This window comes from Juglans regia, chromosome 3, assembly GCF_001411555.2.
Source record: "Juglans regia cultivar Chandler chromosome 3, Walnut 2.0, whole genome shotgun sequence".
Lineage (NCBI taxonomy): Eukaryota > Viridiplantae > Streptophyta > Magnoliopsida > Fagales > Juglandaceae > Juglans > Juglans regia.
Genome location: NC_049903.1, coordinates 20,629,500 through 20,701,588, shown reverse-complemented (window position 1 = coordinate 20,701,588; position 72,089 = coordinate 20,629,500). Strand labels below are relative to the sequence as shown.

Genomic DNA, 72,089 nt, shown 5'->3' with positions numbered 1-72,089 from the left:
ACAATGACAGATGGTAATTTCTCTCAAAATTTCAACATAAAATAATTTTCCACATATTTTACTTCGAAAGTGAAAATTCAACCTTTATATAATTGTTATACTGAGATTAAAAAACTTTCTATTAAGGTGGAATGCAGATGCAATTGTCTTTAACTCTTCACAGCTATATGGAACACCAAGCTACTGGGTGCAACACTTCTTCAGGGAGTCGAGTTCAGCAACTCTTCTTCATTCAACACTCCAAAAAAATACATCCACTTCCCTTATTGCATCTGCAATTATGTGGGAAAACTCAGATGATAGCAAGAGTTACCTAAGAATAAAGGTGTGCTTCCTCATGACTGACCTCGCTATTTTTATACTGCAATGCTTCCTACCCAATTTCCAGCACCTTCAAATTCAAACATCTTCATAGATTTTACTTTGTTCAGGTGCATTATCCGGTTACTTGTTTACACGAATATCTTGTCTTATTCCATACATGTGGTTGATAATGGCAGAGAAATGGTTTTTCTACCTCTTCAGTTATTTTGAATTTGATAGCTGCATCATACGCTTTTGGAATTGAATGGAATTTGGCTTTTCTATCTATGTGGCACTGCTATTAATTTGAGATAATTGTTTTTTTTTTTTTTTTTTTTTTTGCAGATTGTGAACTTTGGGAATGACACAGTTAATCTCAAGATAAGTGTGGACGGATTGGAGCCCAACTCCACAATACAGTTATCCGGGTCGACAAAGACCATACTCACCTCTGGTAATCTGATGGATGAGAATTCCTTCAACGAGCCAAATAAGGTCATTATTCAGGAATCGCTTTTTTAGTAGTACTAGAAAACTTGTCTTCTGAATTGTTGGGGGGCTTCTCTGCATATTCAGATATACTTCTACATGCTATTTTGTAGGTAACTTTTTAGATTGTCTTCATTTTCATTACCTTAAAGTAAAGATGATCTTCAGACATTCTCAAAAGATTAGGATAGGTTTTCAATTTATGGTTATGAAGTGAATATTCATTGACCAAGACAATATCCTAGTGCTGTTAGGCCGGTGGGTAGATTTCTCTACCATCTTTACCCATACCCAGCCAAAGTTGGGCAAAAATCAAATAGGATTTTAATTAGCCACTAATTAAATGGTAACTATTTAGCTGCATTTTCATATCTTCTTGCCAATGTAATATCTATATAGGAGATCATATCTCTTTGGCCTATACATGGTTTCATGATTCCCACAATCTACTACAAACAAAAAATTACAGCATGAAATAAAGAGGAAAGAATATTTTCTCTTGAATAGTAAGATTGTTAGAACTAACATATAGCTCTAAATATTTCCCCAGCATAAACTTTTTGTCCTCCATTGTATGTATCCAGGTCAAACCGAAACAGAGTCCGCTTGAAAATGCTGGCAAGGACATGGAAGTGATACTCCTTCCGTATTCTGTCACTTCATTTGATCTGTTGAAAGGATCTAGCAACATCAGAACTGCAAGAAACGATTCTTTCTCTAGATCACCTTTTTAAAATATTAACTGATGAATATCAAGTACTGCACTTTTGAGAAATAAAGGTAATAACCCAACAAAAGATGGCAGCATCCTTGCAATGTCAACTATTCTGCTGAAAATGTCATGTTTTATGTAATATCAAATTCGTTGCTTTTAGCTTCCATGCTTGTAACTTTGTAAGTATATGTATGAATGCTCTTTGTTCTTGGTGATGAAGTTATATCCTTCAGTTCATTTTAATACGCCCAGGCACAATGCATTTCCATTCCATCGTTATAACTCAATACAAAATGGTCTGTGTTGAAGGGTTGATCAATCTGTTTGGTCAAATCACTTAGCTCCAACTAGTTAGTTCCTCATTCTCAAAATGACATGTTGCTACATAATCAGTAATGGTCAAATCAAGATTGCATCGAATGGATCTAGACTCTATAAGCCTAACCAATCGTTAGGCAAATCCCTGGTATCATAACTCACAGGAGTGACTCTAGGCTTTGGGATGAATCTAAAGTTAGGCAAATCCCTTGGATAAGAGTCAACCAAGTACATCATGAAAATTCACCTCCCATAAACCAAAAAGAATAGTCCACCTTTTGGACTGTGCTGATATCCATGAGCAGTTTAAAATTTCTCTGTCTGGAAAGTGGTTTGAGGAATACTTCAAACAAAATCTAAATTGACCCTGTTCACTCACAATAATCTAAAATCTCTAGGACCTCTAGCTTGAATCCTACTTGTTCGTCAATGTCAAAACATTTTCTAAAATACTTACATTGAGCATAGAGATGCCTAAAGATCTTTACAAAACAAGAAGATAAAAAAGTGATGCCCCTTGTAACAAGATATCCTTGAATTCAATCCCGATGTGGTAGTCCACAACAACTTTGAAATGGCAACAGTCCATTGTCATGACTCAAATTGCTCCTCTGCATCCATGGATTGCATAATATGGACCAAATCATCTCTCAAAAGATAAGGTGAAAACATCATTCCTTGTAGGACCTAAAATCCAGCCACAAACCAACCCCAAGAACCCTAATCCCCCCATTGTTACTGCCAACGGCCACCACCAAAGGTGGACCAAGAAATTTCCTCCACTTTCTTCTTCACACACATATTGCCATAAAATCAGAAAATCATGCCCAGCTTTGTGCACCCAAATGTCTACTCGTTTCCCTCATTTTTATCATCAAGAACCAAGAAGCAGTTCATATATGTCAATCATTTGAAGATAAGAAGAGGTAAGAGCTTAAGTCAGAAGTCAAATTCTAGTAATTAGGGGATGTGAACCTTGATCGGTTCATGATATTTTAAATATGTCGTGGAATGAATCTAAGCACGACATTTTATGGGATAGAACTTCATATATGATAGCATTATATTTTAAGAAAAATTATATTTGCAAGCCGATATGGAGGATACACCCTTCATACAGTTGACTTTGCAAGCCGATATGGAGGATACACCCTTCATTTATGGGCGTATGGGCCAAGTGGGAGAATGTAAGAGTTCTATTTGAACTCTATGTCCCACTCACCCATATCTAATAGAGTTTTAAATAGTTGTTAGAGTTATAATGGGATTTAAACTCCTAAGAGATAAGATTAACTCTTATCTCTAATTATAGTCTAACTCAAAGACTTAGATTTCATGATGGCCATAAATCTATAAATAGGACTGAGGGGTTAAAGGGTTCTCACCTACAACATTAGAGTGCCTCTAGCCATCGGGAGACACTAGTGAGGCCAAGTTGCTAGGGTGATCCTTCTCTCATAGCCAGATTTATTTCTTCATCAAACAGATGGAGAAAGGTACGTCTTTCACTATTATTGTTTATTATTGTGGATCATACAAAATCAAAGATCTATTTATTAATGTTCATGTTAAAATATCTAACATGTGGTATCAGAGCTTCAGGTTATAGATTTTTATGATCTCAATGAAATTTACAGTAAACATGTGCTTTCATATATTATGATTTTATTATTCTGTGAAAGATTAAAAACATTGATTTTACAATCTGAGGAAAATTTTATAACGATTGATTCTGTGTAATATGAAATTACGATGCACTGACAACTATTAATATATTTCGGTTTTGCACCTAATTCTCCTATTACGATTACTTGCATCTGTTTTGATTGAGTGTATTTCAAATATTACGCATTGTTTACATTGATGCGTGTTGGTAATAAAAAAAAAAAATCCCGATAACTACTGGGTGAAATTGAGAAACCGTGTGGTTGAGGTTGTGGAACCACCGTATATGGTGGAACCACTGTGAGTGGTGGCCGGTGTCACGACACACGGCTGTACAAGGATGTGAACGGGATGGCACAGTGGGTTGTGAAATCCCGAATGGGTGGAGTCCCTACCCAAATAAAATCTCGACCGCCTTAAGGAAGGACGGCACTGCGAGGAGGCTGAGAACCTCCTCGCCGGCATCTCTGTAACGGCGGCAGAGGGCTCTCAAGCCCACTGCCTGCGGCGATTTTGTGGAGAAATACAGTAATAAAAAAAAAAAAAAGGAAACCGTGAATGAAGTGGACCTCGGCGGCAGAAGGAGGCTGGGAACGCCATGCCATCTGTTCCTCGCCGGTGTCTTCCACCATCGCACGGCACTGAAAGGAACATGGTGCTGCGGCGCTGGAGGGCTGGAAGGCTGGAAGAAGAAGAACCTGTAGGGTTTCTTCTTAATGTGATACGGGTCTGGGTCGTGGGCCTTGGCCCAGCCAGAGAGAAAGGCCCATCTCGGAAAAGAATAAAAAAAAAAAAAAAGAATCAAATTGGGCCTGAAGGCCCTGTACAGTAGGCCCGGTTTCTGGCCTATTGTGTTAACCGGCCTCATCACTGAACCGGGTTTCGGCCCGGGTTACTGTACGGTCCGGTCCAGACCCGGATCGGTTATATTATATTATATTATAATATTATTATTATTTATTAAAAAAAAAGAAAAAAAAAAGAAAAATTCTGGAATTTATTTTCTGTTATTTTATACATGTTATTATTGTTAAGGACATGTATTAAATTTATTAACATGTTATTATTATATACATGTATTAATTAGATTTTATGCATATTATTAAATACATGTATGAATTGTTTATTTTGGCTATTATTATGTCATGCATATTTTATCCAATATAGGGCAAATGATTTACTTCAAAAATTAAGAAAATATTGGTTGTCCAAAGGATACAAGATTTTCTTAATTTTTATGATAAATCATTAAACCCATAGTAAGGTGGATATGATGGAGTGAATAATTTGTGTGTCAAGATCTACTCCCAAAGGAGGGTCTTGATGACACTTCTAGTTCATCCATCAAAAGTAAAGATTGGAGGGAACACTTTGTATATCAGAGTTTACTCCCAAAAGAGAATTCTGATGATACAACTAGTTCATCCACAGAATTTAATACTGGTGAGAACACTTTGTGTATTAAGATCTACTCCCAAAGGAGGGTCTTGATGATACTATTAGTTTATCCATAATTGTTTAAATTCTGATTATTATTTATAAGTGTCTAACTCAAAGCATTATGTGATAAAATTTTCTTGCAGTAAGCGTATCTACATCACTACACTCACAAACTTCATTTGTTCCTGTTTTGACTGGCTCTAATTTTTCTGAATGGGTTGAGCGAGTTAGGTTCACCTTGGGAGTCCTTGACTTGGACTCATCACTTACGAGTCCAAAACCACCACCCATCACTGAGAATAGTGATAGAGATGAGAGAGAGTCTTATAAACAATGGGAGAGATCAAATAGGCTGAGTTTGATGTTCATGAAAATGACCATAGCTGAAAATATAAAAAATTCACTCCCTAGTGCTGAGGAAGCCCAAATTTTTTTGAAAAATGCTGAGGAGAGATTTAGGTCCGCAGATAAATCTTTAGCAGGAACACTTATGGCTAGACTTACCACCATGAAATATGATGGTGCTAAAGGAATGCAAGAGCATATCCTTGAAATGACCAATATTGCCGCTAGATTACAAACTCTTGGAATGAAAGTTGAGGAGTCCTTCATTGTTCAGTTTATTCTGAACTCATTGCCACCTCAGTCTGGTCCATTCCAGATGCATTATAATTCTATTAAAGACAAATGGAATGTGAATGAGTTGGCAAGTATGGTAGTTCAGGAAGAAGCGAGATTGAAACAACAAGGTCATTACTCTGTTAATTTTGTGACCAAAGAAGCCGGAAAGAAAAAGCACCAGTATGGCAAGATGAAACGAATTGGACCACCGAAAGGAAAGCAGCCTGAGAAAGTTAATCAGGTTCAACATAACAGTAGCAAATGCTACTTTTGTGGGAAGCATGGACACATGAAAGCTGAGTGTCCGAAACGTAAAGCTTGGTTTGAAAAGAAAGGTAAATCACTTGCCTTTATATGTTTTGAATCAAACCTTGTAAATGTTCCCACTAACTCTTGGTGGTTAGATTCAGGTGCTAATGTTCATGTTTCTATAACCATGCAGGGATACCTTACAAGCCAAACACCAAGCCCCAGTGAACGATTTATCTTTATGGGAAACGATAATAAGGCTGAAGTTTTAGCCATAGGAACTTTTCGTTTGGTTTTAAGTATCGGTCAATATTTAGACCTTCATAACACAGTATATGTGCCTTCTGTGAGGCGTAATTTGATTTCCTTATCCAGACTTGATACTGATGGTTATTCTTTTTCGTTCCATAATGGTAGTTTCAATTTATTTCGAAATGATTTATCTATTGGTTCTGGGTTTCTTTCCGATGGTCTTTATCGACTTTGCCTCGATAATACATTTATTAAAAATACCTATACCCAGTACCATGAAATATGTATTGGAACTAAAAGAAACATTATGAATGAAAATTCTTATGACTTGTGGCATAAAAGATTGGGGCATATATCCAAGGAACGGTTACAAAGATTAGTAAAAGAAGGGATACTTTCGCATCTTGATTTTACTAATCTTGAAGTGTGTGTGGATTGTATTAAAGGAAAGCAAACCAAACATACTAAGAAAGGTGCCACAAGAAGTAAATGGCTTCTTGAAATAATTCACACTGATATATGTGGACAATTCTCCACTGAATGTTTTGGTGGAGAAAAATATTTTATCACTTTTATTGATGATTTTTCACGGTTTGGATATATCTACCTACTTCATGAGAAATCTCACGCTGTTTCAGTACTTGAGGTATTTCTCATGGAGGTGGAAAGACAGTTAGATAAAAAAGTGAAAATCATCAGGTTGGATCGAGGTGGAGAATAAAGTATGATGAATCGGGCCGTAACCCTGGCCCATTCGCCAAACTTCTTGAACAGCGTGGCATTGTTGCACAATATACGATGCCCGGGACGCCACAGCAGAACGGTGTTGCTGAAAGGCGTAATCGGACCTTATTGGATATGGTCAGAAGTATGGTAAGCAATACTACCTTACCCAAATCACTGTGGGGTGAAGCTATTAAGACGGCAATGTATATCTTAAACCGAGTTCCTAGTAAGTCAGTTCCAAAAACTCCTTTCGAGCTATGGACTGGTAGGACACCAAGTTTAAGACACATGCATGTTTGGGGTTGTCCAGCCGAAGCGAGACTTTACAATCCACATGAAAGGAAATTGGATCCTAGAACTGTAAGCGGGTACTTTATTGGGTACCCAGAGAGATCCAAAGGGTATAGGTTTTACTGTCCTAATCACAGTCCGAGAATAGTGGAAACATGAAATGCTAAATTCATTGAATTTGGTGAGATCAGTGGGAGAATTGAACCCAGAGATGTGATAATTGAGGAAGTACGGATATATGTCCCTATACCTACATCCTCAGAAAGGATAATAGTTCCTCTAATTGATCATCACGATGATATATTGGAACATGTAAATGATTATCCATCTCAGAATGATAATATCACTGACGAACCAAATTCGGAGTCACCAGAACAGGTTGTTTTACGCAGGTCTCAGAGAAATCGAAGACCTGCTATTTAACCAGACTATGTGGTGTATCTCCAGGAATCTGAATTTGACATTGGGACAAGTAAAGATCCACTAACATTTTCACAAGCTATACACGGAAATGATTCTAGTAAATGGATCGATGCCATGAAAGAATAATTGAAATCCATGGATCAAAATCAAGTCTGGGATCTCGTTGAATTGCCTGAAGGGAGTAAAAGAGTCGGGTGTAAATGGGTCTTTAAGACCAAACGCGACTCAAAAGGCAATATTGAACGATATAAGGCCAGACTTGTTGCCAAGAGTTTCACTCAGAAAGAAGGCATTGATTACAAAGAGACTTTTTCTCCAGTATCTAAAAAGGACTCTTTTAGGATCATTATGGCATTGGTGGCTCATTATGATTTAGAGTTACACCAGATGGATGTGAAAACGACATTTTTAAATGGAAGTTTGGATGAAGAGGTCTACATGGAGCAGCCAGAAGGCTACTCAGAAAATGGCAAAGATCACCTAGTATGTAAGCTTAAGAAATCAATATACGGGCTTAAGCAAGCTTCCCGACAATGGTACTTAAAGTTCAATGATACCATTACTGCCTTTGGTTTTAAAGAAAACATTGTTGATCGATGTATATACCTAAAGGTCAGTGGGAGTAAGTTCATAATTTTGATTCTGTATGTTGATGATATCTTGTTAGCCAGCAATGATCTTGGCTTACTTTATGAAACTAAGGGTTTTCTTTCTAAGAACTTTGAAATGAAAGATATGGGTGAGGCATCTTTTGTGATCGGAATCGAAATTTTTCGAGATCGAAAACAAGGACTGTTGGGATTGTCTCAGAAAAGTTACATAGAAAGAGTTCTTGAGAGATTTGGCATGAAAAGTTGTTCATCACTGGACACTCCAATATCAAAAGGTGATAAGTTTAGCCTATCTCAGTGTCCTAAAAATGAGTGGGAGCGCAAAGAGATGGCAAAAATCCCCTATGCATCAGTCGTGGGGAGCTTGATATATGCACAGATTTGCATGAGGCCAGATATTAGTTTTGCAGTTGGCATGCTTGGGCGCTACCAAAGTAACCCAGGGATGTCTCATTGGAAAGCAGCAAAGAGGGTGTTGCGATATTTGCAAGGAACTAAGGATTACCAGCTTACCTTCAGAAGAACTGACATTTTGGAGGTAACTGGATACTCAGACTCTGATTTTGCTGGTTGCTCTGATAGCAGGAAATCCACTTCAGGTTATGTTTTCCTACTGGCTGGTGGAGCGATCTCATGGAGAAGTATGAAGCAAACCATCACTGCTTCATCTACAATGGAGGCTGAGTTTGTGGCATGCTTTGAGGCCACAGTACATGGTTTATGGCTGAGGAACTTTATTTCAGGACTTGGAGTTATCGACTCTATAGCCAGGCCGCTGAGAATTTATTGTGATAATTCCTCTGCAGTATTTTTTTTCCAAGAACGATAGGTATTCTAAAGGTGCCAAGCACATGGAGCTCAAATACCTAGGCGTTAAGGAGGAAGTACAGAAACAAACAGTGTCCATAGAACATATTAGTACTATGCTCATGATAGCAGACCCATTAACAAAGGGTCTAGTAGCAAAGCTATTTAAGGAACATGTTGATAGAATGGGTCTTATGATATGAACATGTTAATGAGCTTGTAAATGTTTTGAATTCTATTTTGACACTTAATGATATCTATTATGGTTATTTTGTTTATGTTTTCTTGTCTTTCCACTTTATATGTACATTAAATAATGTGGATGAATGATGACAAGATAATGTCAACAATAGACATGAATTGGAACCCAAGGCATTATAGCATTAGCCTTAATTATCCCAATCAAAGATCATGTTAAATTAGGTTACTGAGGTTGTGGTACATGGAAGGGAATTTGTTGATTATATAACAGAGGACCGCCATGACTCGCATTAGTATCTAGTTTGACATTGATATTACGGAACTCATAAAATGTAAATTAAGCTATGAAAATTTTCAGGAAATGAATTTGCACAGTATGGTTAATTTCCTGTAATAAACTCATGAACGGAAAATATCATTTATGGGCGTATGGGCCAAGTGGGAGAATGTAAGAGTTCTATTTGAACTCTATGTCCCACTCACCCATATCTAATAGAGTTTTAAATAGTTGTTAGAGTTATAATGGGATTTAAACTCCTAAGAGATAAGATTAACTCTTATCTCTAATTATAGTCTAACTCAAAAACTTAGATTTCATGATGGCCATAAATCTATAAATATGACTGAGGGGTTAAAGGGTTCTCACCTACAACATTAGAGTGCCTCTAGCCATCGGGAGACACTAGTGAGGCCAAGTTGCTAGGGTGATCCTTCTCTCATAGCCAGATTTATTTCTTCATCAAACAGATGGAGAAAGGTACGTCTTTCACTATTATTGTTTATTATTGTAGATCATACAAAATCAAAGATCTATTTATTAATGTTCATGTTAAAATATCTAACACTTTGCGCACCAAGAAAGCAAGTTGTTACCAAGAAAGATAGCAAAGCCGGTGGTGGAGCGACGATCATCCCTTGAGCCAGCCCAGTCCGCATTAGAATATACATGAAGTGTAGTGACGGGTGTCCGAGTAAAATGAAGACCACGATTAAGTGTTCCATTTAGATAGTAGAAAATTTGTTTAACAGCAACAAGGTGAGTATCATGGGGGCTGTGCATAAATTGACAAACGAGATTGACAGTAAAAGCATATCTAGTTAGAGTAAGGTATTGTATAGAAGCAACCAACTTTCGATAGAAAGTTGGATCACTTAGGGGAATATCATCATTAATTAGCAGAAAGATGAACACTCGAGGGTAGTGGAGTGGTAACGGGTTTAGCCCCTTCCAAACCAAACTTGTGAAGTAGAGAGAGAACATAATGAGTTTGAGTGAATGTAAGGGTTGAGGCATCCCGAGAGACTTGAATACCTAGAAAATAATGCAAGTTGCCCAAATCCCTCATATTAAATACTTGAGACAAATGAGAGATAAATTTGAAAATATGTTCAGGGGAACTACAATGACAATGATGTCGTCTATGTATATCAAAATCATAAGAACATGAGAACCCTTGTGCTAGTAAAAGAAGGAGGTATCATACGGACATTTGTAAAACTGCATTTGTTGAAGATTGTACTGAACTTCATATACCAAGCCCAAGGGGCTTGTTTTAATCCATAGAGTGATTTATGAAGAAGATAAACATGATCAGGACGACTGTGATCCACAAAACTAGGAGGTTGAGTTAAATAGAATCGCTTTTGTAATTCTCCATGCAAAAATGCATTGCATACATTATTTGCTTCAATGACCATCCTTGAGATAAGGCTAATGTGAGAATTAAGCGAATCGTTCCTAATTTAACAACAGGACTGAATTCCTCATCATAGTCAACCCATGAAGTTGAGTGAAGCCACGAGCAACAAGTTGTGCTTTATACCTCTCCAGAGACCCATTTGAGCGAGTTTTGACTTTGAAAACCCACTTGCTGCTAACAAGGTTCATGTATGGGCCTCGTGGAACTAGGGACCAGGTTCAATTTGCATGAAGAGCATGAATCTCATCTTGCATGGCTTGATTCCAATGAGGACTCTTAAAGAGCATGAACGTAAGAAGTCGATTCCTTAAAGTGAGCTGCAAAATCAGCCATGAAACGTGCAGGAATAGGATGTCTCGAAGAGAAATACACTTTGGGACGACGAGTACTATATTGGGTTCAAGTGATCATATGATGAGTAGGAGTGGGGCCTAAGGCAGGTTAAGTGACAATCGGACATGGATTTGTAGGAATAGACAAACCAAGAGATATTGAGCTTGGAGCAAAGATTGGTGTAGATTGTAACCGTGGATGAAACCCCTTTAGCAGCAGTGATGAGCATCTCAAAATCTCTAAGTTTGATGATAACACTTTCAAGTGGAGGAAACATGTCACGAGCGTTGATAACAGCAACCATATAGGGTCAAATGTAGATTCTAGACCTTGAAGGATGCATATGTGGAATCACATCATCTATTTGCTTTCCTGCACCCCAAAGCGAAAGAGTCAAAGACTTGGCTTTGTGGATGTATTCACCCAGCGAAGAAGTTCCTTCAGAAAGTGACTGAAATTCACTCTTCATCTATTGCACACGGTCACATGTGTGACTTCCATAGAAAGTCTCTAAGACCTCCCAGCCATCATAGGAGGATTTGATGTGGATGACCTGTGACAAGGGGGCATTAGAAAGGGAACTTTTAATCCATCCAAGGATTAACTGATCAATATGCAGCCATCATGTTGCTGCTGGATTGGAGACAGACGCACCACCTTCATTGATGATGGTCGCTAGGGCAATACAACAGATACTACTTTTTGCCGGGAGGAACTATGGTCAGAAAAAATATATACTTGGTGACAAAAAGGTTTTTCTCACCAAATTGATCCATGGTAGCTTGGTGGCATATAATTGATGAAGTCAATCTCTTTTTCCACCAAAAGTTTAATTTATGACAAAAAAGTATTTTTCCCTATGACATTAATGACGGAGAAAACATACAAAATTTCATGACATATAATACTAGACCTACTCTCAGCTCATGAGAAATGAGTGAATTTTTCATGAAATTCAATGGTGGATAATTATTTTACACATGACCGAGGAAAATCTTTGCATTCCTATTTTTGTCCAAGACAAATAGTCGTGGCAATTACACATTTTGCATGTCCAACGTTCATGAGAAATAACCATTTTCAACCAAAACCGAAAATACATAAGCGTTGAAAATTAATTTGATTACATGATCAGACTTATAAGAAGTAAAAGAAGAAGAAAATGAAATATAAGAAAAAAATTAATTTTTTGAATCAGGCTAAAAATATGAATTTAGAAGTTTAGGGGTCAAAGTGCAAACACCAAAGCTAGAAGGGTAATAACCAAAACTTAAGGATTAAATTGCAAAAGCGAATAACCTAAGAGTTTGAAACCTTGTATTAACAAAAGGACAATGCTAGGCCACCGAGAAAGGTGACCCTGATATCTAAAACTTTATAAGGCTAATTAATTACTGCAAAATTAATTAGAAGTTTTAATTTGAACATTCTGTCCCAAAAAGCACTTTTTATTGTAGTGGGCCATTTGAATTAAGGGTTTGATCTAAGTCGTCATGTCTATGATCACCAATGCCTAGCTAATCTCTAAATTTTGCCAAGTGGCATCAAACCCCAGTACTTTTCCTCTAGCTAGGTCTGTCAAGCATATCACCCATGATCAAATGACTCTTTATAGCCAATTTTTCCATTCATGATATCCATCTAAGGTTTATTATAATCTTCCATATTAATGCACGCACATTGGAAATCAAATTTCATGCATTTATTTTCCCTTATAGACTTATGTTTAAAAAGAGTAACATACTTTCAGACATGAACTTAATTAATTATATATATATATATATAGGGCGTGTAATCAAATGAGAAACATATTCAAATTAAATTTACATATAATATAATGTTATGAAAAATTAATTTATATGAGTTGATTAGCAAGTATTCACTTACACTTTGACATTCCGTAAGTCCAAAAGATCGTGTATGTAATAGTACCTGGTAGATTAAATTAATTATAACTTAAAATCTAGATCTTGAGGAGTGGTTTGAATTTAGAGATGAATTGAGATGTTTTATGAATAGTAGAATAAAAATTGAATTATTTATTATATTTTGTGTGAAAATTTGAAAATTTTGTTTTAAAATTTAAAATATTTGAATTGTTTATTATATTTTGTGTGGAAATTTGATAAAGTTGTAATGATGAGACGAGATGAGTTGAAGTGAGTTGAGATGGGTTATGAATACAAACGAGACCATCTTAAATATTATTATTTTAAAACTTATAATATATTTATTTATTTTATAATTTTTAATTCCCGAGAAATTTTGTGTCTTTTATTTTTATAAAATTTAAAAAAAAAAAAAAAAAAAACGCGTCGGAAGTCGAAGCTCAAACTCAGAATGATCTCGGAAATGATCTGCAAGCATAATGGCAAAAAAGGGAGTCGAGAAAAGCTACAACTTTATAGGTATCTTTCCACTGCATGATTAGCTTCTCTCGAGTGGCACTAATCTCACACTATAGTCACTAATGGTCTCCATCCACCTCCTTTGCCACTACATTAGCTTTTCCGTCAAACAGTTATTTTAAACTCTATTTATCCGAGTAGACCTAATAGCTTCACCAATATACAAGTAATGCCTCAATATTTTAAGGCAAAACTACTGCGGCAAGCTCAAGGTCATGCGTAGGGTACTTATGCTCATGATTCCTCAACTATCTAGAAGCATATGCCATGACTCTTCTTTCCTACATTAGCACGCACCCAAGTCCATACATGGACGCGTCATTCTACACTACAAACTTCTTGTGTAGTTTTGGCAATGCTAATATTAGTGCTGAAGTCAGTTTTCTCTTTAATTCTTTAAATTTGGCCTCACACTGATCTGACCACACAAACTTGGCCTTCTTATTTGTCAATGCTATGAGTGGCCCTGACAGTTTGGAGAATCCTTCTACAAATCTTCTATAATATCTGGTCAGACTCAAAAAGCTTTGAATCTCATTAACATTCGTTGGTTTCTATCGATACTACCAATATACTACCGCTTCCACTTTACTTGAATCAACTACTATCCCATCCTTGGAAATAACATGTCCAAGGAACTTCACCTCATTCATCATGTAAGTGATACTTGTGAGGGTCAGGGTCCCCTTGATGGTAGTGGCTAATAAATTGCCGCAACTAGGGATCTTTAGCAGATGCTTTTTGGAGCTCTTCCAACCAAGTGGCCCTTACTGCACTAACAAATTTAGCTTCCATATCAATGGGTGTGATCTGACTTGCTTGTGAATCTGGATCATTATCCTTTGTGTGTAGTCGAGGTAATGTTTCAGCTATGTTGTTTTCCTAGCCACTTCGATACTCCACTGTAAAATCAAACCGGAGTACCTACTCTTTGTTGCAACAGATGCTTAAGTGCCTGATGATCTGTTCTAACCTTGAACCTGTGACCCAGCAAATAGTGCCTCCAATTTTTGATAGCCAGAACTAGTGTCGATAATTTATTTTCATGAGTTGACAAAAATAGGCTCTTCCCTTTGAATGCTTGGCTGAAATAGGCCAATGATCTTCCTTCTTGCTTTAGAGCCGCTCCTAATTAACCCATCACCTGAAGCGTCACATTCAACCACAAACACCTTAGAAAAATATGCTAATCCTAGTATAGGGGTGTAACCATAGCAGCCTTAAGGGCTTTGAATTCTTGGTTAGCATCCTCTATCCAACAAAATGAGTTTTTCTTGAGAAGGGCAGTCAAGGGTCCTACTATACCCCCATACCCATTCACAAACTTCCTGTAATAACCAGTAAGACTTAGAAAACCCCTTAGAGCTTTAGGATGTTTGGGAGTAGGCCATTCAGTCATGGCTGAAGTCTTCACTAGATATGCCTTCACTCCTTCCTTTGACATGATATGGCCAAAATACTTCACTTCACAACAGCCAAATGTACACTTAGAAGCCTTGGCGTAAACCTAATGGTGATGTAATACTCTCATAACAACTCTCCCAAGTGATCTCCCATGATTTTGCTATACACGAGAATGTCATAAAAAAAATACTAGCACAAATTTTCTAAGATAGATTCTGAAAATTTCATTCATCAACCTGTAGAAGGTTGATGGTGCATTAGTAATCCCAAAAGGCATTACCAAAAATTCATAGGGGCCCTCGTGAGTATGAAAGCCAATTTTGGGTACATCCTCAAGCTTCATCCTGATTTGATGGTAACCTGATTGTAAATCAAGCTTAGAAAATAGTTTAGCACTATACAATTCATCTAACAGCTCGTCTATGTTGGGGATAGGATATGCCCTTATTTAAGGCTCAATAATTGACACACATGCACCAACTTCCATCAGCATTCCTGACTAGGAGGAATGGAGAGGAATACGGGCATTGACTAGGTTGGACAATCCCTGTCTGTAACATTTCTTTTACCAATTTCTCAATTTCCTCCTTTTGGTAATATGGATATCGATAGGGCCACACACAAGTGGGTTTGGCTATCTCTTGAAGCTAGACTTGGTGATCATGACTTCTAGGTGGTGAAAGTCCAGTAGGTTCAATAAACACTGTCTAGAAGTTATCCAAGATAGTTTATATGGAACAATCCACTGAGGCTTCACCTTGGGGTTGCTTGTCTCCACTAGTTGCAGCCAGACACATTTTCCTCCTACCAAGGTTGCTTTACTAATTTTTTTTATCCTCCAATGTGTTCTCGGGCGGTTTTCATCCTTGTAGCCATAAGTTTCGCCCGTTTAGGAAAAAAATCATGCTTAGATCTACAAAATTTCACTGAATAGTACCCAAACTTCTCAACCAATCAACTCCCAACACAACGCCACAACCTCCTAGGGTTAGTAAATAGAGATTAGCCACAAAAGCATGGTGATGTAATTTGAGAGTAACTGCCTTACAACAACCTCGACAAGGAAGGGTTTCTTCTCCATTGGCAACTTGCACTGCCAAGAGGCTTTCTTCCACTGGTAGTTTTTCCCTTCTTGCTACATTTTAATTATAGGTGGTAATATGTGACAAGACCTGTGAATCCAACATAAACACGACACGAAGTTAGCGGGTTTAGGTTTGATGTTAAAAGGCTCGGGTCAAAACGGATTGACCATTTAAGACAAGATTTATAAACGGGTTAGTAACGGGTCAACCCACTTAATCTGAAATCAACCCGTTTTGATTCGTTTAGATTTTATTTCAAAATTAAAATTTTATTATTGTTAAGTTGTAATATTGATATTTCTCAGTATGCTTATATTTTTATTGTTGGAATTATAATTCTGGACCTATACTCATATTTGTTATTATAAAGTTTGTAATATTGGTTTGATTATATGTTAAAATTTGAAGAATAATGATATATATATATATATATTTAAGATATTGTGGCTACTAATAAATATAAGATTTTAAGATATTGTGTAAAATTATGTTAATGGGGTCAAATGAGTAATGCATGTTAGTTCAACCTATATATATTAGACAGGTTTAAATGAATCATGTTGTGGTGAGTAATTTCTAATTAATTATTAAACTGGTCAAAAATGGTGACAAGACACGACCTGTTATCTAAATAGGTTGGGTTAGGGTTTGAAAGTTTGATACGTTTAGCTTAACGGGTCGAGTTCGGGTTGACTTGTATAGTCGAATGTTCATGATTTGATACGGCACAAACACAATCTGAAAATACGAATTGCCACCCCTAATTTAAATCTATACAACTATGTTTACTACCAATTAGGGCTGCAACCCCAGCTGGAAACATTGGGTTTGCGCCCGACCCGACCCGACCCGAATGCCATTATTTAAGACGCCAATCCGATTCGAACTGACCCATCAACATAGAATCGGGTCGAACCCGTATAACCCGACCTCGTGTTTAAAAAAAATTATTGTTGTTTCTTCTGCATCGACAGCCTGCAAAGGACCTTGTTTGTACCCATTTTCTACAGATGAAAATTCCCAAAGACAAGATCTATAGACATGAAAAAATTAATCGAAGACAACAAATTCCCCAACAAATGAAAACCTAGAAACCCATTCGCCATCATCAACGTGCTGCGTTTGGAGTTTCTCAAAACTCATCAACAGAACCTCTCCCCACTCTTCTCTGCAATGCCCAGTGACCCACTCTCATCTCCCCTTCCTCAAGAGGCCATAACAAACGTCAACCACACTCAGTCTAAACACACGCACCTATGCTCATCCTTGCTGAGAATGAAGACGAAGAGCTTCAACTTGGTCAGCGAAATGGCTGAAGTAACCACTGTTATTTTTTTCTTCTCTTTCGTTTTTCCTCCAGACGGCAGACAACATCCCCAACTCTCTCCGTATTTCTCTCCTTCCAGTTGCCTCTCTCTCCATTTTTTTCTGCCCACGCTCCTCACTTTGTTTTTCCTCTCTCTGTTGCCCACTCTTCCTCTGTGATTGCCAACGCTGGCCACCACCTCATCCCACGAAAATACAGCCGCAAGTCACGTCTCAAACTGATGACTTCTACGCTGCACCACTGCGCGCCACGTCTCTCTGCTCGCTGCCCAATGCTAGGTTTCGTCACTCCACCCTGCAATGGCTCTGTTTATTCCAACCAGAGAAATACTTCGTTCAATACTCCTGGTTGGATAAATGCACTGGAATGATGGCTGTAGAATGGCTTTAGAAAAATCCTTGGCTATCAGCGACCCTTTCTAGTTTCTGGAAGGCCTGAGTGAAATCTGAATATCACTTGTCCTTGGCAATCAGCGACCCATTGGAGAACTTTGGGAGGCTAGGGTTGGAGAACTGAAGATAAGTACTGTGATTTTATACTCAGACGGGTTGAAACCAAAATGTAAACCCGTTGATTAGTCAGGTTGGAGACCCGATCAGAAATAACCCGATAAAATTCAGGTCGGATCGGGCCATTTTAATCGAGTCCAACAAATGTTCGGGTCACCTGCACAGCCCTACCAATATCAATTAGAACAATAACTGCTTGCCGGTTCAGTTTTCCCACTAACTTCATTGTCTTGGGTGAGGTTGCACCTATTGTTACAGGAAAATACCCAACAACTTAGCTTGTTGCAACACTGGAACAACCTTTATGTCTGGTAAGTTAGGTTCCTCCTCTTCTTCTTTTCCTTCCTCTTCTTTTGACTCTAATTCAATACCTTCCAGCAAGTAAGTTTTGGGTCGATTGCACCTGTGCTCAGGTTGGTACTTATCATCACAGTAATAGCACAAGTCTTTCTCTTTCCTTTCTTGCATTTGATTGGGGGTAATACTCTTGATGGGGTAAGAAGGGGTTTTTCTAGCTAGGAAAGTGTTGGGTTTAGGGTTCAAAGGTGAGGCAGGTAGTCTGAGAATGGGGTGAGGTCCAAGGAGTCTTAGTGTAATTGGCTTAGGGGGTGCTGTATATGGAGTGAGTTGGACGTTAGGTGTACAACAATTGAAAGAGTGGCTGGCTTGATCATGATAACTATAATTCTCAGCTCATCTCTAAGCCCACTTAAGAAAGTGCTGATGCAAAATTCCTCACTAATGCCATTGATTTTATTGGATAGGATCTCGAAATTAGTTTGGTATTTTTCAACACTACCAGTTTGCCAAAACTTTGTGAATGCTCCCACTGGATCTTCGTATGTCGAGGGCCCAAATTGAGTTCTAAGAGCCATCAAGAAGTCCTCCAAGATTGTCACAAGGCTCGATTCCATCAACCAATTGTATCGTGATAATGCCTCCCTCCATGTGGAAGGAGGCAATTTGAAGCTTGTGATTTTCTGGTGTTTGACAATAGGAAAAAAATTGTTGCACCTTCAGAATCCACTTGTTGGGGTCTCTACCTTCAAAGCAAGGAAAATCCAAACAAGATGTCTAGCTCGGATTCCACTATGTCCATCAAAGAGAGGATTGCCATTAATCTTCAAGTTATTGTCTCCCGACGAACCTTTCCCCAGAATTAGTCTTAGAGGAAAGTTACACCAAGTTGTCATAACTAGATGCTAAATTACTGATCTAAGACATTTTCCATTAATACTCACTGTTGACCCTGTTCCTCCTTTAAGAGGGATGTCTCCCCACGTAAGGTAGCTACCACCTCAGCTAGTTGAGCATTAGAAGTTCCCTCAGCCATGTCACAGGAACACGACTCTATGACCACGTTGTTGTGAACTAAGTAATTAACAGATAATTTACTGGCAATTCAAGGAGCCAGCAAACCTCCGACATTCACACGGAATAAATGGGCCAAAAGGTATTCTTCATTAGCTTCAAACATTACATTAAAAGCAACAATGTCCCCAAGTACACGGAAACGTGTAGACCCATTACTAAAACCCACTAGGCACAATAGCCTAAGACCTGTTCAACATGAAATAACAGTCCAACTACAAATATTAAAAGTAAATATACAAAACTACCCTAAAACAATTAAAGAATCCCTCATCTGATGTAGCCCTGGCAAATAATACCCATCTCGTGACCTAGGCTAATATCAAGAGAAAGCAATTGTGGAGAGAATGAGATGCATGGAAAGAGTGAAATAGGGCACGAGAGTAACGAAAGCGAAAGAGAAAAGGGGGTGTGGGAACGGAAAGGCATCGTGGGAACGGAGGGGAAAAGAAATAGGTTTAGGATTTCTAACTGAAACAATGTCGTTTTAGGTCGTTATCAAGTGGGCTAATATTTCCTTCCATGGGCTTGGACAGGGTGTTACATGACCAACTTGAAATTTGACAGTAACCATGTGTTCTTGTTTAAACTTTTTAAACCATTAATGCCAAATTTGAAAAAGTAAAAACCACAATAGCCTGAACAGTAATTTTTCAATTTCTTTAATGTTTTCATGATGATTTGAAACTCACACAAATTAATTTAATTTTTTGTACATTGTTAAGGGTGTTTTTGTGTGGGAGCTTGAAAACAAGGCTGACACGAGAACCATAAGTTATGTGCAAATTAATCAGCAAGCCTATGTTTTTCACATCTAACATGTCATGTGGCATGCCATGTACATACGAAGAGATTTATTATGTGACCAATTTGATGCTTTGTTGGTTTTCATATTTGGATATCGCTGTTGATGGGTCTGCCTTGTTTTTCATATATGGATCTTTTTTTTTGAAACATAAGTCATTTCCATTCATCTAATCCAGAGGAAAACAAGAGGGAAGAACCCCCATAGTTACAATATCATCATGGATGGAAAGAGCTTCTTTTGCTAACAAGTGAGCCATTGCATTGCCATTTCTCCTAACATGAGAAACCTCCCACTTGGCAAAATTTTGAAGGATCAGTTTTGCCTCACTAACATACATACTTACACTATTACACCCTTCTATATCACTTCTCAGTGCATTGATGACCTGCAAAGAATCGCCTTCAACAACAACTTGGGATAGACCAAGTTCCACACCAAACTGAACAGCTTTGAGAGCTCCAAAAGCCTCTGCTAGAAGTGGATCGGGGAAGAGGATTTTATTAGTTTGCTTGGTAGCAATGGTATAACCAAGGCTGTCCCGAACAGTTACTCCCACTCCAATTACACCATTTACTTTGTTTACTGCACTGTCCCAATTTAGCTTGATCCAGTTTGATGGAGGAGCCTGCCAATCCTCTACTTGTGTATTAGTTTGCCCTCGAGCCAATCTTGAGTCCTCCTCAACCAACAGATCCAATGTTCCTCTCGCTTCCCTCACTACAGCATTCGGGTGTGCAAAGGTGCCTTCAAAGAGGAATTTGTTTCTTCTCCACCAGATCTTCCTGGCCACTACTGCAAACTCTTGGGTGATTCTACTGTCCATAGCCTAAAGTAAGTCTTCTAGGAGTTGGATCATAGTCACGTGAGGTTGATGACATTTTTGTAAGCTTTTTGAGCATTGGCTCCAAACATCTTTAGCTGATTCACATCTCCATAGTGCATGACCTGAGTCTTCTGCCTCCAAGTAACATATTGGACAGAGAGGGTTCTCAACTAATCTCTTCTTATAAAGATTTGAATTAGTTGGAAGGGCCTCGAGGCATGATCTCCATAGGAGTACTTTGTCCCCGGGTTGCACTTTTAATTGCCATAGATGTTTCCAGACTGCTGTGAAAGAGGAACTACTTGATGCTTGACTTGACTGGAAGTGAGTTCTCTCTATCTCCTTGTGGTACGCACTTCTGACTGAAAACCTGCCATCTTTTGTGCCTTACCATACTAGCTTATCTCTATTGTTAAGAAGGCTGATGGGAGTTTTAAGGATAATCTCAGCTTCTCTTTGGTTAAAAAGCTGTCTCACCATAGTACTCCTCCATTGCTTGGTGTGAGGGTCAATTAGGCTAGAGACAGGTGCATTAATTTCCAGCCCACTGACATTGCTTTGAACTCTACTAGGATTTGGATAGAGGATCCATTTATCCTTCCAGACTTTCACTTGATTCCCATTTCCTATTCTCCAATATGACCCTGCTTCAATCAATGATCTTGCTGATAGAAAGCTTCTCCATATATATGAGGGTTTCGCACCTAGCTTTGCTTCTAGAAAAGTGGATTTAGGGAAGTACTTGGCCTTCATTACCTGAGCAGCCAAAGAGTCTGGATGTTGGATTAGTCTCCAGCATTATTTTGCTAGCATAGCTATGTTAAAGGCCTCAAAGTCTCGAAATCCCATCCCCCCTACAGCTTTTGCTCTTCCCATCCTCTTCCAAGATATCCAGTGAATTTTGTTCTCATTGTTTTGATGTCCCCACCAAAAGTTGTTAATCACAGTGTTGATATCTTTGAGCAAGGTTTTGGGTAGCTTGAAAACAGCCATTGTGTATGTTGGAAGTGCCTGAAGCACAGCTTTGATGAAGACCTCCTTCCCAGCTTGTGACAGTAATTTCACTCTGTGATTGCTGATTTTTGATCTAATATTGTCTAGGATGCCTTTAAAAGTCATGTACTTGAGCCTTCCCACCACTGAAGGCAATCCCAAATATTTCTCACAAGTCGAGCTATGTCTCAACCCAGCAATGGACAAAATATATTGCTGTGTGATTCTTGTTGTGTTCTTGCTGAAAATTATAGAAGTTTTCTCCAGGTTGAGCCTTTGGCCCAAGCATGATTCATACTTTCTCAGCAGTCCAAAAAGTCTGCCCCATTCTATAGCATTTGCCTTGCAAAATAGGAGACAATCATCAGCAAAAAATAGATGTGAGATTCTTACTTGGCCTCTAGCAATAGGTACCCCATGTATCCAACCCTCACCTTCAGCTTTTTTCAAAAGACAACTAAGGGCCTCAGCACACATAATAAAAAGATAAGGTGATAGTGGATCACCTTGTCTTATCCCTCTAGAAGGATGAAAATGTTCTTGAGGTTTTCCATTAACTAGAAGGGCATATGATACAGTTTCAATGCAATTCATCACTAAGTCTATCCATTTATTACAGAAACCCATTCTGCACATCACAGCTTTGATGAAGCTCCACTCTAGCCTATCGTAAGCTTTACTCATATCGAGTTTCAGAGCCATATACCCATCCTTGCCTGTCATTTTAGATTTCATCGTATGCAAGGCTTCAAAAGCCACTATTACATTGTTAGTGATGAGTCTATTTGGTACAAATGCAAACTGGGAATTGGAAATGATGAGAGGTAAGATTGATTTAAGCCTGTTTGCTATCATTTTAGATATGATCTTATACATTACATTGCACAGGGAAATGGGTCTGAATTCAGTGACTTTGGTGGGGTTTTTTTTCTTGGGAATTAGAGCAATGAAGGTGTTGTTCACATCTGAGATGTTACCATTAGAGTTCAGCACCTGCAATATGCCTTCACAAACCTGTTTGCCAATGAGGGGCCATTGCTTCTGATAAAAAACAGCAGGAAATCCATCCGGGCCAGGAGAGCTGAGGCCCTCCATTTGAAATAGGGCTTCTTCAATTTCTTGTTGAGTGTAAACCCTTGTGATATTGGCATTCATTTCCTCTGTGACTCGGGGCTCCATAGAATTCAGAACTTCAAAGAAGTCTCCTGGTGAAGATGTTGAGAAAAGGCTTTTAAAATAATCTTGGAAGAGTGAACTTATGCCTTCTATGGTATACACTTCCTATCCTTCTTCATTCACTAACTTTTTGATGTTGTTGTTTCTTCTTCTAAATGAAGCACTTTGGTGAAAGAATCTGGTATTTCTGTCACCTTCTCTCAACCACTTTTGCTTAGCTCTTTGCTTCCATCTGAGATTATCTTCCTCCAACTGGTTGTTTATAGCCTTCTGAACCTGCTTAACTTGCTCATTAAGGTGGCCCTTGTTCTTTTTTTGAAGGTCATCCAAAAGTGTCATATTCTCTGATAATTGTTGTTGAGAATTGCCCTTCATTCTTTTATCCCATTGCAGAAGTTTTTGTTTGCATTTGTTTAGCCCCTCTTTAAGATCAGTCACTTTGTTCCCTGAGTCTTTGTTGTTTTGCCAGATTTCCTCCATCAGGTGTTGATAACCATCTCTCATGGCCCAATGTGCTTCAAATCGAAATGGTCTGTCCCTATGGGTCCTATGATCCTGACTCCCCTCAAACCTGACTAGCAGTGGGCAATGGTCTGAACACAAGGTAGAAAGGGTGCAAACATTTGAATTTGGGTAGCTCTCACTCCAATTGGAATTGCAAAAAGCTCTGTCCAATCTTTCTTTGGTAAAGGCTCCACCACTTCTTCCATTATTCCAAGTGAATTTGTTTCCTACCAAGTCCATATCACATAGACCACAAGCATCAACCGCAGCTCTAAATTCATCAATCTGATTTTTAGGTCTTAAGGCTCCTCCCCATTTTTCATTAAAGTTGAGTATTTCATTAAAGTCCCCAACACACACCCACCCTATTAGACTTCCTGGATTAATAGCTTGGAGAAGCTGCCAGCTTTCCTTCCTTCTACTAGTATTAGGATTGCCATAAAAACCAGTCAGTAACCACTCCTTTCCCCCCTCAGCCCCCTTCACCATAAGAGAAATATGGTGTTGAGTGTAAGTGTGCACTACGGCTTCCACTTCATCTCTCCAAAGGAATGCAAGACCACCCTTCCTGCCCTTACAGTCAATTACAAAGCTGTTATCTAACTTAAGACTCTTCTTGAGACTTTCAATTCTGTTTCTACTGCACTTTGTTTCCATAAGGAACACAAATGCTGGGGACTTTTTAAGCACCAGAAGGTGCAATTCATGAACTGTCTGGGGGTTCCCAAGCCCCCGACAGTTCCAACTGAGGTAATTCATTTGTCTTGGTGGGGCTGTTCCACAACCTCCACCATTTCAAGTTGAGGATAACCCATTTTGTCATCTTTTTCAGTTTTAATCTTTTTTGTTAAGAACTGATCCACACTAGCTAGTGGGGGACTTCTGTTTCTTTTGTTACCTGTATGGAGAGCTGGTGCAGACCCTTTATCCAATGAGCCTCTCCCTATGCATATGTCTCGTGCCCTCCTCTTCCAGCTGGCAGTTTTCTTGACTTGATCAAGAACTTTAACTTGGTTGGAAACATACTGGTTAAAGTCCTGAACTTGTTGCAAAAGGTCAGTCGAGGTTTCTGTACTCTTTGAAGTTCTTCTGTCAAAGTTGAAGTCACATCTGGTCTCTTTAGAAACAGTCTTTCCCTTACTTAATCCTGACTCCACCACTCCCAACATCTCCCTATTCTCCACGTCTTGGCCTAAGAGTGCAGTATTTGGGTGTTTTAGTTTTCCCTTTTCTCTGTCATCAGCTTGAGACTTTGACTTTAGCATGTCCCCTAGTACCTGCTCCTTTCCTTTCCCTTCACCTTCTCCCTCGATAGTATCAGTTTTCTTTGAGAGCTCCTGACACCTTTCCATGAAATCTGCTTTACCACTGTTGTCTTCCTCCTTGACCTCTTTCCCCTTCCACCATGACCATGGTTTAGACTTGGTTGAATGATCAGGAGTTTCACCATATTTCTTGAATAGCAGCTCGTTCTCCCTTACTATAGGTGCCCTTAACCATGCCCCATATTGGCTCTGCCCTTCCCTGCCCTCTTGGTTTGAGCATAAGTTCTTAACATGTCTGATCACTCCACATTTGAAGCAGAGGGAAGGCAGTCTCTCATACTTGAAATACACCCATATTTTCTTCCCATCAACATTAATAAACAGACCCCTTAGGAGAGTTTTGGTGATATCAAGTTCCACCCTTATTCTCAAGAATTTGCCCCACCCAATGCCTCTTTCATCTACATGGACTTTGATAAACCTTCCCAAGCTGTTTCCTATCTGGATTCCAACCTCTTGATTCATGCAGTCGAATGGCAGGTTGTAGACTTGTATCCAGAATTCCTCTTTGCTGAAACTTACTTCATTAATGGATATTGACCCGTTGAAAGGTTGAATGCATAAAAGCCACCTATCAAAAGACCACGGCTTGCCATTGATCACCCTGTCCAAATCCTTTTTACTTTGGAACTCAATCAGATACTTATTAGTCCCAACTTCTGAAAACTGGAGCCAGCTATCACATTTCCATATTTTTGACATAGTGCTCTTGAAAGCTTCCCTGTTGATGAATTTCTCTGCCACTATCATGACCAGTAGGCAGAAGTGGTTTGTTCTCATTGTAGATATTGTTGGCTGGAGTTTTAGAGCAACTCCTTCTTTTTCTTCCTCTGTGAGAGTTAATCTCTCCCACTGCTTTGACATTTCCTCCTCCATGCTCGTCACACTCCTTCATATATGGATCTTGTTTGACTATCTTGAGTTTCATATATCAAATACCTATCTCAAAATCATTTTGTTTTGTTATTTTTCTTTATAACTGAGTGGGATAGGTTGGGCTTTACAGGCTAGTAAAAACAGCTTGGAACGGTCACAGTTACATGACATTCATTAAACTCTTTCTAGTGAACATCAAAAAACAGAAAAATCATTTACTTTTCTGTAAAACAAATTGCTGAAAAAAAAAATTCCATAAATAGTTTGTTTCGCAGCAACATAGTTATAACAAGCTAGCCATAGAGATTAATGATTAATCTATTATTCATGTGTCTGTCTCTATATGGTACCAAGATAGCAAAGGCATTTGATCGGACCCATCAATTGTCTGCAAGAATGCAAATAAATGGATCTCTTGTTCATTAATAGTGAGTCTATTCATGATATAATGATCCAATTTATTGGAGTAGATACCTTTTTCAGGATCATAATCGGGTCATCTTCTTTGTAACGTCTAAACAGGTGTCTCACTTGCACTGCTCAAGAGTCAGCACATTTGGGAGCTCCATTGTCGAATTCAGGCCAAGATTCCACCTTTTATTCACAAGCAAAATTGTGTTAGGAGTGTCATGAACCAATGTGTTTTTCGGCGCTTAATAATTAAAAAAAAATCTTAAAATTTGGACATATTTTTCTCCATTTAGAGGGAAAAAACCATTACACGAATGTAAAGTTTCACTCAATAAAGATACTCTCCTTTTTTTCTGCTTCTATCCAAAGGATCGACAGCCCAAGAGCCTTCTTGTACTGCGCGTCTCTTAAAAGGTTGCCAAAAACCTACAGATCTATCTTTTTCGAACTTAAGAGGAAAGAAAACTTAAAAAGTGCTTGTGGGAAAAGAAGAGGAGGAAGCATCGTCCAGGCGAAAACGCAAGCACTAGAATGTGTGGGCTTTGGAGACTGCTGCTCGAGAGAAAAACAATGTTGCTTCTTTTCAATAAAGATACTCTCCGCTAGAGTGTGTGGGCTTTGGAGATGATCTAATTCGAGAGAGAGACACACGATTTAACTTTTTTAAATTTTTATATAAAATATAATAAATAATTTAATTTTTTTATATCTCAAAATAATAATAATATTAAAAAATAATATTTTATTTAACTTTCATCACAACTCATCTCATCTCATCTCATCTCATCTCAACTCACTATCCAATCCAAACCGTATCTTAATGATATGCTATGTAGGATTTTCGGATAATGTAATCCAGACACGAGCATTTGATGCTGTCACCTCTCCCTGTATTGGACCGATCAATTCAAGCAATTGGAAAATATCTCAGCTACAAGTATCTACTTTTCCCAACAAAATGAAAATGGAAGGGAATCTATATACTCACGGATTACATATATATATATATATATATATATATATATATATAATCATTGACTCGAGTAAATGGTAATATTTTGGATTCCTAACTACTAAAGATCCTAAAAGATTATCTCCAATCAAATACCAACAGTTGGTTTGGCTTCTTTATATCACAAACATTACATATAAAGATCGTCAAAATAACATAAAATAATCAACAAAAGAGATTGTTTATAATGCAAGACAGTAGTCATCTCAACATGACACGACTAAACCAACCAAATGGAGAGGATATGGAAAAATTACATTTTCTCCCCTCTAAATGCAAATCCTAGCAAACTCTATTGTTGATAGTTTGGTAGAGAGACTTAAGCTGCGTGTTCCACTTCTCCACAGCGGCATACTTCTTCATTCCCTTTGACCTGTCCCAGCGCTCTAGCAGCCGGTTCACCTGATCAATGTGCCCATGGATTTTGTTGTCCAATATCAGTGACACCAGCAACTGCTCAACATCTTGTTCGGGCACATTAAGCTCCTGAATAAAACATCCAAGTACAATCAGCCTATAACTTGTAGTAGTAAGGAAACCGCAATTTCAGCTAAGTGTGATGGGCCAAAGGAAAGGAGATGCAAAAGAGAAACACAAGCAAAGTACAGGGAGATGCATCCCAAGTCAAAACAGCTTTATGGAGTACTCAGGAGATGCGTATTAACTTGTAATCTATAGCTGTCTAGGCCATTGAAATCTACAGCTTTAGTGCATAAGAATAGAGTTTTAACAAAGAATAATCTAATCTCCTCCAATGAGCACTCCTTATCTTCAAAAGTCCGATCATTCCATTCCTTCCATAGGCACCATAGAATACAAATAAAAACCATCTTCAACACAACTGTGATTTGTGGAATACCGCCCAAGTTCGTCCAGCTGGACAGAAGCTCGACCACAGTAGCAGGCATAACGCAGGCCAGCTCTAATCTTCTGAAGACATCATCCCATAATGCTCTAGCAACCTCACGATGCACTAGAAGATGATCCACAATCTCACTACTCTTTCAGCACATGTGGTACTAGTACAAAACATTTCTCATTTATTGTTTATAGATGATTTGATATTTTGTGACGCAGAACAAAACCAGATTCGTGCTTTAAGGGCTGTCCAGTTCAAAAGTGAACTTATCTAAGTTGAAGTTGGGTCTAGCTAGAAATGAACGTTCGCAACATCCAGTTGCTGGCTAACACTATCGAATGTAAGGTCTCCTACTTTCCCATGAAATACCTTGGGCTTCAATTGGGGGCCTCTTTCACAGCTAAAGCTACATAAGATTAAATAATTTTTTTATCGATAATCAAGAAGTTCTATTCATAATAATAGGCAAAACCCAAGTACACAAGGAGTATACATGAGTACATGGGATTAAATAATTGAGAAGATTGAATGTAGATTGGCAAGTTGGAAGAGATTGTATTTATCGAAAGATGGTAGGACCACACTAATCAAGAGCATTGTCCAATTTACCAACTTATTTCCCATCTGTGTTCCCAATTCCTGTGACTGTGATGATCCAAATTGAGAAACTCCATCGTGATTTCCTTTGTAGTGAGTTGGGGGAAGAATTCAAGTTCCACCTGGTCAAATGGGAGGATAAGGTATGCTCTCCAATCTCTAATGGTGGACTGGGAATTAGAAATTTGAGGGTATTCAATAGGGCTCTTCTTGGGAAATGGTTATAGTGGTATATAATATGGAAATGTCGGGTGGGTTGGAGTACTAGGGAGGTACAAAGGGATTTATGGAGTGGTAGCATGGAAACACATTAGACAAAGTTGGGGGTTTGTGCTCAACACACTAGAATCGTGATGGGAGACAGATTTAGAATAAAATTCTGACATGACTTATGGTGTGGAAATAGAGCCCTCAAGGACACATTCCCTACATTTTTCAGGATTGCCTGTAAAAAATAAGCATCGGCCACTGACCTCGTGAAGATGTTTGGTGGCTTAATCCAATGGATTGTGAGCTTTATTAGGGTGGCCCATAATTGGGAAGTTGGCAGCTTTCTGGATTTTTTCATACTCTTGTACACCATGAGATCAAGTACTCAGGAAACTGACAGTTTGTGGTGGGTACCCGCTACAAAAGGTACATTTTCTGTTCGTTCCTTCTATAAGTCCCTCACACATCCATAGAACAATCACTTTCCATGGAGAAGGATTTGGAGAAATAAGGCACCTCCCAAGGCGGTATGTTTTGCAAACAATCAATGCGATGGTACTACTTTATCAAAAAGTTTTTTTTTGTTTGAATTCCAAATTTTACACAACTGCCCTCCAATTAAAACGTCATTTGCAAGTAATAGTAAAAAGGTTTGTGTATCATTACTCTTCAAGTTACCAGATATCTCACAGATGCCATTACTACATACTACAAACACTATAATATGTTATCGCAACTTGATCCGAGGGGGAATCGAACTTGTGACATGGGACTCATGCACACGAGTTCACCCTTACCACTTGGGCTACCCACGGGTGGGTCAACATGCTACCACTGTCATGCACTGTCATTAGAACGTAGATCAACATGCCCCATACTAGTTACTCAAGAGCCAAACCTAACTTAATGCAGTAATATAATTAACTAGAGGTATTTTTAAGGGATTTAAATAAGTGCCAAAAGCAGTCCTGTGACATCAATGCCTATAAAAGATGTCCAATTCATCAAAATCTATTATTTTATGCATGCCCCTTTTACAAACTGAGCCAACGTAAAAAGTACCCATGAGTTTATTAGTCCAGCTGGTTGGATAACTTAGTATTAGCCTAAATAAAAGAACTTTTTTTTATAAGTGAAAAATATTGTTAAAAAAACTTAGCATTACCCTAAATAGAAAAACTCAGATAAAATAACTGAAAATAGAAGTTCACGTATGCACAAATGCACAGAGGAAGTGATAGCTACCTTAGATATGAATGGGATTCTGATCCTTGTGTAAGGTTTGATGAGCTTGAGCAGGACTTGTGTTCTAATATTTTTTAAGAGGTCCTCAATATAATTTCTGATAAATGGATCGTCCATAATTGTTCTTCTGTTACTCTGAAAATCAACAAGTTTCACCAATAGGCTTAGGTAAGAGGAGACAAGTTGAATACAATATCATAAACTTAGGCATAAATGCAAAGCATAATGGGACGGAGGATGTCTGTATAAACTTTACCTTCAGGATTTTCTCAAACTCCAATATTTCATTTCGTTGATAGGCTGCTATTAGATTTGTCATTGCCAAAATTTCAGGGTCATTTTTGTATCTGCAAAGTAGCAGTTATGAACACCGAACGGGAAGAATAGACACCACTTCCCAACCCGCCCAAAAACCACAACCCCAACCAAGAACAAGAGAAGTGAAACGAAGATCAAGTAGATAGAATATTGAAATTAGATATAGGACTTACGGCTTAGCCTCCTGCCCATCGAATGGATTAACTTCAGATTGCATCAGCATGTTGGCAAGAACCAGATATCTAGCACATTAATCAGGAATGAGGGAGATAAGTGATATATGAAGTACAGAGATGACTGGACCAGTTTATTTCAAACTTTCAGAAATCTATACAAAAAAAAAATATCTAAATATCTAATTTCCCATAAATTATTCTCTCAAAATCACCCCCTATTTGGCTGGTAGAGCACCTTTATTGAAGAGACAGATTTTGAAAATGACAAACCCTGGAGACCATGAAAATGCAAAGCTTTTTTACCCAGTTAAACCCCAGGCCCAAGTAACATGCCTATATAACACAGATCAGGTAAACATCGGCCTTTTACCGATAGGACACAGCCCCTAAAAATTGTTTGCATCTAAGGATTTGAACCTTAGACCTTAGACCTTTTACCCTTGCCACTTGAGCCAACCCCTGGGGATTGGATGCATAATTGTATCATCTTAACAATAACAAATTAACATGCATAATTATTTTCTCATGAAAAACGAATAATGTTTGTTTGAAATCAAGGATTAAAAGTGTTCCATTACGCACTTCAAACATTGGATACGACGCTGATTTCCAGCTTCATCATAGTTTTTAAAAGCTTCAAAGAAATCAGTAGCTGCTTCTGCCCAATGGCGCTCCGCCATGTGCATTTTACCCCCGCATTCATGAATTATACCCATTATCCTTGGATGGGGTATTGCTGATTTTATCGCAAGTGCTTGCTGGTATAGTTGCTGCAATAAGTTCGCATAGTCCAATAAATGATAAGAAATTACATCAACTTCAAAAGTTGAAACTGCATCCGACATAAATGAAAAATGAGAAAAGCAATCACAAATATGAGATCAGACCTATCCATCAACCATCATACAACAACAGATCAAAGATTCACAAAACATAAACCTTCTACTGTGACAGCAACTTTCATTCCAATGATGTAATGAGTATATAACCATTGTGAAATTTCCTGGAGAGAACACAGATAGGTAATATATAAAACAGAGATAAATTCTATACACCTCTCGTCCTGTTGAAGTTTGGAATAGGAAGACAAGTTTCGCTACATCAGATCCCACAGGCTAAATCGAGCTTCAACCACTGCTAATCATATCTAGTTGTGCAGATGGTAACCAACCACATGATTTCTAATTTCATAAGCAATTAAACATTGTGAACTAAAGGTCCTAAAATGTGAATGACTTATTAGTTTTTCATCAGATTTTAATTCTTTGTATTACACCCGTAGATGATGAAGTAGCAATTAGGGGTGAGCACCAACTTAGTCGGAGTCGGATTCCCCTAAATCCCACTCCGACTCCGACTTTGTCGGAGTTCAAATCCGAACTCCGACTCCGACTTGGATTTGTGTAGGCTCCGATCCGACTCCGACAAGTTGGAGTTGAAGTCAGAGTGGAGTCAGATTTGGGCTTTCAGTTTTGGGCCTTTTTTAGCTTTATATTTAGCCCATTTTAAAAAAGAATTTTTTGTGGCCTTTCAAATTTCAATTTTTCCAAAAAATTTAAAACTAAAACTAAATCATTCACTGCTAATTTACTTCTACAGTAACATCTAACTTATTTTTATACTAGACTTATACTATAGTGTCTTACATGTTATCATACTATAGTATGACATTATTTTTAGAATCTAATTACATGTTATTATATTTCAGTAAATTAGTATATGTGTTATTAATTTATTATGCTAGACTTATTTAAATACTAGCGTCTAATTTATTTCTATACTTGATTATGTTTGGTAGTAATGCTATGATATTTACATATACTAAACTATCATTAGTCTATTTATATTATAGTATAAATATATTATTTTATAATAATTAGCTCATACTAGTATATTATTGAATTTAACTATATAAGTTCTAGTTATATAACTATATAACTATACTAGTATATATGATAATATATAGATAAATACATATTTTTATAACATATGTACAATATCGGAGTCGAATTCAGAGTCAGAGTCGGAGCATAAAGTCGGAGTCGGTCCAGCTACACCTCCGTCCACCTCCAACTGAAATATTAAAAAAACAAACCGACTCCAACTCCGTTTGGTCATAGTCAGAGCAGAGTCAGATTTTTGGATTTTTGCTCAGCCCTAGTAGCAATCTCTATTATAAAAGTCTTCCCTATTTATTTATCGAAATAGACTTTCATATCAGTACAATATTATTTATTAACCCATCCTTAAATGCTAGTGTAGGCAAGGAAATAGTTTAAAAGGATGAACACTCATGATGGCCCTACAAGCTTATGAATTAAACTAATCCCACTGCATGATTTCTATTCATTTGGCATGATAGAAGTTCTTAACAACTATGGGAATTTTCAACTAACAATTTCCATAAAGTTGTCATAAAGAACGAAATATATGGATGCCAAACCAAAGGAGGAAAGTTCAGAATTCTGTGTAAAAATATTTTTTAATAATTATCAAGAAGAATTTAGGGTCCAAATGACAAAATTGAAACTAAATCATCCTGTATCCTTTAAAAAATAGGAAATCTATCCTTCCTTTCTCTTTTCTTTTTTCAAGGATAACAAGTTAGTTATTCTTAATTGCCGTATGATATGAATTCAGTAATCATGTGCCTAGAGGATCGTATTGATGCTTCCACGAACCAGCAGGATTTGAATTTACTGTCATTTTTCAATAGTATAACCATATTCCTCCATATTTTTACAGTATGTCAATGGTTTCACATTTCTCATTTAACTTCTTCATTTCTTTTTTATGAGTCAGAATTTGTTGCACACACCAACGAACATTAAGGCACAAATTGTCCAAATATTATGAAAGAAACATTAATATTATATTTCCATTTCAAACCTTTTCCACGATTTAACCACAGGCAAACTCATCAAAATCATTGAAAGACATGATCAAACATATGACTGAACAGAAAAAAAAACGTCACAAATTCTCTGATTTAAGTAAAACTTCAGAACCCTGACCTTGAGTTTTTTGTTATTCTTGGTCTCAGTGTACATTTGAATCTCTATTGCATATACTTCCAAAAGTTGGGTTCCTTTCTTGTGGTCATCTGTACCATCTTCTTTTCGACAAGATTTGTGAAGCTCCTTCAAAATCTATGTCCAAGAAATTATTTGCTACATCCAACATGCATAACAGAAAACTGAAGTACAAAATCAGAATCATCTCAATACCTTACTCATTCGGCCATATTCACCCATGTCAAACCAAATCTTGCAAAGCTTGAGATTTGTTTTAAACCACAGCCTCTGCACAGCATGAAAGTAATACATTCAAAACTAGCACTCCTTAAATTCATTGTGGACTGGTAGAAGATGACTTCCAACCTCATTTTTGGCCTCTTCAAGGGCCTTCAGAGTTGTCTGGTAGAACTCTTGCAGAAGCCCAGAGTTCTGACTAGCTGACCCAGAAACGAAATCCATGATGCTATTTATACATTTTTCACTATAATTTCGCGTCACTGCTGACTTAATGTAAGTCAACATTTCCCTGTAAGCTTGCATCATTTGTTCATACTTTCCTAACCGATAATACAACTTGACAGTTTGTTTTAGAGCCTTAAATCCCCTGACAAACCAGACAGGAAAATCATTCACAATACGTAATGATTTCTAAGTCCCAAAAAAACCAAGAAATTATTAAGATAGTGTTTAACTATGTGGGCCATTGAACCAGCAAAGAAACCATGGGTTCAAATATAGAAAGCAACTTACAAGAAAAGATGGAAACATTCACGTTATAAAGAAATCTATACAAGAGAAAGGGGCACAATCAGCACACAGTTAGTATACAAAATAAATGCAGAAAGTTTAGGATCTAAAGTTTTTTTTTTATTAGTTTAGGATCTAAAGTTGCAAGGGTCCAGAAGTCCGAATATTAAGTGGATATTCTACTAGTTGTTGCCAGCATATCAAACAATGATATTAGTAGAAACATCTTCAACCTTATCAAAGCAACCCTTTTCAAATAGCAGTTTAATTATTCAAACATTTCTATATAAGAAATATTGACAATTGATAAAAATAATTACAAATTTAAGTTGCAAAAATAAAATAACATTAACTTGATCTTTGAAGGATGCTAAGAACTGGTAAGCACTTAAAGCAGGATTATGGGCAACACAACAATCAAAACTTCAACACAGATTACGCAAGGCTTATAATTTGATCTCCACTAAATCTTCAATGAATGCACCTACACCAGCTATTTTGCTCACTTCAACCAAAATTGTCCCTGCTCTCATCATCTTGCTCGATCACTCGCAACCAATCTCCAGACCATATGGAGGACTAAATATCCCTCATCCAATTCTTTTTTTTTTCTTTTTTTTTTTTTTGATAGGTAGACTAAATATCCCTCATCCAATTCTGTTTGGCATTGAGGCTTGTTGCACATTTAGGGTGTGTTTGGGAGTTTCTATATGGTGCGGTTCATCGATTGGCCAACGAGTGGTGGCCTAACTTGCTGGAAAAAAAAAGTTTTATTATTCTCCAAATGCAGTTTTCTGGAAGATGATCTAGTCTTGCACATTGTGTTATATTTGGAGAGAAATGAATGATTTGCGTTCGGAGGACAGCGAAATGATGGTGGAGGAACTCAAAAGATTTCTTCTGTAGAACCATTTACCATTGGATTATTGCCCATTTCAGTTCTACTACTCCCAGTTCCAAGATTTTGTGCTCTTTTTTCTCTTTCTTGTTTGCTGTTTCTCACGTATTCATCATGTTTGTTAGGATAACACTCATTTGTTCATTAATAAAGTTTAAATTGCTACATATAGAAAAAAAGTTTCTTACAAATCAAATAAAAATAAGAAACGGATGCAACAAAGTTGTTCTTGTAAAAATTAGTGTAATTATAATTGATGCAAACAACAGAGGATACAACTGCATCTTAGCCTTACATACATATTCTTCCGGACTTTGTATGATTGCATTTCGGCATTTCTATCAAATGTATTGATATTTTAAATATTAGAACCTAATTCTTTAGAAATTTCCCCAATATACCCTCATGTTCAAGTGCATCTTCCTGTTTCTCTTAGAGAGAGAGAGAGAGAGAGAGAGCAGAAAACTATTGGAACAAGCACAAAAGCACATTTGTATCAATAAAGCTAGAGGTATATGACTATAGACAACAAGACAATTTTTTGAAAATTTGGAACACTTATAAATGTTCTATTTCTAATTTATTTTTCTCTCACATAAACATAAGCACAGGGAATTCCAATATTTAATATGCTCACCACTCCGCCTTCCCTGCTTCCATGCGTACTACTTCAGCAAAACCAGCCAATGCACCTTCAGGGTCAGATTCAACCAGACCTGGAAATATTGACCAGAAGAAAAAGAAAAAAGGATATCAGCATTACTAGGGAACGAACAAACAGCTACAATATGTATAATAATTATGCGATTTCAACCCCAAGAGGAAATCGCGGGGTGGGGGCGGGGGGGGAGAGAGAGAGTCATTTCTCCGGTAGCCATCATTAAAAATTTCTATAAACATTGGTTAAAAATATATGCGAAAGGCACTTCCACTGTCATACTTTAAGGCTAATGTGTCTCCTAAGCCTTGGCAAACATCATACATGCCCGGGCAGCTCATGATTGGGAAGTTAACACTAGTTCAGAATTTTTCAACTTATTGTATTCCATGGGGATAAGAATACAAGGAGTTGATACGATGCTATTGCTGTGGTCAAGGGAGATTTTCTATTCACTCTTTTACAAAGTCATTACCCATTGGGACGACTCACTTTTCTCTTGAAGGAACATTTGGAAGAGTTAAGGCACAGCTTAGAGCATTGGCATTTAGCCAAATGCCAGTCCAGCTCTTTATTTAGTTAATGTGGCCATAAAATAAATAGGACTACATTGGATTAGCCAACTTAAGGCCATCCAGCCCATGAGCTGCAGTAACGCCATCCCAATCTACAAATATGACTTGTTACTGTAGCAAGGTCATATAATTTTATATCATTTCCTCAACCCTACTTCGTCCAGCTAGTTTCTTTCCTGCGGCTTCTTCTTCTTTCCCACACGGCAGCCTTCTTCTCCTTTTTTCTCTCCAGCTCCTCTTCTGTCACAGGCTCCTCCCTCCTCCATTGGTTGCAGTTTCAAGCTCCAAAAGGAGCTACTTCTCAAACCAAAGCCCCGTCACCATCTTCTCTGTTGCTAGCTCCTCCTCCTTGGCACCAGTAAGAATCAAACGACTCCATAGAAATCTTTGCAAATCAATTAAAACCCATCAGACCATGCTATGAATTCACTTTTCTTCACTAAGACGCTCTCATGCTTCGCATTCCCAAAGACTCATATGCACCAAAACCAACAATAACGCATCTTTTCCTTTGGACCTCACCAGCATCACCGATGGCCTCGTTTCAATCTTCACCAAGTGACACTTTTCCCCAGACGATCCTGAATTTGAGAATCTAGCACCAAGACTGACCACCCAAGTGGTTGAGTGTGTTAACTAGCCTAAAGAGTTGGGAAATAGCTCATGTTTTCTTTACTTGGGCCTCAAATCAATCTGGGTACAAGCATAACCGTTATACTTACAATGTGATGGCCACTAGCCTATCACGTGCTTGAAAACTTTCCCCATTGAGAGCCATGGCCATGGATATTGTAAACTCCCAATGTTCCAAGATATCAAGGCTGGCTGCCCCTTCACTTCGAAGCGAGACCGCATCAATGGCAAGCAAGACTCCACTCAAGTCATTGCCTCCGGGATCTTCCAGATCGACACCATTGTTTCCACGTTTTAGAGGCTCATCAACACGATTGGCACCCCCAAGGTCACGCCCAAGCTCCAGGGCAAGCTGTGAGTTCCATTATCTCGGTTTTCTCATATGGATTTTCCTGGGAAATATTGTGGGGTTATTTTCTTGCATTTTTTTTTTATAGGTAATAAGAGATTTTATTCCAAGTAAATAAGCATAGCCCAAGTACATAAAGAGTATACATGAGAATACACCTAAATACAAGCTAAAGGGTTTAAGGGTGGATCAAGACAAGGTGGCTTAAGCCCGCAGTTTGGCAGATTAGGGCTAGAAGTGGAGCAAGCCCATCGATCATCGAGAACCAATTTACGGCGACGACTTTGACTCAGACAGAGTCGCCTCATGCCAAGTCTTCACCCACGGTTGCGATGAATATTCCAGCAATGGTTGTGCTGGAGGTAGTGTCTGAACCCAATATAGAGGTGGGGGCCAGTTCTCCGGTTCTGTTTTGTGGATAGAATCAGTCGATGGTAAGCACAGAGGTTGGGGTTGGAGTGTTCCAGGAGATTCCATCACCAGCGAAGGTCCTTCAGGAGGAAAGTACCGAAACATCACTGGATTCTGAGGTTAGGGTGGACAGGGGTCTACAAATGATGTCGGTTTTGGTAGAGACACCACCTCTAGCGATTGGGGTGGAAGACCCATCAAAAGTGGAGCTGTTGACAGAACTGGAAACTGTCTCAGAGGTGGCACCATCGTCAGCGTTGGATTTGTTGCGTGTATATGCCGATAATGTCCTTCCCGAGGATTTGGAAGGGGTGCCTTGTCAACCTGTAGTGTCAAAATGGGTTATTAATAAGGCTTTGGAAATTCAACACAGTGTGGGGATTGAATGCCAGGGCTCTGAGGATCAATTCTTGGCGTTGCTAGAGGACACTTAAGGAGTTCATGCTCAACTCAAGAATTATGTTTCTAAAAAATAGAGGGAACTCAATAGACTCTCTTGCTCAATTGACTATGATGGCAGCACATGCAAAGATAGATCTAAAGGGAGGGGGCCATCTTTCTCTATATGAAGCCCAAGATTTTATCTTGGAATGTCCATGGGCTAAATGATGCTAACAAATGCCTGAGAATAAAAAATTTGCTTCAGGAATGGAAGGCAGATATTGTTTGTATGCAGGAAACCAAGATGGAATTCATTTCCAAGAGCTTTGTGAGAATTTTATGGAGTTGTTCTTATGTTGATTGGATTTATGTTGAGTGGTTCTGTAGTTTTGTTGATTAAGATGGGTGAGGGTATGAATAGGAAGATGGTAGCTTCGAATGTTGTTTTCAGTGAACTTAAGTCTTTTGTGGTGGTGAGAGATGGTTCTGGGGTGCTTATCACTGAACGTGGTTGGAAGTTTGTAAAAAAACTGCACTTGGGTTCAGCTGCAACAAGTTGGTTTATCAAGGCACTGGACGACTGCTTGAAGTTAAGGAAAAGAGAGTTCTACACAGCTCATCGGGAAGGAGATAGGGGATTCATAGCTCAACGATGTTCCAATCCTCAAGGAGCATTTATGGCATTGGTGAAATATAAACAGGGGGGTCGTCGGAACTGTATTTTCATTCCTGAGGATCGTGAGGGAGCTGGATGGAGGAGGTTGATGGAGGTGTTGAGGGAGGTGCTGCCTCAACACCTCCAGTCGACGGCAGTGCTGCCTCATCATTCCAGCAGCAGCATGGTAGCTTTACAGAAACCGAGCTACCTGGACATTGCTCGAGGTACTGTTAGACTGGGTTCTAGTCCTGACATGTGTGGGAGGGATGGTGGTTTGGTTGGGGTGCAGAGGAGTGGGGAGGATGGCAGGGGACGTGATGGCCTTGACAAGGAAAGTATGGTTCGTCTCTTGTCAGATATGCAGGCTCAAATAAGTACTCTGCAGAGTAATATGGAGATAGTGAAACACAGCGTTGAGGAGGGGGGTTGGAGGGAGTTGGGCTTGGGGCTGGAAGACGGGCTTTGTTCCAAAGGAAAAGGCCTCTCTGCATATGGGCCAGGGTATGCCCACCAAGCCCCCTGCACGGCTCAACAGGCCCAGCCTGTCAAGCGGCAGGCCGTGGAGGCTACTTGGAGACGTCGGCCTCCAAGGGCCGAAACTCCATCGTCGTCGGGTGGGCCTCAACACCCACCGCCGACAATGGACCAGGGGCCGCCGTCAAAGGGGGTGGGTCTCCTGTCGACATCTGGGGTGCTGGAAACAGTGGCAGAGCTCCGAGAAACAGGGGAGAAAGGTGCGATGGAGGTTGACGGAGGATGTCGAGGTGCTCACTCATCGGAACTAGCACAGAAAGATGCAACGGAGGGCTCTGAGGTCTCTCTGACGTTATTGCAGCAGTTCTGTCCACTGGGGAGTGAAGTTTCAGGGGCGATGGTCGCGGATCTAATATCGGGACCTGTAACGTTGGGTGCGACAGAGGTAACCGATGCCCCTGCGACGTCAGGGTACGCTCAGATCACGTCGCCGACCACCGTCGAAGGCTCAGGAGTAGCTCAGGTACTGCCCATGTCGGCGGAAGTGGCAGAAGCGGCTCTGAAGGCAGTGGAGGTCGAAAATGATGAGCCTGTTGGGAAAACTTTGGAGGATGGGGAGGTGGATGAGGGGTGTAACACTCGGAATTTGTGGGTGGTGGATATGGAAGGGGGGATCAATGGGGGTACTGGGTCATCTTCAATGGTGTTGAAGGAGGCTGATTCTATGGTCCAACCAATGGATCAGCTCATGGGCAGCGGCTTTGAGGGCGATAAGGATGAGTTGGAAAGTCCTATCCCATTACGTATTATTTCTCCAAAGCCAGTGTACAATATAATAGACGATTGGCTGTTAAAAAAAGTAGAGGAAGTTTAAGAGTGTGTGGGAATTTCATTTGCTGGGTATGAAGAACAGTTTAAGGCCCTGTTGATTGCGATGGAGGCAGGGAGACCTACGGTTCTGAAATCAGCAGTGAAATGGGACCGGGAGTTGAAACGTCTCAAATGCTCTATTAATTACGACAACAAGGAGGGAAGTGTGGGGAGGGAGAGGTTGAAGGGTAAGGGAACTTCGTTATTTAATGAAACCTAAAATCCTCTCATGGAATGTAAGGGGGATCAATGACGTGAATAAACGTCTCCGTATTAGATCCCTCATTCGGAGTTGGAAGGCTGACATTGTATGCCTTCAAGAGACTAAGTTGTGTGGTGTTGATAGATACATAATTCGAAGCTTGTGGGGCTGTTCCTTTGTGGGGTGGTGTTCTCTAGCCTCATCGGGGGCTTCGGGAGGTGTGTTGGTAATGTGGGATAAGCGAGTGGTGGAGATGGTCGAGGATTGCATGGGGAAATTCACAATGGCTGTATCTTTTAGGAACATTGAGGATGGGTGGTTGTGGGCTTTAGCGGGTGTGTATGGGCCAAATGTAGAAAGAGATAGACGCTTTTTGTGGGAGGAATTGGCAGGTCTTCACTCCTTATGGGATTTACCCTAGGTTTTTTGTGGAGATTTTAATATTGTTTGGTTCCCTAGTGAGAGGGCAGGGGCCTCTACGTCGTCAGGGGCAATGGAAGCCTTTTCAAAGTTGATCTTTGATCTGAATCTTGTGGATCTTCCGCTGGTTGGGGGGAGCCTACACTTGGTCCAATAGCCGAGGGGGGTCCCGGCTGGACAGATTTCTAGTCTCCTCTTCTTGGGAGACGCATTTTCCGAACCTATGTCAGAAAAGGCTGCCACGTGTTTGTTCCGATCATTTCCCAATTTTGCTTGATTGTGGTGGTATTCGTGGGGGTAGACATTCCTTCAAATTTGAGAATATGTTGTTGGAAGTTGAAGGATTTGCGGATAAGGTAAGGGTTTGGTGGGACAATTATTCTTTTGAGGGTACCCCTAGTTTCATAGTGGAGGGTAAACTTAAAGCCTCAAGTATGACTTGAAGAAGTGGAATAAAGAAGAATTTAGACATACGGAAGTGCAGAAAAATATCCTTTGGGATGAGCTGCAGGCTTTGGAGGAAGGGGTAGTTAATGCAGACTCTTTATTACGGAAGAAAGTGGTGGTGACAGAAATTGAGAAAGTATTGCTGCTAGAAGAAATATCTTGGAGGCAAAAATCAAGGGCACTTTGGTTGAAGGAGGGGGATAAATGTACTAAGTTTTTCCACAAGGTGGCTAATTCACATAGGCGCAACAATGCCATTGAAGTACTCCATTCCAGTTCTAGTGTGTTTACATTCTTCCGAAGAAATCCAAGATCACATAGTGCAGTATTATGAGGATCTCCTTGCTGAAAAAGAAAAATGGCGTCCCAAACTAGATGGTTTACCCTTTGCTCAACTGGATTTGGATGTAGCTGGATGGTTGGAGAGGCCTTTTGATGAAGAGGAGGTGCATCTCGTGGTGAAAAGTATGTGCAGAGACAAAGCACCCGGTCCGGATGGTTTCTCTTTGGCTTTCTTTCAGGAGAGTTGGGACATTATGAAGGAGGAAGTGATGCAGATTTTCCATGCTTTTCATTCTAGTCAAAAGTTTGAGAAGTCACTAAACGCCACTTTCATTGCTCTCATTCCGAAAATAGCCGATGCATATGAATTGAAAGACTTCCGGCCTATTAGTTTGGTAGGGGGGATTTATAAAATCATATCAAAGGTGTTAGCTAATCGTATGAGTTTGGTTATGGACAAACTCATTTCCAAACCTCAAAATGCATTTGTAAAGGGTCGGCAAATCCTGGATTCAGTGTTGATAGCTAATGAGTACTTGGATAGTCGGTTGCGAGAGGGCACCCCGGGGGTTCTTTGCAAGCTCGATATGGAGAAAGCTTATGACCATATATGTTGGGATTTCCTCCTTTATATGCTTAGAAGATGTGGTTTTGGGGATAGATGGTGTGCTTGGATTAAACATTGTGTCCCAACTGCTCGATTTTCGGTCCTAGTCAATGGAAGACCTTGTGGTTTTTTTCAATCTTCCAGGGGTTTGAGACAAGGGGATCCACTATCCCCGTTCCTTTTTGTCATTGTAATGGAGGCATTGAGTCGTATGGTGGAGGCCGCTGTAAGGGGAGGAATTCTTGCTGGTTTTTCAGTGGGCAGCAATAGTAATACCAGCTCCATTTCGCATTTACTTTTTGCAGATGATACGCTCATTTTTTGTGATGCTGTAAGTGGCCAGATTCAAGCTTTAAGGGCAGTTTTGTTGTGTTTCGAAACTGTTTCGGGACTCAAGGTGAACTTGGGGAAGTCGGAGCTGGTTCCGGTGGGGGAGGTGAACAATATAGCCTCTTTAGCGGAGTTACTAGGTTGCAAAATTGCCTCTCTCCCTATGAAATATCTTGGACTCCCCTTAGGGGCGTCTTTCAAAGCAAAGAGCATTTGGGATGAGGTGGTAGAGAAGGTTGAGCAACAACTTTCAGGATGGAAACGGCTATATCTATCGAGAGGGGGGAGATTAACCCTTATCAAAAGCACTCTTTCCAACCTTCCCACTTACTATCTTTCTCTATTTCCATTACCGGTGGGTGTGGCAAACCGGATAGAAAAGTTGTTTAGAGCTTTTTTGTGGGGTGGAATGGGGGAGGAATTCAAATTTCACCTTGTGAGTTGGCAAAGGGTGAGCTGTCCATTGGCGAATGGGGGGTTAGGGGTATGAAACTTGTGTGTTTTCAACAAGGCACTCTTAAGGAAGTGGTTGTGGAGGTATCATAAGTAGGGGTGTAAACCGGTCGGTCCGGTCCGGTCCGGTCCGGTCTGGTGATGGACCGAATATTTTCGGTCCATCATCGGACCGGACCGGACCGGACCGAACACCCCATAGGGACCGGACCGGACCGGTAGTTATCGGTCCGGTCCGGTCCGGTCGGTCCATTCGGTCCGGCATATTTTTTTTTTAAATCAATTAATAAAAAAAAATTATTTAAAATACTAAATTAAATTAAGTGATTTATTAATATGGATTAGATAACAAACTCAATAAAAAAAATATTTTATATGATCAATGATAATAAATTAAATGAAAATTACATTATTAATTTATATAATTACTATATAATTAACTAATTGATATTATATATTAGTTAATTCATAGAATATTAACAAGTGTTAATAACATATTTAAATAAGAGGTTAGATTAAGATATATATAAAATATTGTTAATTTATAGAATATTAACAAGTATTAATAACATATTTAAAATTTTATATTGTTAATTGTATAATTATTATATAAATAATATATATAATTTTTTTTTTTTAATTATTCGGTCGGTCCGGTCCGGTCCGGTCCGAGAAATCTCCACCCCGGGACCGGACCGAAGACCGAAACTTTCACATTCAATGGACCGAAACCGACCATGCATTTGGTCGGTCCGGTCCGGTCCGGACCGAACCGGTCGGTCCGGTCGGTTTCTCCGGTCCGGACCGACCGGTTTACACCCCTAATCATAAGGAAGGGAATTCGCTGTGGAGAGAGGTTATTGATCATAAGTATGGTTGTGAGTGGAGGGGATGGTGCTCTAAGGAGGGTAGGGGGTCTTACGGAGTAAGTCTGTGGAAATTCATAAGGAAGGGGTGGAATACCTTTGAAAAACATCTTAAGTTTGAGGTGAGTGATGGAACACGTACCCGCTTTTGGTTCGATGTATGGAGTGGGGAGAGTTCTCTTTGTCTGGCTTTCCCAGTTGCTTTTAATTTGGCTGGAAATCAGCAAGCCCCAGTTTCAGAAGTTCTATGTCGTGCCAATGGGATGGTCACTTGGAATGTCACTTTTACAAGAAATGCTCAGGACTGGGAATTAGAAGAGCTGGCAGATTTTTACAGTTACTTATATTCAGCAAAGCTAGGGGCCAATGGGGGGAGACCGTATGTTGTGGACTCACACGAGGAAAGAGAAGTTTACTATTAAATCTTTCTATAAGGTTTTGACAGTCCTACAGCCCATTTTCTTTCCATGGAAGAGTATATGGAAGGTTTTAGTGCCTTCTAAAGTTACTTTTTTTACTTGGACAACTGCTCATGGGAAGATATTGACGGTTGACAATTTAAGAAAACGAGGTATGGCGATCATGGAGTGGTGCTACATGTGTAAAAAGAGTGGAGAATCGGTAGATCACTTGCTCTTACATTGTGAGGTGGCTGGGGAGCTTTGGGCTGGTATTCTTAGTAGAGCTGGGCTAAGTTGATTATGCCCAAGAGTGTGGTGGACCTATTAGCATGCTGGAATAGGCCTCATAGTAGTGTCCAATTAGCAGCCATGTGGCGGATGATTCCTTTGTGCTTAATGTGGTGTTTATGGTTGAAAAGGAATGACAGATGTTTTAATAACAAGAAGCGTGCAATGGGGGAAATCTGGAACTTTTTTGTATTCTCTATTTTCCAGTGGTTTTCTACTATTGTATAGAAGGGAGAGAATGTTCATGAGTTTTTATCTTCTTTCTAGTCTACTAGAATGTAATTAGGTGCCTCTCTTAGTATATTTCCTGTGTACTTGGGCATCGCCTAATTTCATTCACATCAATAAAGATTATTACTTATCAAAAAAAAAAAAATCTTCCCTAGGTGGGGGCGTCGGGTGGAGTTCTATTGTGGGATAGATGTGTGGTAAATAAAATGGAGGAGTTTATCGGGGAGCACACTGTGGCATGTTCTTTTCATAATGTGGAGGATAATTTTAGATGGGCTTTTACTGGAATTTATGGACCAACACTGGACAGCAACAGGAATTTACTATGGGAGGAGCTTTCCGGATTACATGCTTATGGGATTTACCATGGTGTATAGGTGGGTACTTCAATGTCTTAAGATTTCCAAGTGAAAGATCAGGTGAAAGCAACTTCAGGCCAGCAATGTTGAGCTTCTCGAATTTTATCTCTGAATTGGGGTTGGTGGATTTTCCACTCATGGGCGGTGCATTCACTTGGTCCAATAACCATTCATGGTCTAGATTGGATAGATTCTTAGTTTCCCCATAATGGGAATCTTGCTACTCAGAGTTATGTCAGAAAAGACTCCCACGCCTTTGCTCAGATCGCTTCCCCATATTGTTGGATTGTGGGGTTATTCAAGGAGGTCGGAGGTATTTTAAGTTCGAGAACATGTGGTTAAAAACTGAAGGATTTCTGAAATGGGTTAGACAATGGTGGTCCTCTTATCAGATCCAAGGCACACCTAGTTTCATTTTTGCTAGTAAATTGAAAGCTTTAAAAAATGATTTAAAGCTTTGGAACGATCAATCTTTTGGAGATATTGGCAACCGTAAGAAATCACTTTTAGAGGAGCTTCAGGTGGTAGAAAGGGCTCAGAAGGGATGGGTTCTCTGTTCGGAGGAGCGTGTTCGGAAGAAAGAATTGCTTTCAAAAGTAGAGAGGGCTACCCTATTGGAGGAGATCTCTTGGCAGCAAAAATCCCGAGCTTTGTGGTTGAAAGAAGGTGATCGTAGCACGAAGTTCTTCCATAGAGTGGCTAATTCTCATAGAAGAACGAATGCCATTGAGATGATGTCTATTGATGGATCTGTCTGCACTGAGGCTCCTATGATCCAAGAACATATTGCTGGTTATTTTGAGTAATTGTTTACTGAGCCTCTTGGGTGGAGACCGTAAATTGATGGGATAGATTTTGAGTCCATACAGCAACAAGATGTAAATTGGTTGGAGAGGCCGTTTGAGGAGGCTGAGGTCCACAAAGTGGTGAGAAAGATGGTTAAAGACAAAGCACTGGGGCCAGATGGATTTTTTATGGGTTTTTTCCAATTTTGCTGGGAAGTGGTGAATGAGGACTTAATGAAGGTATTTCATGAATTTTTTTCATGTGGGAAATTTGAGAAAAGCCTAAATGTTACTTTTATTGCACTTATTCCCAAGAAGAATGGGCCATCGGAATAAAGGATTACAAGCCAATTAGTCTTGTGAATGGGGTATATAAAGTCATTTCCAAAGTGCTTGCAAATCGTTTAGGAGGAGTTTTGGGGAGATTCATTACGAAACCTCAAAACGCATTTGTTAAAGGAAGACAAATATTAGACTCAGTACTTATCGCCAATGAATGCCTTGATAGTAGGTTAAAATGGGCAATCTGGGTCTTTTGTGTAAGTTGGATATGGAGAAAACTTACGATCATGTTAACTGGGAATTCTTGTTGTACTTGCTTGGGAGGTGTGGTTTTGGGGAGAGATGGTGCTCTTGGATTAGGTGGTGCATTTCGACAACGCACTTCTCAGTTTTGGTAAATGGGATCCCGGTTGGTTTTTTTTAGTGGTTCCCGTGGTCTTAGACAAAGGAATCCTTTGTCCCCTCTCCTTTGTGTTATAGTCATGGAGGCTTGCAGTAGAATGATCTCAGCGTTGGTCAATAGTGGGTTCTTGGCTAGTTTTTTGGTTGGTGATAATCATCGAGGCACTCTCCACATTTCTCATTTATTGTTTACAGATGACACCTTAGTCTTTTGCAAGGCAGAACTCAACCAGATTCAAGCATTAAGGGCATTTCTACTTTGTTTTGAGACTGTGTCCGGTTTGAAAGTGAATCTATCCAAGTCAGAACTGGTTCCAGTTGGTAATGTTCGTAATATCCATATGTTGGCTAACACTCTTGGTTGTAAGGTGTCGTCACTCCCTATGAATAATCTGGAACTTCCTCTGGGGGTTGCCTCCGGGGCGAAAACCATTTGGGATGCAGTTATTGAAAAGATTGAACGAAAATTGGTAGGTTGGAAGAGTTTGTATCTGTCGAAAGGGGGTAGGATGACTCTTATCAAAAACACTATTTCCAATCTACTTACTTATTTCTTATCTTTGTTTCCCATTCCTGCGAGTGTGGACGCATTGAAAATTTGCATCGTGATTTTCTTTGGAGGGGAATCGGGGAAGAATTTAAATTCCACTTGGTCAAGTGGGACAAGATTTGTTCCCCAATCTCTTCTGGTGGTTTGGGAATTAGAAATCTGAGGTTGTTCAACTGAGCTCTACTTGGAAAATGGCTCTGGCGATACAATACGGAACATGAAGCGCTATGGAAGTTGGTGATTGATCACAGATTCACAAATATGGAGGTGCGCGGGGGGGATGGTGTACTCAGGAGGTGCACGGGGTCTATGGAGTGGGATTATGGAAGCACATTAGACGAGGGTGGGGAGTGTTTGCTCTTCATACTAGAATAATGTTTGGAGAGGTTCTAGAACCCAATTTTGGTACGATATGCGGAGATAGGGCTCTCAAGGGCTCATTCCCCACATTGTTTTTACTTGCCTGTGAGAAGGAAGCATCATTGGCAGACATTATTATGATAGATAGGGATTCAATCCAATGGAATGTAAACTTCACTAGGGCGGCCCAAGATTGGGAAATCAGTACTTTTGTAGAGTTCTTCCAACTATTATACTCCAAGAGACCAAGTAACCAAGGAGCTGATTCTTTATGGTGGACACCTGTTAGAAAGGGTATATTTTATGTTCGCTCTTTCTATAAGGCCCTCACATTACCGCAGAATAATCAATTTCCATGGAAAAAGATAAGGAGAAATAAGGCTCCTCCTCATTCAGCATTTTTTGCTTGGACTGCATCTTTGGGGAAGATTTTAACGATGGATAATCTACGGAAACGAGAGATGATAGTGGTGGAATGGTGTTGTATGTGTAAACAAAATAGTGAGACTATGGACCATCTTTTACTACATTGTGAGATTGCTAGAGCGTTATGGGTAGACATTTTCAGGCAGTTAGAGCTAGCATGGGTTATGCCTACGACAGTAGTGGAACTTTTGGCATGCTAGTCAAACCTTGGTGGTCTTCCACAAATTTCAGACGTGTGGAAAATGATTCCTATATGTATTCTTTGGTGCATTTGGCAAGAACGAAATGACCGGATATTTGAAGATCGGGAATGCTCTATGGAGGAGATTAGATTGCTTGTTGTCAGCACTTTATTTTCTTGGGCCAGATCTGTAGATTTTAATGGCCACGATTTTCATGACTTTCTCTTTTCTATTTCTTCTGGCTAAATAGGTGTAATCACTTGTATACTTCTTGTGTATCTCGGCTATGCCTATTCTATTAATATATTATAACAAATTACATATTAAAAAAAAATACAAGCTAAAGAAAAGTAGAAATTAAAAAGCATTACAAAAATTCATGTCCATCACTAGATTGTTCACCCAAAAATTTAAAGTGCTGAAAAAAAAATCCCTAAATTGCCCCATTGTGCATTCACAATCTTCGAAACACCTCCTGTTTCTCTCCAGCCATAGACACCAAAACAAACACAAAGGAATCATCCTCCATTCAACTTTATTGCCTCCACATCCCGCAACACCTTGCCAACTAGCCAAGAAATCCACCACTTGAGGCATTACCCAAGTAATGTCTACCCTTGCAAATAACTCATTCCATAAAGTGCATTTACTTTATGCATAAGTAACAAATTAATCATACATATTGGCTGGATTCTATGGGAATTTGGGTGCGGTTTCATTGAATTGATTTCTTGCGTTCAAATTTTGGTCTCCAGGAATATGTTTGGGAGGCAATTCTTGATCTTAGGATTTAAATAAATTGGGTTTTAACTAGCACTAATGTGATACCCCCATATGATATGGATAAGGGCAGGTGGTGTATGGGATCCCACATTGCTTGGGAAGGAGAAGTTCTTGCTCTTTATAAGGTTCCAATGGGGCTCTAATTGTATAATTGACTAGTCCTTTTGGAGTATAGGCCATGTGGTTTGGCCTTCCATTGGGGCGTTACAAATGGTATCAGAGCCTATCCCAACCAGAAATGTGGGACTTGAGCCGTGCCACCTATAATGGACAGGCCCGACGAGGACGTCGGGAATTTAAGGGGGGTAGATTGTGATACCCCATATGATATGGATAAGGGTAGGTGGTGTATGGGATCCCACATTGCTTGGGAAGGAGAAGTTCTTGCTCTTTATAAGGTTCCAATGGGGCTCTAATTGTATCATTGACTAGTCCTTTTAGAGTATAGGCCATGTGGTTTGGACCTTCCATTGGGGCGTTACAACTAATCTATAATATCAAGGCCCAGAATGCATAATCACAAGTTTAGGACTTCCTTTTGTAAAGCGAGTGCTTTCTTGGGCAACACTTGTATAAAGCCTTGGTTATGAGGGATATGCTGGTTTATTTTTTATTTTTGTTAAGTGTTGGGGTTGGGGTCAACCTAAGAAGCATTGTAATGTTGGAATTTTGAGGTAATGTATGTTTTTTTTTTTTTTTTTTTATGATGGGGGGAACCACCACACGGCAGAGCTCTTAGGACTCACCCATGGAGCTTAAACCCGCGGGGAGACTAGCACAACAACCCACCGCCATGGCCTCCCACTTAAATCGCAATTTGATCCCGGGGGAAATCAAACCTGTAACATAGGGCTCATGCCCACAAGTTCACCCTTACCACTTGGGCTACCCACGAGTGAGAAACTTGTATTCGTCACTTGGATACTTTGTTCTTGCGAACACAGTTAGTTCATCCAGCCCCTATGATCTTTCTATTATTTGGAAATGACACTGTAAAAAAATCAGTCTCTTGATCTTTCTCAAGGAAATCATAGAATGATGAATTTCCATCTTAGTAGTCCTCATATCTATCTTTTTAACTTACAAGCACAAGACGAGGCTACATATTGGGCAATTGGTTAAGGATACGCCAACTAAATTTAAACAAGCTAGAGAAATAGATCATAATGTAGAAGTTAATGTAAGTAGTTAATAATTCAAATCTCTCTCTCATTCTTTCCAGCACATAACTGCCTTCTTATCATAAATAATTATGAAACCGTCCTTGTCCAATTAAGCAATTAAGAAGCATATTTGACGACAATTGCCAACGAAGAATTATTAGTTATAAAACAAAAATAAAATAATTTTGACTATAGTTACCTTTGGGTTGTGTGTGATTGTGTGGATGTGTACTGAAGACGTGTGAGGCCAATACATTTACACTAAGCATCTCATGGGTTGATGGGAGTTTTGTAAACCTAGTTAGTTAGAGCATTTTCTTACGGCTGACTGGTTGTCAGTTTTATGGTGATGGATGTGAGATTGGAGGTGGTTCAATGGATGTTTATAAGCACACTTGTGTGGTGCTAAAATCGGAACCAAATGCTTTGAGAGTGAACCCTTGGGGTTGGCTCAAGTATTGTTTTTGGTGGAATCTTTACTTCTCCTTGTTCAATGAGTTGCAAATGAATTGTGTGCTTGTGATTCATTCTCCAAATACTATTTTAGGTGGAATCTTTACTCCTCCTTGTTCAATCCATGTCGAAATTTATGTGATGTTCCCCATCATGTTATGTTCAGCTTGATTATGGCATTCTACAATGGATTTCATTTGCTTAGATTGTGATATCTAATGTTGAATTGATAAAGTACATTTCAAGAAAAGATGAATCAATTGATTGAATCACTGAACAAGCTCCCCTCATCTCCGTTTGGGAAAATAAATATGTGCTTTAATAGGAGATCGAGATAAATGCTTCTCATAATTTATAAAAATATTGACTATTGTTGTTGTGTCCCTTACTAGAAGTAACTGATAACTCGTAAAATGCCATTAGATATGATTGTTTAAACAATAATTTAATTAGAATATGATTATTAATTAACATATGATCGGTAGAACTACAAAATATGAAAAAAAATAAATTAGATAAAAAAAATGTTAAATTAATAATATTTTATTATTATATAGAGAGTTGATAGATAATCTTTTTTTTTTTTTTTTTATAAGTAGAGTTGATAGATAATCCAATGTGGGAATAGGTTTTGAATGGAATAGGTAAAAGGCAAAGTATGTGATATTAACCAAAATTTGACTTTTGGGATTGCTAATCCAATGAGGATGCTCTTAAGGTTGCTTTTTTTGTATGGACTGCTTTTTTGGGGAAGATCCTAACCATGGACAACTTACAGAAACAGCATATCATTGTTTATAGACTAGTGTTGTATGTCCCAAAAAAGTGGGGAGATGCTTGACCACTTGCTACGTCATCGTGAGGTTGCCAGATACTTATGGGATGACGTCTTCAGCAGGATGGAGCTAGCAGGGTAGAAGGTAATCGATTTGCTTGCTAGTTGGAGAAGTCTTTATGAAGTTGTACAAATCGCAACCATTTGGAAGATAATCCCTATTTTACTCATGTGGTGCAAATGGTGGGAAAGAAATGACCGAAACTTTGAAGACAAGAAGCGTCCCCAATGGATCTTAGCAGTTCCTTTTTCAAGCATCCCTAGTGGCTTTGCCTAGATTCTATTAATAAAATTCATTCTTTCTTATAAAAAATACGTGTTGACAATTATTTTTTTTTTGTAAGTAATAATTTTATTCAAAGAAATAGGCATAAGCCCAAGTACACAGGATGTATACAAAGGGAACACCTACTACTTCCAAAAACAAAAAGAAACTAACACCAAAAAAACTAAAACAGAAGCCGGAAATTATTCACCATTACAAAAGCTTTAGCTCAAGAACTCAATGTACTCAAGAAAAAAACCCTAAGATCTCCCAAAGAGCGTTCTTTATCTTCGAAGCATCTCCCATTTCTCTCAAGCCAAATGCACCACATAAGACAAGGAGGAATCATCTTTCAAACCCTCGCCGCCTTCTTCAGCCCTTCAAACCCTTCCACCCTACCAATAAATCCACCACTTCTCTAGGCATTACCCAATGTAATCCTGTCCAACTCAAAACCTCATTCCACAAGAATCTTGTCACTTCACAGTGAAGAAAAAGGTGATTTACAGATTCTTCATCCCTTTTACACATGACACACCAATCAGCAATAAACATACCTCTCCTTCTAAGATTATCAGTAGTCAAAACTTTGCCCAAAGAAGCCACCCAACAGAAAAAAGCAACCTTAGAGGGAACTTTCACTTTCCATATACTTTTCCAAGGAAAAACACAACTACTTTGGCTTGACAAAATTCTGTAATAAGTAGAAACTGAAAATATAGCATTTCCAGTAGGAATCCACACCATGCTAACCTCTCTTTCTAGCACCAACTTAGAACTGTAGAGTTTAACCAGCAAAGCCTTAACTTCATCCATTTCCCAATCATTAACGTCCCAAATATTTCTTATCAAGCCAAAGCAATTGAGCTCATGGTCTTAAACAAACATGACCCCCCCCCACCTTTTTCTCTCTTCTTTCTTAAAGGATTAAGTTATCTAACGAAAAAATGTAGGAATGTAGGTCAGTTCCTTGTCGACATTATCTACTCCCTCATTCATCTATTTATATAACCCCCTCCAAAAGTTTATTGCCTTGAATAAAGCAATCGATATGTCCTTCACCAATATTTTTTTTTTATAAGTAAAAATGAGGGGTGCAAAACAAGGACTTCCCAGGAGGTCACCCATCCTAGTACTACTCTTTCCCAATCGATATGTCCTTCACCAATAATTGTGTGATCTTTTACCAGCTGCAGTAAAATATCTATTCAATGAATGTGATTAGACAAACTAAAAGGTTAACAAGAGAGACTTTTGTTGATTATTAAAAGTTCAAATGACTACTCGGCGGTTTCGTAGTGGCTGGTAATCCAACATCTCATCATGCCATTCTAAAAGCATGTCAATAATAAAACAATACTGTCAAAATATTCAAATTCTGGAACTAAAATGGAAAATTCGCAAAGGAGAGATTCCTGTCAAAAATAATTTGAAACGCGCATTCAAATATTATAGTTAAATTTTATTGCAGTCCCAACTGCATTTCAAATTCCAAAAACCGTTTTTCCTAATACAGAAATGCAAATAAGAACAGCTACAAAAATATTCAATTGGAAATACCTTTTGCATTGTAGTATTGGTTCTCAATGTCAACATCTTGCTCTTCTTGCTCCTCTTCTGAGTACTCAAATCCGTAATCCTCCATGTCCGCATCTAATCAAATGGAGAACAGTAAATCCATAATCAAGTTTATTTTTCTTCTTTCTTTCTTTTTTTTTATCTCTAAAAGCATATGAGTCTATTCCTAATTGGAGTTTAACAATACCAATAGAGAGGCAGAAAGAGAAAGGGAAAAGGTAAGAGTGCATGGTAAGCGAATCTATATTTCATACAGTCTACAGTGATGAACCATAATTAGTGTTAATGATGCTGTGCGTAAATAATTCAGAAGATCAATACTGCCATATTGGATTTAGCCATTAATTGTTTTAAATTAGTATAAAAAGACTACATGTAACTCACAACTGAAGAGAGTTACACGTGGTTTCATGCCGACCGACTACTAATAATAAAGAAAATCTTATACGCAATAATTAGAATCATTTTGCATCACTGAAAATTGTTTACATAAGCACAGAACAAGAAAATTAATTAATTACTTATTAGAATCATTTTGAATTTTTCCTTCAAAAGAAGCATTGCCTCGTTTGTTTCAGCCCCAAAAAAAAAAAATTTAAAAAAACGGAGATTCAAAAACCTAGATTCTTGCTTATTCATCGAGTTTCTTCCCCACCCAGCAGTCCGTTGGAGCGAATTTTTAACCTCAAAACAAAGAGATATATATAAGAATATAAAAGAACTCACCGGAAGCCATTGCCGATTGAAGTGTCAAGACTCGTGTGAGACACCGATAGGGAAGATGGGAAGAGTGAAATAAGAGATCTTTCGGGAAGGAGAAGAAATTTTGGGCTGTGCAGAGCTGTGAAGGAGCGCTTAGCCTGAAGCTACCTGGAAGTGGCATTTCGTGGGCCAGAGTTGACAGAGATCGATGTGGGCCGTGGGCTCGTAAGGGCTTTAGAGCCCCTTTTATCGTTATTTTCCCTTTTATATAATTAGTAATAGCATTAAGGTTTGTTTTGAAACAATTTCAATCTAATCTCATTTTATCTCATCTCATTTTCTTCATAAATTTCATTTAAATATAAATATTTTCAAACTAATCATTATAAATTTTTTAAACTAATCATTATAATTTTCCCAAACTTTCAAATAAAAAACAAAAAATAATTCAACTTTTTTAAATTTCAAAACAAAAATAATATTAAAAAGTTATATTCTAACAATATTTTAAAGAATATTTTTTATTCAACTTTTTCTCTCTCATTCCCTAAAATCCAATAAATACTTAAGTTAAATTATCTCTCTATTATTCACAAAAATCTCATCTCATCTCATTATCTATGCATCCCCTTATTGCATATTGGCCCATGGGCCAGATTGTAAGTAAGTTACTTTCAGTACCTTTGCTTTTAGGTGGTTATATACTCTCAAGTAAGGGATAGGGAGGATCATCCAGAATATTCTAAAAAGTTATTGTTTCATTGTTCATGTGGAAGAGCTCCCCTCAAAGAGAGCATTTATCTTGTATTCATATCTATTTTCAATACCAATTCCATTACTAGTGTTGTTTGCATTTATTTTCTATTTGCAACTTGTTACAAGTATCCCTCCCCCATTAGAGCACATTATGGGAAATCTAAGCTTAACTGGTGGGTATGGCTTCGAGGAAGCATCATCGGCCCGTTGTCCATGCCAACATACCAATACTTCCACCAAAGGTCAATTCTTTTGCTTCTTCATCCGACGAGCCAAGATTTCCTCCGGTTATGGTTTCATAACACCTCGAGCATCCACAGGTGGCAACATGGTTATGGGGGTTATATGTTGGCCCATATAACTAAATTAGTATCAAAAGGTCTTATGGCTTTTTAAATCAATTGTTGGGTCTTTAACAATTGGTATTAGAGTAGGGACCACGTCAGGAGTTCAAGTTACGGAGGGGGCGACCTATAGGCTGGATTAAAATGACTTAGAACTTTGTATGGGTATAGTGTTAAGTTATTGAATACTGATAGATGAGTGAAGCCACCAAAAAGAAAAGAACTGCCACCGGGTTAATGTCGATAGAGTAGGCTGTCTTGGACGTTCGATGCGGAAGCGTAGCACAATATTATGATCCTAAGGATTAAAAGTTTAACCAAATTAGTATTCAACAATCTTATGGCTTTTGGATCAATAGTTGAGTCTTTAATAAGCGTGATTACAACTTTATATCGCTTTTATCACTTGTTGAAAACCCCTGAAATTGGTTGGAGCGCAAAGATTGGCTGTTCGAGAATTCTGTTAAAAGGTTTGTTTTACAATTTACAATTGCATTTAGAATTCTAATCATGAGAATGAGGCCTCATGAGGCTGGCAATGTGCTTGTTTTGGAAACCTTTCAGCATGTTATGTTAATTAAATTTTTATATATTTTTAAAAAAATCTTGACACTTATGGATTTTTTGAAAGTAGATAAGGAGATTGAATAAATGTTTTTAGTAGGGGTGATTAACGGTCCGGTCGGACCGAACGGACCGACCGGACCGACCGTTTCGGTCCGGACCGGACCGGACCGAGACTTAGACCGGTCCGGTCCGGTCCATATTTTAGAGGACCGAAATCATTCGGTCCGGTCCACGGTCCACAGTTTTTTCGGACCGGACCGGACCGGACCGGACCGAATGAAAAATTAAAAAAAAAAAATATTTTTTATATATATTTTATATATAATAATTGTACAATTAACAATATAAATTTTTAAATATATTATTAATACTTGTTAATATTCTATAAATTAACAATATTTTATATATATATTCATTTAACCTATCACTATTAATAATATAAAATTTTAAATATACTATTAACACTTGTTAATATTCTATGAATTAATAAATATATAATATCAATTAGTTAATTATATAGTAATTATATAAATTAATAATATAATTTTCATCTAATTTATTATCATTGACCATATAAAATATTTTTTTATTGAGTTTGTTACATAATCCACATTAATAAGTCACTTAGTTTAATTTAGTATTTTAAATAAATTTTTTTATTAATTATTAAAAAAAAAAAAAAAAGAGGGCGGACCGACTGGACCGGACCGGACCGGACCGGACCGATAGCTATCGGTTCGGTCCGGTCCCTTTGGGTGTTCGGTCCGGTCCGGTCCGGAAAAATAATGGACCGAAAATTTTCGGTCCATCGCCGGACCGGACCGGACCGGACCGGACCGGCCCGTTTGCAGCCCTAGTTTTTAGAAAGACTCTATTTTCAAACTGTCATGTATTATATGATGTGTTCTACACACCGACTTAAAAATAGAATAATTCTTTTTTCTAATTATATTTTATATTAGGATTTGTAATGGTTGTAGAGAAGAGTTGAAATTTTGTTTAAATAATAATTTTTTAAAAAGATATATTTGCTTTGATTTTTATAAAAAGTTGTTTTGCTTCTTTTTTTTTTATATACTTTATCAATAAAACCTAGAAAAATGATTAGATGGAAATTTGAAATAATAAGTTATTTGAGATTAAAGCAAGTTGAAAAAATTTTGTTGAAAATTTTGAAAATTGGACAACCATACATGGTACATTTGTGTTTTGTTAATCCCTACATCTACACACTTTCACAAAATACTTTTACACGCTCAAATTGTACTAGCATTTTAAAAAAGTCCAAACAAAGCTCTAGAGTGTTTGATTTTTAGTAGAAAAGAAAACAAGCTCCAAAAGATTTTACGGCCTTTTGATGTTAAATGCATATGCATTAATGTCGAAGCATTTTCTGATAAGGTAGTGCAAGTATTTAACAAGGACAAAACCCAACAATAACCAGATAAAGATCAAGTTGATAAGAACAAAGTCCAGCAACAACCAAGTAAAGATAAAGCTTCCTAATCTTTACGTAATTGTATTTATGAATGTTTTGATGTTTATCAATACTTTGTATTCTACTTTATAAATATAATACAAAATGTTATCTCTCAATCAAGGAGAGTTTCCAAACAATACACCACATTTAAGTGTTCGATTATGGTACCAGAGCCCCTATAGACTCACGTCACATTCTACTATTGCCTCCTTTGATTCATCTCCCTCAATCTCTCCTCCCCCACCTCAGGCACAATCCTCGCCTTCTTCCCCTGTCACTCTCTCCCACCTTGTTACTATCAATTTCACAAAAGATGACTTTATGCTACGGAAGGCTTAGATAATTCCATACTTTTGGGTTACCTTGATGGCTCTATATCTACTCTTGCTCCTTTACTGCCCAATTCCCTCCCCAACCCTACGTACCATACGTGGTGTCAACATGACCAACTCGTATTCATCACCCTCCTATCCTCCCTATCTGAAAATATTCTAGCTCAAGTACACACTAATAATACATCCCATGCCCTCTGGACTACTCTCGAAAAATTTTACATCGCATTCCTGTGCTTGTATTTTCTACCCCCATTTACAACTTGCCACAACCAAGAAATGTGATCTTTCCATGGCTGATTATTTTCACAAAATCAAAAGGTTTGCTGAACTTCTCGTTGCACTTTGTTATAGCCAGAGTTGATCCACTATCATTGGATGAGATTTATGGTCACCTCATTAGCCATGAACTTCGTCTAGAATAGCATTATTCTCAAGTGGAATTTTCTCAACCCTCCGCCCATATATTGATTCTCGTTCTAGTGTGCCTCCTCTCCAATGACCTCAATTGTCTTCTCCATTCACATCCTACTCTAGAGGGAGAGGACGTGGGCATGGTCGATCCTCCAAAACCTCTAGTGGGTCATCCTAAGCCGACATGTCAAATCTGTCATCGCCCAGTCATTATAAATTCTGTCATCCTTGATTATATGGTAATATTATTATATTATCATACTTATTATATAATATATTCATAATATTGTAGTATGTATAGTAATGTAACTTATTCTATGATACTATGTAGAAAAGATAATAAAATAAAAAATGAGATTGAGAAGAGAGAACGAGAGAGACTTTGAGGGCTAGATCTTTTCTATTATCAATTGTTATTAAATACAAAACATTTGTCCCTAATTATAGGTGAATGATGGTAGAGAAATAATGAAAATACAATAAATCAAATATGCTAATTGATACTAATTGATTTACACAATAAACTAAATATAGTAGAAGATAAATCACATTACCATACATACCATAATATTATGAATATATTCTATAATAGGTATGGCAATATTCTAACATCTGATTTGATATTATCTTATTATTTAATATTACCATACACATTATAAAATATGTTCATAATATTCTAGTATGTATGGTAATATGACTCATTTTGTACCATATTTAGTTTATACTTTATTGTATAAATCAATCAGTATCAATTAATATCATTGATGTATTGTATTTTCATTCTTTTTCGAGTCTCATTCACTTATAAATAAGGACATATGTTATGTATTAAATAACAATTGAGAATAGTAAATATGTAGCCTTCAAAGTAATAAAAAAAATAGAATATTACCATACTTATTATAGAATATTTTCATAATATTCTTGAAAATATAATAACATAAAATAGAAAAGGAGATTGCGAAGAGAGAATGGGGGAGAGAGACTTTGAGAGCTATATCTTTTCTATTCTCAATTGATGTTTAATACGTAACATCTATCTCTATTTATAGATGAATGAAGCTAGAGAACTAATGAAAATATAATAAATTAAAGATATTAATTGACAATAAACTAAATATGGTAGATTATAAGTTATATTAATATACATACTAGAATATTATGAATATATTCTATAATAAGTATGATATGTAATATTCTAACAAGTATTATTATTCATTAAAGTTTCTATCATCCTCAATTACACAACCAATCGTGTTATATTTGAAGTAGTTTTACATTTAATGGTAAATTTATATATATAACCATTTAAAAATATATGCCCTGACTACCTTGTGATTGATAATAACAAAATAGAAGATAATTAGAATTGTTCTAGACATATTTATATACTCACGATCCTAAAACTTCAAACATGTCATGCATCTTAATTAATTCCAGCTTGGTCCGTGCTGAACATGGCAAGTGTATATTCCATTCAGACTTCACAATAAATAGAGAAATAAAAGTAAATGTTTTCCTAAACACATGGAATCGTGCAGACCCACTACCAGCACCTTAACAAAATAATCCACAACTAAACCCACTAGCCATTAGCCTAAGACCCAGTCAACGTAAATTAATAATCCAACTGCAAGAATTAAAATAGAAAGTATAAGACTACCCTTAACAAATAACAAAATGCCCCATCTTACGTAATCCTGGTGATGACCTCCCCCTTTGAGACCTAGGCCAGTAACATTGCCTCCCTCTTCAAAAGACTTTGCCTACAAGGTTTTGAAACTTCTTCCGATGCTCATGCAATTCTTCCCAAATAGAATCTTCCCTTGTGAAATTCGATGGACTAAGTCCTTGTAACTGAACTGATTTTTTGTACCACAAAAATTTCATAGTAAGTCTAGTGAAATCCCAAAGAATTGGTTCCAACCGATAGAGCCAATTCATGCCTAATACAAGGTCAAATCATGCCAAGGGTAGTGAGTTAAAATGTGCAAAAAAGGATTGGCCTTGTAGTTGAAAGGGGACTACCTCACAACACATCGAACTTGGTACCTGCTCTCCATTTGCCACCACTACCGTTAGGTTGTAACTCTCATGAATGTAAAGATTTGCCCTCCTTGTTACCTTTGGATCGATGACGTTGTGCGTGCTTCCTTTATCAATTAAGACAACCACTGATTGGTCTCCTATTACACCCCATAATTGCATAGTCTACAAGAACGATGTGCTTGAAACAACATGAAGGGAAATTCCTAACCATGCTCTTTCCTCAATGGGCTCCTGGACGGTTCCCATCACATGTTCATTGGAAATACCCTTAAAAACTTCATCTTCTAGTTCAAGTCATTCCAACAAAAATAATTTAGGTGCTCGGCACCTATGCCCTAGCTGGAATTTTTCATCACTATAATAACATAATCATTTTTCTCGCATTTATTGCATTTGGGCTGGGGGATTTTTTTAAATAGGTATGGTGGGTCTTCCGTTGGGGGAGGTGGTGGGTTGTTAGGCTGGGGGTTTCTTGTTTCAGAGCGTGGAAGAGGGTGGCTGTAAGATCCATAAATTCTTGAGTTTATAATTCAATGTATTTTTTATTAATTATGTTATTTTTTGTATTGTAATTTATTTTGGTGTGTTTTAATTTGGGTTTATATTTCCTTGCTATTTATTTATTTATGTTATTTTATTGATTTTTTTTGTAGTATTTTATTTTATTTTTAGTGGGTCGTGTGTGTGTGTGTTTTTAATTGTGTTGTGTGTGAGGAGAGGCCCAACCCGTGTGAGAGATAGCCCAGCCCGTGCGGTTTAAAACACAGCCCCTCCCCTTAGTTGAACGACGCCGTTTGCAGGTTTGTCCTTAGGGTTTTATTTTCTTCTTCCTGCGCCGCTCAGCTTCATCTCCTTTCTTCTTCTTCCTTTTTCTTCTTCTTTCTTCTTCCAGTAGTTTCCTCTTCCCGCAGCAACTACCGACACCAAGTGGGCCTTAGTCACGCATTTCAGCCGTTTGTCGCCACCTCCATCTTGCTTTTTCCTCTCCGTGTCGTTCAGCATGAACCTCAGAGGCTTGCTGTCAAGCCGTGGCTTCACACGGCCACCACCATCTTCCACCTCAAGCTCCCATGGCTTCTCCGTGTCCATCCTTCATCTGCTGTCGCAATCCGCACTACCACGCACGACTTGAGATGCCGTTTTTCTTTTCTCCATCCATGCGACACGCATGTCTCACAAACCACCATTCTTGGTTTATATATAGGCCATGGCTTCTACATTAAAACCTTTCAAATTTCTCTTCCTCCCTTTCTTGTCTAAACTATTTTCATCTCTAAGTGTTTAGTGTTTTGGTCTATGAATTTGTGGGTGAATCCGAGTGATTGTGTAGTGTTTGTCATGTCCTATTTTGTCCTTAGAAGTTGAAATTCACTCGGTTCTTTGGAAATTTTTATGCTTACCATGTGTTGTTTTTCCAACCTTTTTCTCTAGACCGAATCCCTTTGGGAGAAAACCCACCAGTTAAGCCACATTCTTGAATCACTGTTGACGCCTTTGTGCCGCCGTCTTGAGCAACACTTCCTTGCACGTGATCTTTCAGACTTTTTCCATCTTCAGTTGTATGTAATTTTCCAGTTTTAAAATAGTATTGTTGTAATTTTCTTTCATAAACTGTTGATTTTGTTGGTCTGTTGGAAATTGGGCCGTTGAAGTGTTGGGATGTAAATTGGAGTTATTGGAATTGGGCCTTGGGCCGGATTGGAGGACGGGATTTTTGCTTGTAATTGTGAAATTTTGTATTTGTAAATGGATGACCATTTTATGTAAATGAGTTATTTCATCCAATAAATTGTTGAATTGTATATTTATCGTTTTTAATAAAATTGTGTTGTGATGTCACGTTGTCTGTTTGGAATTGTGACTGAACATGTGGTTGTGTGTGTATCACGACCCCAAGTCGAGATGGGGCATTATCTCGGTGGAGCTCCTCTGGTCACTCGGGAGCATAACAGACTGACGTGACATTCCATGAGTTGTCACAAGGCGACGACGGGAACGAACGAGACGGTAACGCTCTCGTACGTGACTTTTTGGCTGGCGAGGTTAGAGGATGCTTGGCCATCTACGCGCTGGGCGTGGAACTAGGTATCGCTCGTTGTGAAGTCTCATGCACGGACGTTACTCGTGATGTGACGATGAGAGCCAGGTCGTGCGGACGGTCCATAGGGGAGACCGTGGTGCATGCTTATTAATTAATGGTTATAACTGGACCAAAAATGAAATTTTTGGCGTGAGTTGTAAAAAGGGTATTTTAGGAAAAGGGAAATGAGATGTTATTTTTCTGCATATATGTCCGTATGGGGACGCGTGATTTCAATATTGTGCTATAAATCTCTTGGATGTTATTTTGGTTAATTACTTGTTGAGATGACATAATCTCATTGTGGTGTTTTACCCGATGGTTCCGTCTTATGGTGCCGTAGAATCTAACGCAGAGCCTGAGTATGAACCCGAGAGATCAGCTTCGCCGGAGGTTTGAGTTGTTGAGAAATTGTTCAGCGTTATGGAATTTGTTTCCCTTATGTTATTTCCTGTTTTTAATTTATCTGTCGGATGACTGTTTAATTATTGTAAAGTTCTTTTACTGTTTTTGAACAATTTTGGTACTTAATAAAGAAAGACCTTTTATTTCTCTACTGTGAATATTATTTTATACACTTATTGCATGATGTACACACTTTGAGCATTGCTTGTTGGGGTGCGTGATCCGTGTGGTCATCATCCCGGTGTCACGAACTCCACAAAAATAACACGTGGGGGTTGAGGGCATCACAGGTAGTATCAAAGCAGTCTGGCTCTGGGTAAAACCGTAATAATACCTAGGTGCAGTACCAGAAACTTTTATTGTATTTTAAATTGTTTATTTAATTTAAATATCGAGTTTTAAAAGACGTGTTTCATCAGAAAGATGGACCGATCAAGGATACCACATCCGAAACCTGAGAATGACTTGTCTCGTATTGATGAGAATCTCACTATGGCTAGAGCATTAACCCGTATGATAGAATTTCTTCAATAGAATTTTCTTCCACAAAGGGAGCAATAGAACGGTTGAATGTATGAGCGCTTTTTAGCTCATAGGACCCTTGCTTTTTCCGGACAAGAGGATCCACTTCATGTTGGGAGGTGGATTAGTGATCTCGAAAAGACATTCGAGATCTGTGGGTGTACTGAAGCTCGGAAAGTGTTATACGCAAGTTACCTACTGCAAGGTGATGCAATTGCTTGGTAGGGGACCAAGCGGGAGCTTTTGGAAATGGAGTTAAGATCTATTGCAGCGGTATCTTAGGCACATTTTAAAAAGGAATTCAATGACCGTTTCTTCCCGATCACTATGAGAAAGTAGAAGGCCTGAGAGTTTAACAATTTAGTACAAGGGGAGATGACGGTAGAGCAGTATGCTCGAAAGTTTATACAACTCAGGAAATTTGCTACGCATTTAATTGCCACAGAAGAAATGCGGATTGAGCGATTTCAGGAGGGTCTACGATGAGAGATTCGTAGACAGGTTGCTTGTCTGCAAATCCCGACCTTCCAGCAGTTGGTGGAGGTTGCTACAACTGCAGAGCGAGAATTCGTTGATCCTATTGCCGCTCCAATTGGCCAAAAGAGAAGAAATTTTAGGGAAGGTAGTAGTTCCGGGTTTGCACCTAAGTTTACTACCAGAACTGGAGCACGACCGCAGATGGCCACCGGAGTACGAATGGGGGGACGAGCTTCAGTATGTGGCAAATGTAATAGGTCGCATGTAGGCGATTACCATTTGTCTGGGATTCAATGTTTCAGATGCGGGCAAACGGGGCATCTTGCTTGCAATTGCCCTACCATGATTCAGGCGAACCGAGGCGGTTACCGTGGTGGGAGGACGACCCCAAGACCAATGGTTCAGGCTAGGGTGTACGCAGTGACCCCTGGTGAGGTAGGTGATGAAGCTCCGGAGACTCAAAATGCTGGGGTCATCACAGGTACAGATTTCTATCCAATCAGTTGAAATTGCTATGTCGTGTGATTTGATTGATAGATTTCATCAATAATTTTAATCTCTTTAGGTAGAGTTCAACTATTTGAATTTTATGTTTGCACCTTGTTTGATTCGGGAGCATTCCAGTCGTTCATATCTACCACTTTTGCACGGATGTACAATCTGGTCTTTAAACCTTTATCACAGTCTTTGGTGGTGAAATTACCAAATGGAGAGACTATGTGGTGTTCAAAGGTTACTCTAGGTTGTCCCTTAGTTATTAGTGGAATGATTCTTATGGCAGATTTGATAATGTTTAAGTTACTTGAGTTTGATATTATTTTAGGAATGGACTGGTTATATCAGTATTTTGCCAGTATTAATTGTCGTAGTCGGATAGTTAGTTTTCAACTATCGGTGGGAAGTATTTAGAGTTTGCAGGAAGTAAGGTAAAGTCAAAACCTACAGTCATATCTGCCATTCAAGCAAGCAGAAACTTAGCAAATAGAGCGGATGCTTTCTGGGTTCAAGTGATGTCTGTACTTTCGAAGAAGAAATCTTTAGCAGATATTCCGATTGTGAAGGAGTTCTCTGATGTGTTTGTAGATAATTTGCCTGGCTTACCACCGGTTCGTGATTTGGAGTTTGCCATCGATCTAGAATCCGGTGCGACACCAGTTCATAAGGCTCCGTATCAAATGGCGCCAGCGGAGTTAAAAGAGCTGAAAAGTCAACTGCAGGAATTGGTAGATAAGGGGTTTATCCAGCCTAGTTATCCACCTTGGGGGGCACCAGTACTATTTGTTAAAAAGAATGATGGTACCCTTAGAATGTGCATAGATTATCAAGAGTTTAATAAGGTAACCATCAAGAATAAGTACCCCTTACTCCGGATTGATGATTTATTCGATCAACTCCAAGGTGCAACAACTTTTTCAAAGATTGACTTAAAGTCGGGATACTATCAATTAAGGATAAAGGATCAGGATATACCTAAGACTGCCTTTAGGTCTAGGTATGGGCATTATGAGTTTAAAGTGATGTCTTTTGGATTAGTCAATGCCCCTGCAGCCTTTATGGATATGATTAATAGAGTATTCTGACCCTATTAAGATTCCTTTGTGATAGTTTTTATTGATGATATATTGGTCTATTCTCGAGAACCGGAAGAGCACGCCAGTCACATTTGATTGGTTTGAACTTCAAGTTAAATATTATATCTATGATATTGTGGATTCCCTGCCACAACTTACATGTATATTATTAATAGTTACATTTGTTGTTATTGTGAGGAAAGGTTGGCACTAGTGTTCTGAATTTTGGTTGAACTAATTTGTGTTCAAAGTCATTTTTTAGTAATGGTGATGTTCTAGCCTCATTTTTAGTAGAGTAGGGAATGAAGATAAACAAATATAGGGGTTGTACAAAAGATGGAAGGTTTACTATAAGAAGTGCATACAATGTGGATCAACAACTGTTAAAAAAAAAAAAAAGGTGAAACATCATATGCTGGTGATGGGGCTGAACAGTGGAAGAATATATGGAGCCTTGAAGTTCTAGATGTTCGCAAACATTTTCGGTTGAAAGCAATTAATAATATATAACCCACAAAAGTGAACTTAAGGAAGAGGAAAATAATAGAAGAAACAAGTTGCCTATATGCCAAAATGAAGATGAGACTATGATTCATGTAATGTGGAACTGCCCAGCAGCTTCTGATGTTTGGACAGAAGATGCCAGTCCTATCAGCAAATGGAAATCTAGTGAAGATGATTTTGTACAGTTATGGAGACAATTATATAGTAGGCTTCCAAAGGCAAAATTGGAAGAGACAGTGGTGATAATGAGAAGAATATGACTGAGAAGAAATGAATTCATCTATGAAAATAACTTTGCAAGCCCTGGCAAGGTAGTATAGATGGAAAATGTCAGTTTGGAAGACTTCCATCAGGTAAGAATGGGAATGGATGGCGGACAGAGTAGAGAATGCAATAGAAGAATCAATAGGTGGAGAAAACTAGAAGGTAAGAGATGTAAAGCCAACTTTGATGTTGCCTATGAAGCTAAGAAACAGAAAATGGTAGTTGGAATTGTAATCAGAGATAGCAATGGTGATGTTCTAGCCTCAATGTCTGCTCCACAATATTATGTTGCATCTCCTTTTATAGCAGAAAGCAATGCCCTATGGAAGGCAATGGAAATGTTCAATGAGCTGGGATTTAGAGATGTAATATTCATATGTGATGCAAAAGCTGTCATTGATGTTGTAAATTTTGAAGAAGATGATGAGTCTTGGAGAGGAAAAATCATTGAAGACATAAAAAAGATCATAGGACAAAGAGAATGGTGGTCTGTTGCTTTTGTACATAAGGAAGGAAATGTAATGGCCCATTAGCTAGCAAAATTAGCATTACAAAATGAAGAAGAGATATGTTAAACAAAGGATGGTCCTTCGAATATACACAGGTTGATTGTACATGATAAAGAATGTAACGAATTTAGTGATGAATGAAAAGTTTTTTTCTCTAAAAAAAAGTCATTTTTTTAGTATTGCCTCTGATTTGTAGGCCTAGAGATCTCCAGTCAATATAATAAAAGTGCTAGCCGAAAATACCCATTTTTCTTATAGTGTGGTCTTAATCAAATATTGACATCGACATAGTATTACTTTTTAATAATCAAGCTAGCTTGGGATCAATTGGCCATAGGTTCCAACTGGCAGTTGGAACTAATTCCTGAAGCATCAGATTCATACAGAAGGATAAGTCATGTTATTGTATTCACATCTCTGAACTATATGAAATCTAATTTATCTATAAAGAATAATACCTTTTTTTTACCCTCTAACTAGTTATAAGTGCTAGAATTGTAGCTTTGTATATTTATTTTCCTCAAAAATTACAATGAGGTTGTGTCTCTCTATATATACAAGATTGAAAGAATATTCCTAGTACAATATACAGCTAGTAGATTATTGTGGATGGTTTGTTGCAGCAATTTTGGATTGTTGTGGGTAGTGCCTTGTACATTGCATGGGATGTGAGTACTACTGTGAGTGTTGCATGGACTGAAGAGTCTGCTGTATGAAATCTGCAAGAGCACCTCTTGCATTCTGTTGCATGCACTCAGTGGACTCCTCTATATTTGATGCAGGTTGCGCACCTTGATTTGCATGGAATGCATGGGATGCATGCATGGCTTGAACAGACCCCTTCAAGTCAAGCGGTGCTGAATATAAGCGAAGACTTGAACATAGTAAATTGAACCTTGCAGCAGATAAGGGTTTAGTGAGGAGGTCTGCTAGCTGGTCTTTGCCTAACATAAAAGCCACAAATAGTGACTTATTGAGGCCCTTATCATGCACGAAATGGAAATCGATTTCCACGTGCTTTGTTCTTGCATAGAAGACCGGATAAGAGGACAGGTACATAGCTTCCAAATTGTCACAGAATAAGGTTGGAGCAGTGGTGAGTGGAATACCAAGATCATGGCATAGATGTTGAATCCAAATAATTTCAGCTGTTGCATTGGCTACTGCTTTAAACTCTGCTTCAGTGGAGGACCGGGCAATAGTCTGTTATTTCTTGGAGGATCATGAAATTAAATTAGAACCAGAGAAGATACAATATGCACTTGTTGATCTTCTATCGTCGAGGCACCTTGCCCATTCCACATCCGAGTAAGCTCTGATATTCATTGAGCTTGATTTGGAGAAGAGAAGGCCTTGATCATATATATGCTTTAGGTACCTCAAGATCCTCTTTACAGCTTGCCAGTGTGGTACTCTAGGGGCATGCATGTACTGGCATACCTTACTTACAGCAAAAGCAAGATCGGGCCTAGTAAAAGAGAGGTACTAGAGTGATCTGACAGTGCTTCGATAAAATGATGGGTCCTTAAAAACATTTCTAGCATGCAAAGTGAGCTTCTTTGTTGCGGCCATTGGTGTCTTGATTGGCTTAGCTGCACTCATGTTGGTGCAAGCTAGTAATTCAGAGATGTATTTCTTCTGTGTTAAGAGAAATCTAGCTGTTCTGTACATTGCCATAATACCCAAGAAGAAATGTAAGTCCCCGAGCTCAGTGATTGGAAATTCCAGTCTTAAGGCTTGAAGTAGATTGGCTATAAGGATGACATTTGACCTTGTTATAAGTAAATCATCTACATAAACAAGTAGATAAACAGCATCATCACCATGATTGTACACAAATAATGATGATTCAGTTGAGGATATGTAAAAACCAAGATCAACGAGTTTCTGACTTAGGTGTGAATACTAAAGCCCTTGGTGATTGATTAAGTCCATAAATGGCCTTGCGCAGCTTACATACATGTGTTAGATATTGAGGATGAGTGAAATCCGGTAGTTGTGACATAAACACGGTTTCAGATAATAGTCCATGAAGGAATACATTTTGCACATTATATTGCTTGATTTTCCAACCTCTGTTCACAACAAGAGACAACACAAGTCTTATTGTTGTTGCCTTGCCAACAGGGCTAAAAGTCTGGTCATAATCAACACCAGATTTTTGAAGGAAACCTTTGGCCACTAAACCTTTGGCCTCTCATGAGAAACCCATTTGCACGAGATCACATTGGTAGCTTCTGAGTTCGGAACAAGTGACTAGGTGTCATTTGTTAGAAGGGCATTAAATTTAGTTGACATAGCTTGGAACATTCTGGATATTTTTGAGCAACTGAGAAATATGTAGGTGTTTCAGGGATCATGGAAGCAGTGGATAAAGAGCTCATGGAGGTGATCATGGGATTGTGCCATCGGTAAACTGACGAGGCTGAGATGAATTACTTTCGGAGCATGTTACTATTGAACCTATTTGCTACAGATTGTCATGGTTGATGATCAGAGGTAGAGAGGATGATGTCATTTGAGGTGGGCCAATGATTGATTGAGTTCTTTGGACTTGAGTTGGATTAAGGTTAATGAAGGGAAGTGATACAAATGTTGGCAAAAGGAAATATATTTTCATTATGCTAAACATCTTTAGAGATGTAAATTCTCTTGGGGGGAATATGATAGCAAATGCAGCCACTATAAGCTGGGCTTAGACCAAGATAAACACACTCCAAGGCCCGTTAATCAAATTTGTGCTTATGAAATGGTCGTGTTAAAGGCCAAATGGCTGACCCAAAGACACGTAAACGTTGTAGTTTAGGATCAGTTTTGTGAAGCAGCAAATGTAGTGATGAGTTGTTAAGGGAAGATGATGGAAGTATGTTTATGAGTTTGATGGCATGCTGGAAAGCATAAGGCCAAAAAATTAATGGGATGGAAGCAGCGTGAAGGTTCAAACTGGTATGGAATTGATCATCACCATGATAGTTTGCAGTGTGAAGGTTTAAATTAGGAAGATGACTCGCAATGTGACTCGTTGCAGTTGTGTCAGGATACCAAACATTGTTTGGTGTATAGGTGGAGGCAGTATAATGAGCCGAGGCTGGGGCTACAAAGGTGTAAGCTTGGTTGAAATGATATATGCAGGTGAGGGCCGTGTGACCAAGCCTATTACACACTTGACAAACTGGTATGGAGTCAGAAAAATTAGGAGCAGAACTAGTTTGAGAGTTAACTGAGAAGGTAGAGGGACCACGACCACGACTGTTTGGACGACCTCCACCCCTATTGTGACCATAGTTTTGGCGGCCACGCATTGCACGACCACGATTCGAAGGTGAGGTTCGTGAGGAGAAGTTGGCTGACATTTTGAGAGAAGTAAACAGGGAGGTTGTAACAGCATGATGTTGTAACCTTGCTTCATGGGAGAGTAAATGACCAAGAAGGGACTCAGTGGAAATGGGGTCTATTCTGATTGTTACATATGACACTAATGGATCATAATCAGGTCCAAGACCAGCTAATAGAAAAGGGATGAACTCATTTGAAGGGAGAGGAAGTCCAGCTGCAGCCATTATTTATGCAAGACCTTTAGCTTTTCGAAAATAAACTGAAATGAAATCAGATCCTTTTTTGAGAGAAGTAAGCTTAAGTTGAGTTTGGATTAACTGAGCTTGAGAATAAGAGGCATAGGTTGATTCAAAGGATAACCAGACTACACGAGCCGAGGTACAACCCACTACTTGAGCTATAATGGATTCAGACAAAGAAGAAATCAAGGCTAACATGACAAGTTGGTTTTGTTGAAGCCAAATGTCATATTCAGGATTAGCTGAGTTATCAGGAAGAAGAGCTAGTGGAGCTGGATAGGAACCATCTACAAATTTGAATAATCGTTGGCCCCTTAAATAAGGAACGAATTGAACTTTCCATAATAGGTAGTTTTTAGGGTTGAGTTTAACAGATTAAATATGGGAAAAGTTTGGTGAAGGTAGAGAGGGAAGAGAGGAAGGGGAGGAAGAAGATGGACGATGAGTCCTAGGTATGCTCTGATACTATGCAAGAATCATAGCTTTGTATATTGATTTTCCTCAAATATTATAATGAAGAAGTGCCTCTCTATATATACAAGATTGAAATAATATTCCTAATACAATATACAGCTAGCAGATTATAGTGGATGGTTTGTTGCAGTAATTTTGGATTGTTGTGGGTAGTACCTTATACGCTGCATGGGCAGTGAGTACTGCTATGATGAAAATTGAGTATGCACTTAATATTTGTTTTCAAGGAAACAATTGTAGTACAACAGTAAAAAATGATACAAGGATCAGTATAACATATATACATGATTTGCAGAATCTATTCTAAGAAAGAAGACTAAAAATAAGGTTATGTTTTCTATCGGTTACAAGCTTAAAACAGAGTCAAATTTCCTTATTTATTTTCTAGCTGTTACATCCTTAATTGTTGGCAGATTTGCTGCTAGTGTGATCTTCAGTTTGATTTGAAGAATCATCCTTTACACCCTCCCGCAAGATGGAGTTGCCATCGGTTACTCCAATTTTGTTTCTAAGAATCTCTGTGCACTGATGTGACAAGAGTTTTGTTAAGAGATTCGGCAAGCTGATCTTGTGTGTTGACATGATGAATATTTAGTGTACCCTTTTGCACTATGTCGCGGACAAAATGTAAGTCAATCTGAATGTGCTTCATCCTTGAATGTTGGACTGGATTAAAACTCAATTGTGTTACTCCAAAATTATCACATAACATCTTTGGAGAAGTTGAAATGGAGAAGCCGAGTTTAGCAAAGAGTGCTAGGAGCCATAATGTTTCAGAAGCAGTGTTTGCAAGTACTCTATATTCAGCTTCAGTTGATGATTGTGCAACAACCCTTTGTTTTTTTGAACTCCAAGATATGAGATTAGAACCAAGAAAACTTATGTATGCTGAAGTGGATTTTCGATCATCAAAGTTACCTGCCCAATTGGCATCAGAATAGGTGGTAAGGTTGGAGGTTGAGCATTTCCGAATGTGAATTCCATGGAAAATGGTATGCTTCAATTATCGAAGTAACCTTTTTGCAACTATCCAATGAGTTCTTATTGGTTTATGCATAAACTGAAATAGTTTATTTACTGCAAAAGAGATGTACGGGCGTGTGAGTGACAAGTATTGCAGGGCACCAATGAAACTTCTGAATTTTGTGCTATCAACCGAAGATGTGCCATCAATTAGCTTGAGAGCAGGGCTTGTGGACAGTGGAGTGGTAACATCATTTGCGCCATGCATGTTGGTCTTTGTCAATAAGTCTCTAATATATTTGTAATGTGACAAGAAGAGACATTTTTTAGTTGGAATAACCTCCATACCCAAGAAAAAATATAGCAGGCCCATGTCTTTTAAAGAGAACCGGTTGCCAAGTTGGTCATGATTGATGAGACAAAAGTGGAATCATTTCCTATGATAACCAAATCATCCACATACACCAAGAAGTAGCAAGTGACAGATTTGGTTTTATAGATGAACAATGAAGAATCTGCTCTGGAGTTCTCAAAACCAAAATCCAGAATTGCGCCTTTTAGAGCTGAATACCATGCTCTTGGGGCCTGTTTGAGGCCATAAATTGCTTTGTTTAACCGAAAAACATGATTAGGCTTTGTGTCATTTTTGAAACCCGGAGGTTGAATCATGTATTCATCCTCAATCAACTTACCATGCAGAAATGCATTGTTGACATCAAGTTGTCTCAATAACTACCCTTGTGTCACAGCAACTATTAAAACAGTCCTAATAGTAGTCGGTTTCACAACATGAATAAATGTTTCCTTGTAGTCCAAACTAGGTCGTTAATTGAAGCCTTTTACAACAAGTCTCGCTTTAAAGTGATCAATCGACTTATTAGCTTTTCTCTTAACCCAAA

General features: G+C 38.5%; 4 protein-coding genes and 1 long non-coding RNA gene across 5 annotated transcripts in view; 1 reads left to right on the top strand and 4 right to left on the bottom strand.

Annotated features, from left to right (window-relative positions):
• The window catches only part of LOC108999344 (alpha-L-arabinofuranosidase 1-like), a 13,577-nt gene extending 10,769 nt beyond the window's left edge, over positions 1-2,808 (top strand). Inside the window, exons 14-17 of the mRNA XM_018976231.2 lie at positions 1-13; positions 127-325; positions 649-798; positions 1,377-2,808. The exon at positions 1-13 is cut by the window's left edge and continues 44 nt beyond it. Coding sequence (XP_018831776.1) covers positions 1-13; positions 127-325; positions 649-798; positions 1,377-1,526 — 512 coding nt within the window. The 3' untranslated portion in view covers positions 1,527-2,808. The remainder of the gene's footprint in view (positions 14-126; positions 326-648; positions 799-1,376) is intronic.
• Positions 1,132-4,108, bottom strand: LOC108999345. The gene is made up of 2 exons (XR_004801200.1): positions 4,060-4,108; positions 1,132-1,488 (listed from the first exon to the last, which is right to left on the bottom strand). It is a non-coding gene; the product is annotated as an uncharacterized LOC108999345 (long non-coding RNA).
• A 16,114-nt stretch (positions 4,109-20,222) lies between these two features.
• LOC108999325 lies at positions 20,223-20,879 on the bottom strand. Its single transcript, XM_018976212.1, has one exon. The coding sequence runs from the start codon at positions 20,877-20,879 to the stop codon at positions 20,223-20,225; it is 657 nt and encodes a 218-aa protein (XP_018831757.1).
• Positions 20,880-23,153: 2,274 nt separating this feature from the next.
• Positions 23,154-24,311, bottom strand: LOC108999324. The gene has a single exon (XM_018976211.2). It carries the CDS (start codon positions 24,309-24,311, stop codon positions 23,154-23,156), a length of 1,158 nt encoding a protein of 385 aa, XP_018831756.2.
• A 2,899-nt stretch (positions 24,312-27,210) lies between these two features.
• On the bottom strand, positions 27,211-54,117 carry LOC108999331 (COP9 signalosome complex subunit 2). Its single transcript, XM_018976216.2, has 11 exons — positions 53,929-54,117; positions 53,185-53,277; positions 35,881-35,959; positions 33,962-34,202; positions 33,809-33,883; positions 33,596-33,730; positions 31,164-31,351; positions 30,579-30,647; positions 30,344-30,434; positions 30,088-30,222; positions 27,211-27,662 (listed from the first exon to the last, which is right to left on the bottom strand). Exons 1-11 carry the CDS (start codon positions 54,083-54,085, stop codon positions 27,459-27,461), a joined length of 1,467 nt encoding a protein of 488 aa, XP_018831761.2. The 5' UTR covers positions 54,086-54,117; the 3' UTR covers positions 27,211-27,458.
• Positions 54,118-72,089: the final 17,972 nt, after the last annotated feature.

Excerpts from the sequence above, each read along its gene's own strand:
- LOC108999325 (XM_018976212.1), bottom strand. The coding sequence starts at position 20,879 with ATGGACAGTAGAATCACCCAAGAGTTTGCAGTAGTGGCCAGGAAGATC.
- LOC108999324 (XM_018976211.2), bottom strand. The coding sequence starts at position 24,311 with ATGAATTACCTCAGTTGGAACTGTCGGGGGCTTGGGAACCCCCAGACA.
- LOC108999331 (XM_018976216.2), bottom strand. The coding sequence starts at position 54,085 with ATGCCACTTCCAGGTAGCTTCAGGCTAAGCGCTCCTTCACAGCTCTGC. Across the intron at positions 35,960-53,184 it reads CCAATACTACAATGCAAAAG|GTCTGGTTGAATCTGACCCT; the intron begins GTATTTCCAATT and ends CAATATTTCCAG. Across the intron at positions 27,663-30,087 it reads GAATCCCATTCATATCTAAG|GAGCTTAATGTGCCCGAACA; the intron begins GTAGCTATCACT and ends TGTTTTATTCAG.